This window comes from Mixophyes fleayi, chromosome 4, assembly GCF_038048845.1.
Source record: "Mixophyes fleayi isolate aMixFle1 chromosome 4, aMixFle1.hap1, whole genome shotgun sequence".
NCBI lineage: Eukaryota > Metazoa > Chordata > Amphibia > Anura > Limnodynastidae > Mixophyes > Mixophyes fleayi.
The window spans coordinates 331,677,179-331,749,267 of NC_134405.1; positions in this window are offsets into that span (position 1 = coordinate 331,677,179).

Sequence of the window (72,089 nt, forward strand, 5' to 3'; positions counted from 1 at the left end):
CCGGCTTATAAAGCTAAAGTCATCTCAACACGGCCGTTGGTTATCTTTTCAATGGACTCCTTAGGCCTCCATCGCCGCCGGAGAAGCCTCTCTGAATCCATTGGCGGGTCCCATTGCTATGTGATTGTGCAACCATAGCCGTGAATGCGCAGTAGCCCCATAGGGATTATTACATCCTCTCACCGGCATCATTAGGCTGCTGGCGAAGAAGTTTTTTAAATTATTTTAGGGTAGGGGGTTTGCAAGGGCTCGCCAATGAGTCCAGGCTTGGTAAACACCTGCGGCAATATTTTGTATCTCTGCGGTATTCAGCGGTACAAAATGATACTACTTGACTCCCACTATCTCCCAATGATAAATAGCACTTTAATTTTCGAAACGTTCAACAGATATAAGAGAATGAGAAAAGAACTTATAAGGAAAACCAATTGAAGCAAAATTCTAGCGCCTTCGTTGACATTGATAGACCCCTGCACCAAGTTATTGATGGGTTATACGCCTCACGCTTATAGTCGAATGGTTCAATGAGATAGATGCAATCAAAAAAATTGAAGAAGCATAAAAGCTTCATTGTAAATATCATGACATTTGCTTTGGAAATATAACAGAGAAGCGGGTTACAACAACTGCTACCGTTCCACAGATGTACAGCGATCCCCACTCCCTCCTGGCTTCATCCTTGTACATTACAAAGAACACGCTAGGACATTGTAATATCTTTACTAGGCAAATGCAGCATTCTGGTCTCCCGGAGCTGTGTTTAGTAAACAATGCCACTTTGGTTTGACTTAGCACCTCTGATAAATACAGCTTCAACCTCTGTCCCATTTGTTACTTGAAGCCTCTTAGTATTTACTGCCAGAGATGGCGATGTCTGTACGCTCTCCTTGTTCTCGGTGAGAGTCAAAATAAATCCTGTTTATTATGTTTAGCGAGAGCACAAGGGATAAATCACTATTAGTGCTAAGAAAGTAAATAGTGTAAACTAGAGGGGTAGATCTATCAAACCTTCTGAAAAGGGAAAGTGGAGACGTTTCCCATAGCAAAGCCTCAGATTATAGCTATCATTTACCTAGTACATTATAGAAAATAATAGGTAGAATGTGATTGGTTGTTATGGGCAACACCTCCACTTTTCCGTCATAGAAGGTTCCATAAATCTGGTATGAACAGAATCTTGATAATAATCTATAATGTTTCGTTTATTCAATTATACCTCTTTTATGCAATTCTGCATGAGTCTCTGCAATCAACATTGATTGATTGATTGATTGACTCATCAATAAATTGGACACATCGACAATTTGCCCAAGCCACACCCATTTTGGATAAGACCACACCTTTTCAGGAAGATCATTATTTATTGCCGAATAATAGGACTGCCTCTGCCGCAAGGCTCGGGCAGTCCCCTTTACCACGAGGTCGGCCGAAACTTTCCCCGGGGGACTGATTCTTCAACTCTCTCCAGAAGGAGAGAGTCTCAGATAATTGAGGGAGAGGGGTTCCCTATAGGACCAAACCCAAACCCAAAACGTGCAAACAAAAATAAAACAAAATGAAATCCATGCAAAAAAAGTGCAGTGCATAAGTGCTACATGTTCAATAAATAAAAATTAAAAAAGTGCCTATAAGCCCCAACCGAATGGCCAGAGTAATTTGCAGTTATTATCACACTTACCACGAGAAAATCAAGGTATACCATTTGTCATTCCTGCTATATTTTGTAATTCCTACGATACATCCTTGGACATTATTTAGCTGATGGTGAGGACTGTTCTGGGGTCCAAAGCCGGTGCAAAACTAATCTAATGTGATCATTTACAGGCAACACACTAAAAGCTCACAAACATACAACGATATGATGCCGATCTTTTATCAGGATGATTCTGAGCATGGGAATTTCACTCTCTCTTTAATTCTTAGGCATATTCATATATTCATAGCTGCCCAGAAGTTAGTTTCTATCACTGAGCTTCATACAGACATGAAAACAAGTGAATCTAGTAGAACCTCTCGAGCTGTAACTCTCAGTAACGTATCATCTGTTTATTTATATGTTGTCTATTCAGATATCTGTTTAGTGGGTAGTTGTGTGTAGATGACAGGTCCCCTTTAATCTGTGGGCGGCAGCCCAAAGAAATATTGCTAAGCTTTGGAACACTGTTAACTCTTAGTGCTGATATTTAAGCAGACGGCAGAAGGAAATAAAACCATCTTTTTCCAATCACTTGAAGGATATTATTGTAGCTAGATCTAGCAGGTAGGATATGATTCTCAGATTAATGTGACCAGGAACATTCCCACAATGAGGGGATAGGAGTGTTTAGTCGCAGGTAGCAGAACACTAGGGGGTATATTTAATAAACTGCGGGTTTGAAAAAGTGGAGATGTGGCCTATAGCAACCAATCAGATTCTAGCTGTCATTTTGTAGAATGCACTAAATAAATGACAGCTAGAATCTGATTGGTTGCTATAGGCAACATCTCCACTTTTCCAAACCCGCAGTTTAGTAAATCTAGCCCTAGGAGAGACAATAGGTTGTTCACTGACAAAATGGACCTGATCTCCGTACACTGGGGTACTAGAGATTGGGGTCCGTTACAAGGAGGTCTTGGGTAATACAGGAGTGTAAGGTAATTTGGATACGCAGCCATTGTGAACACGTATAGCAAAGCAAAGTTCAAGCAAAAACACCTTTGTTCTGTCCTTCCTCTAAACTTATTTTTCACTAACATCCCCGTGATTCTTACAGGGCGATAATCTCTATTTTGTGCATTTATGACACGTTATGTCTTGTTGTTGTGACGTTTTAAATGCTTATTTTGTAGTGCTAGTATTTATGTCCTTCTATTAGGACCACCGCTACTTCTGGGTGGTCCCGGTACTTACAATTAGCAGTGTCCTCTGTAGACAAGCCTCTATAGCAGATGTGGGCAGCAGGTGGCCCCGGAGCCTTTTCTTGTGGCCCCCAACTCCTTGCTTCCCTTTTCTCCACACTATGCCCTGTCGGCCCCAGCTCTTCGTCTCTACTTTATGCCTCATGGGCCCAGCTCTTATCAAATAAGCAAGTGGAGGTCTGAGGGGTGTTTTGGGGGATAGTGCAGGTTTGAGAGGTAGTTTGTGGTACATGGCATATGTTGGTGATTTGCAGCGAGGGCATGGCTTCAGTACAATGTGAAGTCTATGTGGTCAGGGGCAAGCTGGGCTGGGGGGCATCTGCCGCCCCGACCCGTCCCATAGTGGGCTACCTTGGGCTGAGTCCCTGGGCCACCTGCATTTTTTTCCTTTAAAATGTTCCTAATAGGCTGCTATAGTCGAGTATTGCCCCCCAGGCTAAAATTTGTTAGCCCTCCACTGCATATGGTGTCTATGTCTTGAATTAAATGTATTGTTTTAACTTATTAACTAACTGAAGGACATTGTGTGGCCCTTTTGTAGGATGCCGCACTTGTAGTGTATCAGGTGACCTATCACTGCTTTATAATGATTCCTCAGCACCGGATGGACAGCTGCCATCCAATCAGAAGACAGTTATGATATCTGGCCTTTGATCCTGAATAAATCTAGCAGCGTCCGATTCAGGCTCTGGGCATCTCTCAGGTAGGTGATTTTCAGCCATATCACTTGCACCAGCTGCAGGTCGGGTGTTAGCGCTGAGTGATAATGATGACTGTCGCGTATACAGCTAGAACATGTGTTTGCAGTCAAGAGCAACTGTAAAAATGCATTTTATTTACAGTGGGCATAAATAACATCCTGAAACATGTATAATCATGGAAAAGAAAAACATAAACAAAAAAATGTTTTTACATTAATGACTATTTTATTAACAGGTGTTTAATTTGTTTCATAATATATTTTTTTCCCGTGCGTTCTGATGGGACTTTATATTCCGCATATATATTGTTCGTATCCTGCAGTGTGTTGTTTTGTTGCAAACGGCAAGTGCCGTATATCTAGAGTGTACCTAGACCCGTATTCAATAAGAGACGTCTCTTCAGATCCGCTTCTAGTTGAAGACGAACGTGATTTGCGTTCATTTTGCATTCCTTAATGAACCAGGACCTCAGCGTAAAAATCTGCCACATAAACACAGAATTTATCCAATGGTTATGCCCAGGGCTGGGGTAAAACCCACATGCCCCTCCCCCCACCACGGCAGCGGCTCACCCTCCCGCCAATGCTTCTCACCATGGCAGGTGGGAGATGGGAGGCGGCATCCTCGACTCCTCAGACTGGGGGCGTGGTGTTTAGCTATCACATGATGTCACTCAGTGGTTTAGGTGCTCGCTAACCATCGGCGCCCTAGGCAACAACTTAGGTTTGCCTATTGGTAGCATGGGCCCTGGTTATTCCTGTACATTGTACCCGGCACTGTACTTGCTTGGCTACTATCACAGCACTGCGATTAGGCTCTATGAAGAATCTCTGCATAATGGTAATGACCGGTATTTATCCTTATTATGGTAATAATAACATAGATTCCTACTCTCCCGGAATGTCCAGGATACTCCCGAATTTTTGGGAGTCCTCCTGGACTCCCGGGAGAGCAGAGCAACCTCCCGGGGTTCCTGGCCAGTTCATTACATTAACTGTGTGGGCGACGCAATTCAGGCGTCATCACGGTCCCGCCCTGCGCTGTAATAGGGCAAAATGGTTCTGACAGCTTAGGGGGTGGGGCCATGTGACGTGTCCCACTTGACCACACCCCCAAAAATTGCCAGCTAGAGCATCACAAAAGTTGGCATGTATGAATAATAATAATAATAATAATAATTATTATAATGATAATCACCAGTTTCATGTCATTAAGTGCTCTTTCGACATTACATTAAATTTACATTAACGATTTGGCTAATTGTGACATCTATCTTGCTCTCTTCCAGTGCTGTGTATTTGTTGTCAGAATAGAACGCAGTAAACGTGGGCAGCTCAGTGATCTCAGAGTGATCTCGCCCTTCGCCCCCAGCTGTGTTCTAGAAATGTCAACTTTGCAGCCTCCGGTCTTGTCCCGTATTCATTTAATTGTTCTGTAGAACGCTGCAAACAGTGTTCTATTCTGACTGGTTACAGAAAGCCAAGGTGATTTTTAAGGTATAATTCTGCAGAGATTTCAGCAATCGAAATGTTTTCAGTCGTAATAAATGGCTGGTGTAAGTTTTAAAACTTATATTCCTACTCTACAATGTGGGTAATGAAAATCAATGAAGGAATGTTTTCTGATGATACGTTTAAAGTGCACTGGTCACCTACACATTGCGGAAGCAGCCATTTTGTGGGTTAAATCATGCAGCCAATCAATTCATTAGAGACTTGTGGTTTCACTGAGGCATGAAGGAGCACTAACATACCTCCAATTTGGCAGAGCATTCCTGATTTGTGGATTAAAAAAAAAGTGTGACCTATAGGAACATAGGTTTGGTTTTGCAGGAATGTGTCCCTAGTTGGCGTGGGTGAATTGGGGACATGGTTTGGGCGAATCATGGTTGGCTCTTGTTTTGTCCCGATTTTGCTTTTTAAAACGTTGTTTGGTCAGGGCACTTTTCATTGATACGAATAGGCGGCATTCTTAGGAATTCTTCAGTCCACAAGATGGCTGAAAACACTGTGTCTCAGTGACGTCTCTAGTTCATAGTGAATTGAGAGCCAGCAATTCTCACGGTAATCGCTTCACCTAAAAAAATGTCTGCTTATAGTTTGTTGGCAACAACAAGTGTGTTTCAGAGTCCAGTCAGAGCTGTCACTATGGTTTTCTGAGTCACATGACTATAGCCATAAAAAGCCTGGCATGTTCTCCATTTTGTACATTATCTATATAAACATTGTCCAAATACTGTAACCGGCACACAATTTATAGACATACACTACTGCCCAGCTATATTATTCCAGTCAGGTTGGCAATTCAATCGCCATATATTTCTGGCCAAAGACAATTCCTTAATTTCATTTCTGCTTATTAAAGCAATAAGTGTATCCAAATTTGGCTCCTCAGACGCATTCCTCCAAATCGATTTCCTGCTTGTTTTTAAATGTATTGTAACACATTTTATGGTTTTTATTGATTTCTTCTTGGCTCGATCATATTTAATGAAATGATATACGGTTCTAAATAAAATGTTCTTTAATAGGTCCGTTGCTCTTAGGCTTGAAGCACATTCCAAAAAGATACAGCAGGTGATGGAAAGTAGTTTAATTTTGTCTTATTGTCTTGTCTAAAATTGTCTTATTTTGAACGGCTTGCCTTTCTGCCATGTTTTGAACTACAACTCCCAGCATGCAATGCCAGCTCAACAACAACATTCTCCATGACAGCCAGAAGGGTAAGTTCAAATTGTGTCGAGTCCTCTTGCAATACAAACACTGAAGCCAGATACAGCACCGTCCAATCAGTACCTGTGTTTCAATAAGACTGTGTTTAAGGGTTTCCCCCTGAAAATATCCCTTTTTTTTAATATAATGATCAAATGTTCAGTGCAATTATCCTTTGTTTTATTGCAGATCTTACTTAAACATTAATATTGAATGTAAAACATTGCATTATACCAATGTTCAGTAATCATATCATAAACAGTGGTCCACAGAGATAATACCACGTATAGCGTGCTTTGATTTCCTGACTCACCATTCAAGTGTCCCTGGAAGTTACTTGTAAATGTCGGCATGAGCAATAGTTAAAAAGTGTAAGAGAAGTGAGAAAGACCTACTTGCCGACTTTTTGATATTCCCCTCTGGGAGGAAAGGTGGGTATATATCCGGAGAGGGCAGGGCTGGGCGAATCGCGTCATTTTTAGCCATTTTTTACAGCAGGGCCAAAATTGCGTACTTCCCTGTGAAACGCGTCATGGCGACTTCAATCCTGCCCACTCCACTAAGAAGTTGTCAGATGCCGCAGCATGCGCTCCCGTTCATCCTAGAGACCTACTCGGAATTTGGGAGTCTCCCGGACATTCTGGGAGAGTTAGCAAGTATGGATAGAGGACCATTCAATCTTTGTATATCTATAACAAAGGTAATATGTGATGAAGAATTGTTTGTGTTTTACTATTGTGACCCCAGAGATACCCTTTACAGGACTATAGGTGGATCTCAGTAACAGTTTTCTGGATTTATATATTTTGATGGGTGAAGCACAGATGTGGGTACAATGACTGTCACAATAACATTCATCTTCCATAATCTATAGCTGCTTTACGATATTACCTGTGACACCCCTGTGATCATCACCAAGTTGGTAGAAGCGAGCTTGTGTGCTGAGTGCTAACACCAGCAGAGAAGGTAACACAAAATGTAGTTTGAAGTGAAAAGGGGCAGAATAGACCAGCAAAGGGCAATCTCTCGTTCTTCTATTCCCGCATTTACAGCCCTCCAACCATCAGGGGCGCTGTCTAGGCAATTCTACCATTCAGTACTCCTCAACTCTGAGCAGTAGGATGACTCAATTTGATCTCTTATTGAGAGGTCTCCTCAGTAAACATCTATGCTTCCTCATGCGCTGCCACTCAGTTTACAGAGGTACATGAGTCTTCATGATGTGATAGCTCCAGCTTCTACATAACGTGAATCATGCTGTCAATACCAGGCCACCTCCATTTTTCAACCTCACCTTCACATTTCCTGGAAGCAATGTAGAAAACAAAGGGAGGAATGAGTAAGGGGACATCAGAACTGTCCTTATATGCTGATTTTAATTTTTTCATTCCATTGGTTTAGGTGAGCAAATAAATACACTTTTTACATTTTGGAACCTCCCCCTCTCTACAATAATATCATGGTCTGTTATTATATCATGGTCTGCAAAACAGAGTCTTGATTCTACGCACATGCTAAGCTGCCTGTGTCTTTGGTGCACGTAGCAATCAAAGGGTGTTCTAAGAGGAGGGGAAAGGGAATAGGGGAGGCCCATTGAGTTGGCAGAGCTGGACACGCCCCTGAGGAGAGTGACCACTCCCTGTGACAGGATGTACACATTGTCTCGATTGTTCAACTCGAAAAGTTGGTTTAAACACACTAGTCTGCACATGTACAATAAAATGAAATGACATTTACACTGTGCAGACACATTTTTATGCATTTGCAAAGGACATTTATCAACTTTATCAGAAGTTTTGCAATGTGCGGTAATAGATTTCCTACTGATTTTCCATAAAAACAGCTGATCTGACAGGCTTAAAGCTGCACTACCATCTACAGAAAGCATCCTTCTAACGCGTTCTTCCTACCGGAAGCACCAGGACCTACTACATGCTTATTTTTTTTCCCATGGGTAAAACAGGAGTGTTAGGAAAGGGGGGCCATATTGGGAGGGACAAGATGATTTTAAGTTGACAAAGTAAATTGATTTGCCGATTCTGTATTAATGAACCAACAGAGCCTCTGGAAAATAGTTTGCCCCCCAGGGCTGCGATGAGGGGTCGGGAATGCTCTAATAGGTCCAGCCTTAATACCACCTTAATGAAAAAACTTCCCCCACACCAAATGGAGATCTCTGTTTAAGATCCGTCCTTTTTATTTTAAGATAGATATTTTTACTTTGAATATAGCATCGCAAGGAAACAACAATGGAATGCCTTGACCATTGTTATGCAAATGTACATTTTTATTACTTTAACCCAGAAACAATCTCTGGATATCAGACGCTAGAGCATCTCCCTCAGGATTAGAACTTCCACTATTTACCGCTGTTACTGACGGTTTGGCATATAGAGCAGTGTGGAGGGGGTACAGAAATCTGGTGTACTGTGGGGGATTTTTAATGAGCACAATCATTAGAATAAAAAAAACAAAAACCCAAAGATTGTGAATTCCAGTAATAGGATGACGGAGCCATTTATAATATTATGCCTCCTTCCTGCACAACACAAGCTGAAGATAAACTCACGACTGTAATGTATTATGGCACAGAGCCAGTTACATAGGACAGGGCTGCAGTCAAAGGGCATCGCTCATAAGCTGGATGACTGATAAAACTAACTCATGACTGCACCATTATTAAATGTAGCATTTGTTTGATAGAAATGTGAGCTTGGGATGTTCTAAACAGGCACCGGGGAGTGTGATCTTAATCGCTTTTGTCTTGCGCTTTCTAAGACTGAAATACTTTATTTCTAATCTGCTTTATTGGTGAATGTTATTACTCCAAGGCCTGCGGCTGTTTGTCTTTAATGCAAGCTTTAGTGATCAAGTTAGATGACCAGAGCCATCAACTTCATTTACAGTCTCTATACATTAGCCAGTGGTAATGTATATTCATGTTGTGATCTCATTATCTGCTCCAGACAGACCTGGGGTTGTGGGCTGTGTACTGTATATCTGGCCCTAGGGTGGCGAATTTACAGGTGTGGCCAGTGCGCTTAAAGTTCCTTCCAGAGTTTTGTCAGAGGCAGATCTCCCAACTGTCCCGACTTAGGAAGAACAGTCCTGATTTTACGGCTCTGTTCCATTGGTAAGAAAGATGGGAGGTATGTCCCGTTTACTGGCTGTCTGCTTAACAGAAGCTGTGAATGGGCGTGCAAGCAATTGCCAATGAATGAAGCCTAGTTCTTCATAAGTGCAAGGCACGCCCCCGAGGGATCATTTACAAACTGTAAGAATGTATGGCTCTGCATTTTTATCTTTATGGACATATACATAGGTCAGTGCGGTCATTGACTGCCTTGCTTCTAGGAAATTTGTTGGATAGCAAGGAAAAGCTTAGGTAGGCGGAGGTTGATGATGAAGTTCCAGGTGAAAAGTGGGTTGGGCTATCGTGTTATCTTGCCTCCCTCACTACACACCGAGTGGAAGAGGTGTGGTAACTGCAACCAGACGTTTACAGCATACTTGTCTACTTTTTGCAGTCTCCCTCCTGGAGATCATAGAAGGAGGGTCTGAAGACAAGTGTGGGGTGTTATGCTGCGATTCGCATCATCGTGACCCTGCCCCCCACCGCACAATGACACAATCACGTCATCATGCAGCGGGGGTAAGAATAGCATCATCGAGGCGCGTTACAAGATGGAATGGCGGTTGGCCTACTCTACCAAGAGCTGGGAAGGGCTTTCCAGGAGTGTAGGCCAACCTCCTGGATCCTGTTTTCCCCTCTTATAAAGAGCCTCGATGATGCAAGTATGGTTTACTGGAGTTGAGCTATGATATGAACAGAAACACTAGTTGCAGTCATCACTTTCCCTGCCACTCTTGCAGCACTCCTGGGAGATTTTCTCGCTTTCTCAGAAGGTTTCCCCTAATTCAGGAGTCTCACCAGCATTCTGGGACAGTAGGCCACTATGGTAAGATGTTATATTGTGAGAGTGCAGTTTGTCTATATGGGCAAACCTGCTTCTGTGCACAAATTCTACTTCATATTGTTGGACAATAGTCAAATGAAGGATCTGTTCCCTATTTTGGCGGACGTCTACAGAAAATGTTTTAATGGGCAGATAATTACATTATCTGAAAAGCAGCAGTAATCTGACCTTTCTTTATTATTTATATAGTGTCAACGTGCTGACTCCCAAGCGAACACATACACTATGGTTAATTTTATTACAAGACAATTAACCTACCAGTGTGTGAGGAGAATGGAGCACCTCTGGAAGACATACAAACTTCACACAGATAAGGTTGGTCCGAATCAAACCTATAGCCCAATGCTAACCACTGTGCCCTTATGCTGCCCCATATTCACCCATGCAATCTAAGAAGTAAAAATGTTAAATTGTGAAATGAAGGCAGCCCATATTCCCTATTTGTCATGACTTATTTAATAAATGATTTCTGGTCTTAGTGACACAGTGGTTTGCATTGGGGCCTTACAGGTCATGGGTTTGACCCCAACAAGAATCCTATCTATGTGGAGTTAGCGTGGGTTTCCTCTGGGTGCTCCAGTTTCCTCCCACATTCCAAAGACAAACTGGTAGGTTAATTGGCTGCAAAGTCTGTGTGTTTGGTAGGGACTATAGACTGTAAGGCCACAGTGGCAGGGACTGATGTGAGTGATTATATATTCTCTGCAAAGTGGCACACTCATATATGTAGAAACAATGTAAATAAATGTTAATTATATAAAGGTCAAAGAAGATTGTTTTTCTGGCAAAAACATAAAAGCTGTTATCACCAGTAATTAAGGGTGATCAGCCCAGATGTGATTTTATTTTCACCTACATCTACATTTCTACCATAAGTGACAGTCCTATGACATCTTGGGGCAAAGTGTCCATGGAAATGAACATCAACCTGCAGAGTGAAGACAATGTATGTTCCTAGCAGGCAAACAGGGGGAATTACACATTAACAATGAGCTACATCTCTGATCCTTTCCAGGTTATAAATTATATCAATATCTTATAGTTCCTGCTTTATTCTTTCTTATTTTGAATGTACATATGTGTACCTGCTTGGGCGTGGTTACTGGATAAGTTGGGGCACACATGCCTGCCAGCATTAGTAGAATAATTTATACAAATTAGAGGATACGTAGTAGAGGGTCCAGGGGTATTTAGCAGAGTTTTGGCTCTCACCTAGAACCTCTGCCGAGCATCTTTAGCGCTGTTCTGCTCTCTCCCCTACTAATAAGAGAGTGATCCAAAATCCATAGTGGGCAAGACTTGGAGACATTTTTACCTATGATAGCATGCTCATGTGCTTTCCACTTATATAAGTAACATACATAGTAGCATAGTAACATAGTTGATGAGGTTGATAAAAGACACCAGTCCATCAAGTTCAACCTATTTTGGATCTCCTGCGATCCTGCTCTTATATTTGAAATTAATCCAGAGTAAGCAACCGCCAATCTGTTTCAAATGTGAAAATCCCCCCAGACTCAATATTGCAGTCCTATTTTTACCCTATATCCACTATTATCCTTCATTTTAAATTAACGGTCGTATCCCTGGATACACCTTTCCGCTAAAAATTTGTCTAACCCTTTCTTAAACATATCTATTGAATCTGCCATCACAACCTTCCCTGGCAATGAATTCCATATCCTGACTGCCCTTACTGTAAAGAACCCCTTCCTTTGCTGGTTGTGAAATTTCCTCTCCTTTAACCTTAAGGGATGACCACGTGTCCTGTGTATAGTCCTTGGGGTAAAAAGTTCCCATGAAAGCTCTCTGTATTGACCCCTAATGTATTTGTACATAGTAATCATATCTCCCCTTAGACGCCTCTTTTCTAAAGTTAACATGCCTAAGTGCGAGCCCCTTTTGGGTAGCCCTTTCCCTAAGTCATCAGAGACTCCCTCCTTCTGGGGGGAATTGAATATCCTGTTCCCCCATGGAATATTTGACCAATCTTGGAGAGAAAGGGTCCCACCTGAGTCTTGTGAGGAGAACCTGAGAACCATTCCCCCCAAAGGACCTGTTAGGGCTGACAGAAAATATCAAACTTGTAGAACAGGCAGGAGAGGTCTTCACCTATAGCAGCCGCCTTTCCCGTAGAGCTGTAGGCGCTCACAGGTACTCAGATGCCCCCAGGTCTTAACTCAGAATAGTACAAGTTTATAATATTACTGCAGTGCAGACGAGGGCCTGATGGTAGAAGGTAGCAAAGTCCAGAAATGGGCCGAGGTCAGAGAGGCAGCAGCAGGCAGCAGAGTGAAGTCCAGGCAAAGGTCAGGGGCGGCAGAAAGCAACGAATCCGGAAAACAGGTAGAGGTCAGGGTCACAGGCAATCCAACAAAGTCCAGTAAGCAAGCCAGGGGTCATACAAATAGAATCAATCCAAATAGCACAGGAGAAGAGAAAAGGTGCAAGTCAGCAACCAGAGACAGACAGCTATAACTGGCCGTGAGGCTAAGCCCTCACTGCCTTAAATAGTGATGTGGTCCAATGAAAATGCAGAGTGCCCAGCAGTACTAATCAGCCCAAGTGACTAATGCAACACCCCTCAATCTGCCATAGGAGGCTGAGCTATACAGACCTGCGCACGCGCGGCTGTTTGCCAGTTGGCCGGACGCAGCGGCAGGGAGAAACAAGCTTTCAGGTTGTTGCCTAGGCAACCAGGACGAAGAGGGCAGAAGTGACCAAGCAGAGAGAAGCGAGCCGCGGTGCCCCGCAGTGGCCCGTGACAGGACCTTATGGCTCCAGAAGTTGGCATGTCAAGCCCCCCCCCCTATCTTCGGTGAGGGGGGCCTGAAGACCTTTATCCATTGCTGGGAATTTGTGGTTCTTTTTGGGTTGGAGAGGAACATGGCCCTTTCCCTTTTGGGAAGGGTCCAAAAATCCAAGTCGCTGTGACTGCATAACCCAGGCTGCTTGGAGCTCGCACCTCGGGCTTCAATAGAAAACCGGTGCATAATTCTACCTCACACTCCTGGTAAGAGAATGATTCATCTTTGCACAATGTTTACCAGTGGAAGAAGGAACAAAAACTGGGCTTTATAAAAGGAGAAACAGATAAAAAGGAAATAAACAAAGTAGAAGATATAAAGGTAAGAAACATAAAATGATGACAGATGATATAAGCAGTGAGCTGCTTACAAGGGAGAAGAGAAAGAATTATATTTTTCACAGGTTTGTAGAACACATGTATATAAATGCTTTAACTGCTTAAATTTATTTGGGAAGTAAAATAACTGGAGGTGTAAAGCAGATCAGCATCTGTTCCAGGCATCGGCCACAGCGGAGACGTTATTTTTCTCCTGACTCTGTGACCTCTTACGTGCACTGTACTTTCTCTCCATATAGATCAATGCAGATGCTGCGTAAATTGAATATTCATTCTCATTTCAAGGGGAGAGTGTGTCAGGATCCCATCCATTGTTCATCTGTAACAGTGAATAAAAATCAATTAACCGGTAACATTAAGTGTCGTTCAACCCTAATTCCAATTCCCCTATCAGCAAACGTGGCGTCTGCTTAGCCAGTCTCCGTGTAATGGGAGAGCAATCGTTTGACAGCGGCAAGTGTGTGTGCGGCTGACACAGAAAACTCATCTTACTGACTGAAACGGGGCTAGACGTAAAAGGTCTATTTTCAATCTTATTGCGGTAATTGCTGAGTTAAACAATGGAGTTCATTTATGCAGTGTGACACGAAGCGGAATGAAAACCGGATGGTCCGTCTAGCGTACGTCAGTGTACAGGCCTACCCTCCAGATGCTTTCACAAACTAGTGTGCAAAGAGCTGGGCAAATCTCAGGATGTGCTCTGTGCAAAAGTGCAAATGTCACAATGCGTTTTAGCCTACCACCACCGTAGTATCACCGCTTACAATAAAGTAAACTTTTTACCAGAAATAACAAAAATCAATTAATTTATGGATTAAATAAAGAAGAAGATGAAGAAGATCCCAGAACTGTCTTTATTACACGTACAATTATGTATGGAAAGCTTTCTATTGCAATGCTTGGAGTGCATCTGGTGGAGCTAGGTGGTGGCCAAAAAACAGGTCCCAATAAAAATATATGGCGAAACGCGAAGAGCGTCAGCTATGAGTTGGTGCAAAACTGAAGTCCTATTGCACAATAGAAATGGTTATGTGCCTGTTCTCAAAGTAAAGCCTCCTCTAAAATTGTGCCTTCGATAGAGCTTTATCTTATTCAATAATCTCACTCGGCAAAAGCAAACTTGTTCAGAACTACTATGCAAATTGAGGCGCACTGGTGCTACTGCGCTGTGCCATCACTATGCCCAACACCTCCCCTCTGACTGTGCAGCCATCAGCTCCTCTACAAGCTTGGCAACTAAGGGCAGTTTTCCATTGAATTCTATGATATTTCAAAGCGAAATGCGTGACAGCTTCTGGAAATTAAGTTGAGAAATTGATGGGGAGACATGATGTCCTTTGAACAGAATAATTGAGTGTTTACTGAACATCTAGAGGACAGCAAACCCTAGTTATTCATAAATTAGCAGACATTTTATAACATTGGTCTACAAGTATATGTGCACAAAATGCTCTGTAAGTAACAGCAAACTATCTGATTCTAGCTCTTCCTTTGCAGTTTATAAAATAAAAGCAAACATCTCTTTGGTGTCTTTGGATTACAATACCATGTGTACTATTTTCAGGCGCTTCTAACCTAATGACAACCTCTAGGCAGCTCTGCTGCCTGTCATTGAGCTATTACATTTGAGATAAGTATAGATAAATTAGACAAAAGGTGGTGGGACCAAGCAACTCCCTAGAGCAGTGTTACTTCCAATCTGGGTTCCTTGGAATCCTAAGGTTCTGTCGGGGTTCCATGAGATGAAAATGACTAAATGGTGGTTAAAATGTATGTACACATTCAGATTAGTGTGGCAACATTCCACACAAAACCATTTCACCACAATGCACCCTGATGATTCTTAGTACCACCCCAATGGATATAAAAGACAAATTAATGCTGTCAGATTATTTTATTTTCTTAATTTCATCATCACCATTTATTTATATAGCGCCACTAATTCCGCAGCGCTGTACAGAGAACTCACTCACATCAGTCCCTGTCCCATTGGAGCTTACAGTCTAAATTCCCTAACATACACACACACACAGATAGAGAGACTAGGGTCAATTATATAGCAGCCAATTAACCTATTAGTATGGTTTTGGGAGGAAACCAGAGCAGCCCCCACGCAAAAACACAGTTAGAACATACAAACTACACACAGATAAGGCATACTTGCCAACTCTCCCGGAATGTCCGGGAGACTCCCGCATTTTGCGAGAGTCTCCCGGACTCCCGGGCGAGTGTGGCAATCTCCCGAATTCTGCCCACTTCACTAGGAAGTGCCCACTTCCTAGTGAAGTGGGCAGAATTAGATCCCAAACGCCGCGATTCCCGATGAATCGCGGCGTTTAGCCCCGCCCCCCGCTGTCAAATGACGCAATTTGCGTCATGACGTCACAGGGGGCGGGGCCTAAATGACGCGATTTTGGCCGCCCCGCCCCCTCACGCCCCCCTCCACTGGCTGGCTCCCGGAAGAGAGCTGAAGAAAGTAGGTAAGTATGAGATAAGGCCATGGTCGGGAATCAAACTCATGACCCCTGTGCTTACAGTCTAAATTCCCTAACACACAGAGAGACTAGGGTTAATTTTGATAGCAGTCAATTAACCTACTAGTATGTTTTTGGAGTGTGGGAGGAAACCGGAGCACCCGGAGGAAACCCACGCAAACACGGGGAGAACATACAAACTCCACACAGATAAGGCCATGGTCGGGAATTGAACTCATGACCCCAGTGCTGTGAGGCAGAAGTGCTAACCACTGAGCCACCGTGCTATTTATGATATGATTACTGAACATCGGTATACTTTTATTTTACCTAGTAATCAATTTTTTTACGTGCCAGAAACTTGTAGGCCAGCTTTGATTTGGCGGGATGGAATAAAGAGAGGAAGAGGTGTCTCAATAAGTTCTTGTTTAGGGTTACCCAGTGCTAAAATAGATTGAAAACCAACGCTAGAGGTTAGTGACCCCTTGGCTTGCCTCTAATGGCATGGGACAAGGGAAACGTCTATCCACCTTTTTTTAGAAGGAGCTATATTAGTATACAGTATATTTATTATTTATCTATTATCATTTTCATTTATATTGTTTAATTCACCGTGCAAAAATAGGTTGCTCCCTTCACTGAGAGATGACCATTCAGAAGATTTCGTTGTAGAGACTACCTAGGAGGCTCTGTCGCTGTTGTTGACCTTGGTAACCGAATTCAGCCTTTGTTAAAACCAATATTCTTGAATAAAAAGTACAATTGTATTGTGTTCAGTAGGGTGTGATAATGTTTAATCTTTTAACCAATGACTAGCTATCATTGACCAGCTGGTGTAAGCTTTTGCCTCATCTCTTGCTGCAAAGCTAAAAAAAATGTTTAAAGAGAATTGTTTAGATTGTTTTTAAAGTGTTAGATGCAGATTTGCCACTGAATTTGAGTGAATTTCCCGCTGATTTCTGCCGCCACGAACAAAGTGTGGCTTCACTTAGTTGGTTCAACAAACAATTGCTTTTTTCCAAATTATCAGAAATTGATTTAACTAATAATCTTGTACAGTCTGCATGTAGTGGCAAGAGAGAACACGGTGGGGTTGCTCCTGTAATAAGTCATGATACTTGTAAATTATTTATCCACTTGAACGGTAGTAAGTAGTCTTATCACCATGCACCTCTCATGGCATAGTATAATATTCCAATAACTGCACTACTCCTCTCCAGCTATAAGATGTCACCTCAGATTGGCGCCCCAGTGAGACTATGTAACATAGTTGCGTTCCCTCCTGGAATGTCCAGAAGACTTCAAAATTTTGGTAGAGTAGGACCAACTTTCCGGAACTCGCACCGATTTTGTAATGACGCAAAATGCATCGTTTCACATACACTAGGGTTTCCCAAACCCAGTCCTCAGAGCTCCCCAACAGGGCAGGTTTTCTGGATCACATGTGACATAATTAGGACCACCTGTGGATCTGTTACAATGTGTCAGTCAGTAATGAATACACCTGTGCTCCAGCAAGGAGATATGGAAAACCTGCACTGTTGGGGAGCCCTGAGGACTGGGTTTGGGAAACCCTGACATATGGGGTGCAACACATCATGTAATCGAGCACTTGTGCTTTGGATTCCGGGAACTCCCAGATAGAAAGTGCATAAAGTAGACAACTGTATAATATTCTCAACATATATAGGACTAGGAATAGGTAGTGCAATTAATTTAGCATATAAAATATTTAGTTTCTACAACTTTTCAGTGAAGTAGCCAAAAACTATCTTAACTTTTTTACCCTCAAAACGGCTTCTTAAAATTGCACTACTACCAGCGTAGAAGATTTAACTAAGGGGTCCCATCCCCTGGACAAATCAATTTTGTTCGCCAACTTTAAAAGGGGGTGAAGGGTGAGTGTGAGTGATTGTGACTTGTGATTGGTCCTCTCACTTACACCCTCCCCCTCGGATTTTCAGCTGTAAGAGAATTGGAAGATTCCACAGGAAATACTCCAGGGGGTAGATTTATGAAACCTTCTATAAAGGAAAAGTGGAGGTGTTGCCCATAGCAACCAATCAGGAATAAAAAAAAAATCTGTATTGTCCAGAATGCACCGCATAAATGGTAGCTAGAATCTGATTGGTTGCTATAGGCAACACCTCCAATTTTTATTTTTAGAAGGCGTGATAATTCTACCCCCAGGACTCTGGCTAGGAGGGGTGAGGGGCACCTTAGTAAAAAAAAATATTAGCTTTTAATGACTGATGATCAGAAATGGGACTATTGACCCAAAATAAGCAAAATCAATCAGCAAGAGGCTTGCCCATCTCATTCTGTAAAATTCACAAATATAATGTAAACTTTCACAGTGACAGGATATTTTTGATAAACACAAAATATTTGACAACAGATGTAACACAGTTATAAAAATTACTGAAAATGATTGCTCTCTGTGATCAGCCATTTATGAAAGTTACCCATAGGGACATTATAGACCAGTGTTGGCTAACCTGTGACACTCCAGGTGTTGTGAAACTACAAGTCCCAGCATGCTTTGCCAATATATAGCAGCTTATTGCTGGAAGGGTATGCTGGGACTTGTAGTTTCACCACACCTGGAGTGTCACAGGTTAGCCAACACTGTTCTAGACGGTTTCTGACAGGAAGTCCGAAGTGCGTAGGTAATATTGTTCCCCCTCCTCCATTTCTCATAATGTTCTGAAACTTTGTGCCTCAGCGATGTCACCGTGAGTGGATAAGTCTTTTTCTCATTAATATTACATAAGCCCACAATATGACCGCCTCCGCTGAGTGTAGGATGCATTTTAATGTTTACAAGACATTTAAGAAACAGTTTTATGGGAACAGTGATTCACTGGCCACAGACATTTGATCTGTTTTATTGAAACTGAATAAAATGTCAACATATTCTGCTAGATGTAGCTTGGGAGCAAATATCCAAGTGATTATTGTTTGTTGCTAGAAAAACCATGAAAATTGAATTAGCTGTAGAAATTCTGCTCCTCGCCTTCACGTTCTTTAATCATGGCTCCCAGTAATGTGATTTAAATGTAAAATGTTGATTGGTTCAAAGAAAATAAAACGCTTGCAGCAGGCAGCGACGGCTGTGAGGGTCAAACGCGTCACAATCACGCAATAAAGAGCATAATAGGTGAAATCTTTGTTTGTTTAACCGCTTTACACAAAGTCCTTTTTCACCTTATGTTGCTTTTAATAGTGGGTACATCCAAGTTATCCTTTAACAGAGAACATTGTTTCTCTATATATTAACCCAAATGGAAATAACTGTTTTGGATTTATTTTTTTCTGAGATAAAATTATTTGTATTATTCTATATAACTAAGACAACTATATGCTCCTAACGGTCAAAAACAATATTTACTGTAAATTTGTTTGGATTTTCTCATGGAGAGATTTGTAAATTTTTTCCCCAGGTAACAGAAAGGTGGGTTCACATATGGGATGGTTCATGACACGGTTCTGGTCCAAAAATCTGAGAATGCAGTCATATGAGCTACTGTGACATCACTGGCCCCGCCCTGTGTATGAATCAACCAATCCACATATTGCATTTCTACAAAGCAGGTCTGTTAATCTGTCAGTCACTCTGTGTCTGCTGTGGTAGCCTGTTGCAGAGAAGTGAAAAAGAATATGGTGAACTTATTTAATTAAGTATACAGCTATAGCCATTATATGTGTATTATTCAGCTCAACAGTATTATTATTTTGATTATTATTATTATTATTATTATTATTAATAATAATAATAATAATAATAATAATAATAATAACATATTATGCATTGGCATTGAGGGCATTGTGATGTAAATATATAACATACAGAGAAATTAAGCAGAATACCCATATGAACTTTTTGGTGACGTCTAAAACGCTCAATACATAACGCTCGTGTAGGTGCCGGTGTTGAAAGTGATTGTAGATACTCTAAGGCAGAAACATTATCAGCCACCAATATTACTTCAGTGTTTGGTGACTGCTATTTCTGTGCAGGTACTGGTGGTGTGATATACAGGGGCGCCGAAGGGGGAGTGAAGAGAAGTACAAGGAACCGGTCAGGGGCAGGGGCAAACGCAGGATTTGCAGAGGGGGGTTTCCACACCACGCCACCAGTGGGCATGACCAACATGCATGCGGGCGTGGCTATAATTTTAGACAGTGCTTTTCTGCTCTCCAACTCTTCCTATCGCCATAATATACATGGGCAATGCTGCGTGCACTACTGTTAGGTGCATGCAGCTCTCTTTTTTCGAGCAGAGCCATGTGAAGCGGGGGCAGGGTCCAGCCACCTCAATTATACAGTGCCCCCGGCTTGGAGGGGGGTTTCCAGGCTCTAGGAACCCCCCCCCCCCTCAGTTTGCCTATGAGGGTCCATCCTGCCTGGGCAGTGGGTGTGGCTACATTCCCTTTGGCTGCTATGGAAAGGGCCCCAAGAATTTGCTGTACCGGGGCCCAAGAATGCTGTTGGTGATCCTGGTGATATGGCTGAAATGAAGGTAGATAGTGAAAGATGGAGACATGACAGATTAACGGGTCATTATAAAAATATCATGACTGTCAGTTGCTGGCAAACTTGACTGTCCTTCACCATTTACCTTAACTAATCCTCCTTCCCCTTCTGGTTCTTTCACCAAATATAGATTTTTGCATTCCTATTAAAATCAACTAGTGGTATTACTTAGTCTTAAACCATGGCTGATGAAAATATATAAAACCCAGGTACTCTAAATAGTAGGTTGTAAAGGAGAAACATTTCTAAGGCTCAACCCTCCCCTCAAGTGGCTTTAAATAATAGCTATAAGCGAGGCTCCGTCGGGAGGCCTGTGTGCCGGACACAGAAGGTATTCCTCTGTACTGGATGTGTTTGTACTTTGCTCGGAATGTTCCGTTCGTCTCTCACCTCTGGAGAGTTTCCAGGCATTCCAGGTATTTAATGTTGTGTGTGTAAATAGTCTGTCGTCCCCGGTGGATTAACAATGAGAAATTTGTCCCCAGGTTTATAGTACAATCATCGTAAGTTAACATCGCCGGATTCTTCCACGGTACACTGAGAGCTAATGCTAATGTGTGCAGAAAAGAAAAAATTGTAAGGAAGGAAAATGTAACCTGGGGTTATAATTTATAATATTCCAGATAAGGACAATATGTTTACCTGGCAGTGAGGATTAAAAACATTGACAGGTTATGGCACAGGTTTGGCTCAATTCATTTGGATATAAAGGTTTATTCCTACTGTATGCAGGTGATAGGATAATGAGGAGCGTATTAGAAATACAGATGAAAGCTGGTTTTAGTTCTTTCTTACATTGAATTGTATATTTGTCAACTTGTGTACCATTAGCCACTGATTTATAAAATTGTACAATGAATATCTTCGTGACCAACGTTCCAATTTTGGTGATGTGTCAGTTTCACCAGGAATAAAGTTTTTGTTTATAGTATCCAAGTGTATATTATAATCTTTTTTTCATCGTTGTTTTTTTGATATACTTTGTGTTTTATGCTTATTGCTTTATCTAGATGGAAGAAGAGTAAAGAGAAGGAAAGAATATGACTCTTTCCTTTACTCTTTCTGTAGTTACTCTCACACAAATAGTGTAACCAAATATATTTTTACTTCCCAAATAAGACTCATGGACAAATGTGTAAACGTGCAATCCTAAACCACAAGTCTTTATTTTGTGTAGAGATGCTCAAGCTCGGTTCCTCAGAAACCGAACACACCTGAACTTAGGGGAACCGAGTCGGCTCGGTACTTTTGCACTGTTATATGCACCCAAAGACAAGACCTCTATTGCTAATTGTCATTGCTGAAATACAAATATACTAGTCCTTGCCGGCTTTTCTTCTGAATTTGCACCAAAAAGTGTATGGTGTTATCCAAATGGATTCACAGCAGTACACAGAAGAGCAGGAGCAGCATGCAGCTGCTGCCACCAGTCCTGGGATAGTAATCCCTGTACGTCATCTTGTAAAGCATATATAAAGTCCATAGTGTTTATAAGTCAGTCAAACAAAAATGTAAAAAAACACCTTTTACCTTGGTCAAGAAAAAAGGAGCTGTAATCCAGGCAAATTTATCTGCAGAAAAAAACTAAAATTGCCATCCTGGATTGGTGTGTGTCTGATAAAAGCACGCAATCCGGGGAGTCAGCGCTCGTTGCCATGTATTAGCTGTAGAACTACCTCACTTATCCAAGAAACAGGTGGAGCGATCAAAGGAACCATAACTGGTTTCATGATCCAAGGACAATTCCATATTTTCTTTTGTGCCAATGTGTCCTAGATGTGGTAGGAACTGCCGTGTGTTTGAGTCATTGCTCTGTTGCTTACCATCCAGCCAGATCAGTGCAGTATTTGTCCAAAAGTGTATGAAAATAATAATGTGACCAGTGAGGTGGTCAAAATTGACTGCAAATGACTTGAAATTAGTGTTATTGAGGTTAATAATAATGTAGGATAAAAAAAAAAAGTAAAATGATGTGAGTTTAGCATATTTTAGCAATTTTTCCCAAAAAATACAGATCCAAAAACCAAAACCAAAACCAAAACACACGAGGGTGGTTTTGCCAAAACCAAAACCAAAACAAGTAGCTAATCCAGATCCAAAACCAAAACCACTTCACGGGGGTCAGTGAGCATCTCTAATTTTGTGATGCCATGTTCCTACTTGTGCAAATATACTTGGACTTATGGGGAAGCTCATTGATGGTGGACTCCGACGGTGTGCCAAGGTTTGCATTGATCAGTTGGAGGCGCTGGGTGTATTGGGGGCTCTCCCTGATGAGGCATGTTTGTCCCTACTTTTGCACCAACATGATTATTCAAATGAAATAAATTTAAGAGAGGACGTATTTATGGGGGCAGTCCCTGTCTTGCAGATGGGCACTTCATCTACCAATCATCCCTGAGGTCCAGCGATGGGGTCTTCTCCTGTTCATGCACCCTTGGACCAATTTAATAAAACCATTAAAATACACATGTAATAAAGACATCCATGATGATGTCCGTCTCTCTCGTGATGAATTTAAAATAAAGATAACAGTATTTTAAGATAGAAATGGGAAAGTTGCAATTAGTAAAGGCAGTGGTCTTAATGTGTTAGGACCACCATGCTCATTTTCAGGTGTATCTGTAAGGCCACACAGCTAGATGCAGGTTTATTTTATAGGTGAAATGCGTTAGTAGTTACACATAAAAAAGAAGTACAAGTTTCCATTTTTATTGATTCATAAATGACTTTATGCTGTATATACTGATAGCAAATAGGTCTATTTTATATATGGCCTGACACCATTATAGCATCCAGGAATAAAGCTGTACATTTAAATTTTACAGAGTCCCCCCTTCCCCACGATATGCCTCAACTGTACACAGTGCTATGTGTACTAGACAGAGCTTATACACTGAGAGCACATTACCTGCGGTATGGTTAGTTAGAACGGCTGTTAATATAGAGATCGCTGATCCGTACAGTAAACCTGAATTATGTACTTACTAAAGTGCAGGATATGCCTAAAATAGTACATGCGCGTTTCAGGTGCATCCTGCACTCAGGAAGCATTGAGGTGACATTTATCCTAAAGATCAGTGATTGCTGTAGTGACTGTCAGTCACTTGTGGATAATATGTGAACATGTCATGTTTAGGAGGGGATTATAAATTAATTTTTATTCAACCTCTTATATTTATGTATATATTTTATTAATTTAAATAACTTCTTTTTTTGTCTTAGTTCAAGATACCCTTTCAAGTAACGGAGTGGTAACTGGTTCTCTCTTGCCAGTGAACACTTTAGTACAGGGGTCAGGGAACTTTTTTACCTTTTACCCCAAAATATATTTAGATTCGCCGACGTTACCCCCTTGATTTGAAAGGAAGGAAATCATATATTATTAATTATTGGAATTCAAAATTTTATTGAATCTATTCAAAATTTCTTTGAAAGCTTCAACTTCAAAACTTCAGGTTTTGGAAAAATGATGTTGCTTCATTTTTGATACGAGAGCATCAATATTGGGGCATTTTGATGTCAGAGCAATTTGGATCCAGTCTTCAGCGTCCAATCGATTTCTCTGCTTTGTTTTTATGTTCGTTAGAGTGGAAAATCCTTCTTCGCAAAGGTAGGTTGTTGCAAAAGACAGCAACTTTTTGACTGCCTCCTCATGTGCAATTTTGAATGTCTTTGCAGCTGTTGACATCCAAAAATATGACAGATCTGCTTTGTTTTCAAATGCAATACGTGCTTCATTATTGCATCGTAGCTCAAGAAGTGACTCTGCCATCCCTTGAGGCTCTTCTGGTACAACAGCAATTTCACATTTAAAGGGGTCTACAACCCAACTGACAGCATGTGAATTGGCAGCATTACCCCCAGGAACTTCATTTTTACCCCACTTGGGGTAATTTACCCCTGTTCCCTGAGCACTGCTTTAGTATATAGTTTTATCTGGATCTAGCGGCCACACGCGTAGGGTCATTTCTGACCTCAGGAGTGGCTAATATTATTACAAGATGACCACAGACACACAGACAGATAGAGGTCATCTTCTGGCCTTATTTGCCATAATGTCTTATAACATTCTGATCAATATTGATTGTATTATTATAGAGCATCAAGGTTGTCATGGTGAAATCACAGTGTGGCCCATATTAGTAGCAGGGTGAAGTCAATCTTCTAAAAAGTAAAAGTGGAGGTGTTGCCCATAGCAACCAATCAGATTCTAGCTCTCAGTAATCTAGTGCGTTCTAGGAAATGGTAGCCAGAATCTGATTGGTTGCTATGGGCAACGCCTCCACATTTACATTTTCGAAGGTTTGATAAATCTACACCTTAGAATTCCCCAGAAAAGAATCATTTGCAGAGTGCAACAGAAGCCGACCTGCCTCATTTATCTGTACAGAAGCACTTAACCACCCAGCCAGCACGTTTCAAGTTGTGTGTTCCTGGTCCTTGGAACCACCCCCGTAAAAAGGAGTTTGTCTGATTTTGAGGGTTTAAGGATGCACCTGAAGATGTGCATGATGAATAGGATTGAAGGGGGAGCTTTATAAAGTGGTGGTATTGTACCTAGTTTACAAACCACCACAGATCACATGTGGTATTCAGAGCCAAACCGCCAGATTTACTAAACTGCAGGTGATGCAGGCGGTTTGCAAACTACTAAACCGTTTTAGCTTAAACCACATAGCAATAATGGATTTGCCCGAGTGGAGTGCCTTGCGAGTTGTAGTGTGCGGTGATTGACAGGCCAGGTGGGTGCACTTGTTTTAGCACATTTAAAAAAACAAAGATGGGAAAAAAAATTCTGCTAGTGCTTGTACTTAATTATATTTTATATGGTAAATGTGACTTTCACACTTAATAACTGTCAAAACACTATTACCTCTTGTGAACATGACACGTCATTACATTATTATATTGTGCTCAATAATGTGATTTTTGCATTATTTTTACTAGCACTGTCAAGCTGCAGACCTCTGCTGTCCCTACATTGTCCCTACACTTTCTCTGTGGTATTGGAGGCATGAGAGTACCCACTTATTGCTCATGACTTAAACCTACTGCATAAGCTACAGATAAACACATTTTGAGATTCATCTGACTGAACATATACTTGTAACTGCGTTTTCTGACACCTGCGCATCTTCCTACTTGCAGTTAGGGTACAAACAGTAGGAGGTTGGTTGTTCCTATAATTGTTTCTTATATTCCTCTGTTACCAAGAAGAAAATGACAGCCATGATATAATACAACATTTGTCGACAGAACATATATCAAACTAATAGGTTACATTGTAGTGTGAAATGTAACATTTAAAATGTGTCTGACCTAAATTCTGCGTTGTCTTAGTGCGTGATCTGAAACTTGTCTAGCAGTGTAAGAAAAAAGCCTGAAATCTGTAGAAGTCAAAGAGGGTCTCCGAGGGTGAAACTGCTATTTGTACATCCTACTTTGTCAGAGAAATCATTAGGTGCCTCCAGACAGGAGATACAGAGTTCAGAACCATGGACAGAGATTACTATATACAGTGTGTACCTGCCTCCACCAGAACCACAATATACCCTCTCTTATAACAAACCTGTCTTGTGTTTAAACTAAAGATGTTCACTGACCCCTGTGTTTTGGTTATGGATCTGGATTAACTTTGTGTTTTGGTTTTGGTTTTGGATCCCGATTTTTTTCTAAAATCCCTATTTGTTTTTTCTAAAAACAAATAATTTGGCTTTTTTTTATCCACACGTTATTATTAACCTCAATAACACTAATTTCAAGTTATTTCCAGTAAATTTTTGTCAAGTGACAAGAACACTGCTACCCCTGTTTCTGTATGAGCAACGGCACTGAGCAATGTCACTGGAGACTGGAGAGGGACAAGAACACTGCTACCCCTGTTTCTGTATGAGCAACGTTACTGAGCAATGTCACTGGAGAATGGAGAGTGACAAGAACACTGCTACCCCTGTTTCTGTGTGAGCAATGGCACTGAGCAATATCACTGGAGACTGGAGAGTGACAAATACACTGCTTCCCCTGTTTCAGTGTGAGCAATGTCGCTATCTCCTGGGGAGGGAGGTACTTATGGAATCCAAAACCTGTGAGATCCAACAACACAACAATGATGTTTTGCCTCGATTCAGATCCTAGGACGTGCAAAAGTAACGAGCTGGCTCGCGAGCCTACTCGGATCCCCTAAGTTCGGGTGGGCTCTGGTTTCAGAAAACCAAGCCTGAGCATCTCTAGTTTAAACAAACAAAACAAATATTTTGTACCACATGTAACATTAATGTCAGCACACTAAGAGTCTGATTCGTCAAGGCACGTATACTGAGCACAACCCGTGTTCAGTATTATACGCACATATTTAGGCTTTGCACACTCATGAATTCAGCTCTCGGATCTTAAGATACGAGCGCATTTGAATTCAGGTGTACGTCTGCTGTGCTCTACTACTTTTTTTTTTTTCACTGCCCTTAGATACGGCCCAGAACTTCTCTGTGGGTCGAAGTGCATCCTATGCACAGTAGAGAGATGATCTTTGTTAAGTCCATTGGAAATGGAAGTAAATAATAATAATAATAATAATAATAATAATAATAATAATAATAATAATTCCTGGTAGCACTTGGTGAAAAACACATAAAGATGGGAGAGAGATAGCAATATATTTAGTAAATATTAACGGAGGGAAGTTAACAACTTTTGAAAGTGGAAATCCACCTTAAATCTAAAGACCAAATATGTTCAGCGTTTAATGAATTCATTTTAATTTGTTTTAAGAAATTTATTTTATCTGTACACAGCGCCCTATTTCCATTTTTTATTGCTTAAATCAAGAGAGCAGCTTTCTGAAATTTATTTAGCATTGATATATGTAGCATGGTTCCCAATAAAAAAAATCTACAGAAATGAAGGGCCTGAGTCATTAAGGAGAGCACAGTATATAAAAGGAGTAACTCTGCATCTGGGCAAAACCATGGTGAATTGGAGGGGGAGGTAAATTTAAAATGTGGCAACAGCTTTGTAGTTGACATAGGGCATGTCCTGGACCAACTTTAAACTTCAGTGCAAAAATAAAGCTATGAAGTATGTGTGTGTTACATGACAAAACAGCCAGTATTTATAGTATGTGCAAAATAATAAACTAATTTGCACCCCTTGCATTGTAACATGGTTTGTCCCGAAGAACATTTACTCCTTTTTTATGCTTTGCTCTGCTTAATGACTCAGGCCCTTCGGTTATCTGGTTAGGAAGAGTTTGACCTAATCACACTGTTAAAATATAAGCAGCATTTATGTTGTTGCAGTTGGCATTATTGGCTGGTAGAGGCAGCCCAGTGTTTCACTTGGTAGTGAAGGATTACTGCAGCTTCCAGCAGACTTGGCCGTGGAAGAATAGGAATGATTGACAGCTGAGCTGGAATTGAGGAGTAAATGCTCCCAGGCACATCAGTAGCCCACACTGGGATTATCAGCAATGCTGGAATAGCTATAGAGAAAGGTACAGAAGTTATTATAAATGTCAAGGCAGTTCTTATAATCGAAGTAGTAAGAAGCCACAATCATTGATTTACCTATAACTGAGTTGCGTTATTTATGGAGCAAGTATTTCTGAAGCTGTTCTTTTATAGACTTGCCTATAGGCACCTTGCATGACGGAGTGTCCATACTGTCCTGTTTAAGGGCAGATACTTAGAATGAATTGTGAATCTGCAGAAACATCTTTAATTTAAATGACAGAATGTTGTAAATAAAATTTATGGGCCAAGTTTAGAGTCTGTGTTGCTTCTGTGCATCGTTACTGCATTTTGCAGAAAATGTGTCACGCTCCACGTACACATAACTTGCAGCCATATACTGAGTTGTACGTACGGCCACTTGTGCTTTAAGATGCAGTTAGGAGTGTTCCATACTTGCCAACTCTCCCGGAATGTCCAGGAGAGCAGGCAAACATCCCGCATGTGGCAACATCCTCCTCACAATGACGCGATTCGCTGTGAATCGCGTCATTTTGGCCCCGCCCCCCTCGACATAACAGCATTGTGTCACGAGGGGCGGAGCCAAATGGCGCAAATTGCCGTGCCCCGCCCCTCCCGCCCTCCAACCACGCCCCACTGCCTGGGATCTCCCGAAATTAGCTTGCCAAAGGTTGGCAAGTATGGAGTATTCACATATAAGTACTGTGCAGTAATAGCGTGCGGATACAGTTAACCACTCCCCTTTACGACCACTATTATTTTGTGTTATTCATAGCATTAGTGCGCCCATAAGCTGGGCACAGGTTTTCATGATGATGATGATGGCTGTCATGCTCCAGACACATAAGATTGCGCATATCTAAAGATACTTGCAACTTAAAAAAGCAGACATAAAAATAGAAGTGTTCTGACGCATTTTGACTCAAATGCAAATGGAGTACCATTGGGCCTGATCCATCAAGACACGTATCTTCCCATTCTGAGCGCATCATACGCAAAATCATTCTGTCCAGTCCCTGGACATAAGCCAGTAAACTCAGCCCTGTTCTGGGGAAGGGGCGTTTGGACGTAGTCAATTTACAGTAAGGACGGACCAAACTCGAGCACTCACAGCCCCGTCCAAGCTTTAGCTATGGCAAACTTTTTTTTCTACCATATCTCTTGCTCCAGCTACAGGGCTAGTCTAAGTCCTGGGTAATAGTTATGACAGTCTCGTATGCATGCTGTAACATGTGTTTGCAAACAGGAGCAACTGTAAAAATGTATTTTATGTTCACTAGACATTAGGAACCTCCTAATAAATGTATTATTCCACTCCCCCCTGTTTTATCCATATGTACAGTAAGTACATGATAATTGCCAGGAGAGGGAGTAAGCTGTGGGTAAATAATGGGGATTCAGGTTGTAATGCTTATAATAAGTCCTTGTGACTTTAATAACATGCGCACACATTGCACCTGAAACACTCTTTGTAGATCAGTGTTAATAGTACCAAGTTTGACTGTTCCCTGTAGACAGATGTTACATCACCAGGGTAGCAAAAGTAAAAATGTCACTTTCCATTTTTGCTCTCTATGAATTATGTGTGCTCCTCTCTCCTAATAAATTACAACATTTCTTTAAAAATATTGTTTGCTCACTTATACCTTAAGTCAGTAATGAGAGGAGGGACTTTATTTCATGTCTTACAATTCTACTTTGTGGCATCATTTAAATTGGTGTATGCGGATTATAAACGCACGTTCCTGCGTTCCTGAATGATACTAAGTCCAACCCAATGTAAGTCCTGCTACGGTTCCAGAACTGCAACCCTAAAACAGAGAGGGAGCTGACGTCTTACTATGACTATTTGGAACAGATTCTTGGGAGTGGAGAGGGGACCCATCCATCGCCTTTCATCCCTCCCCTCCAGGGCCCCCTATAAGTGGCTATTTAAGACACAGTAGTAGAAAAGGAGAAGGGATATACCGAATATAAATGTAATGAATGTGGAAGATTACCTGCCGGCAAATTAAATGCGGGTATGCAAAACTACATTCCTGATGCAAATAGATACTTGTACTAATTACACTATAAACATAAATGTGAATTGTGTGTTGTAAAATGCATTAAAACACAATTTATGGAATGAAGGCAGAGAGCGGTTTAGAATTCCACGTTGTTTGTGTCATTGTTGTTTTTTGTCTATTCCCTTTTTGCCTAACAGTCCGTTCCCATTCGTTCCAACTTGTAAGTGTCCAAATGAAATAAATAGACCACAAGATGTCAGAAACAAAAGCGTAACAATATAAACTGCTGTTGGTGCTGAGGATTTCATAGTAAATGGTTTTCGTTCCGTATTAGTGAATGGAATGGTGTATAATGCCCACGTTATTGATACAATGTGTGAACTTGATGCCGAATTTTCGATTCCATCGGATTTCCATCAGACGTCTTTAAATTATATGGCACATCCTAACTGTACGATACTTGTCAACCTAAGCCTGTGCTACATAGTGGAGCAAAAGAATTGGTGAGCAGCTTGTGCTCGATCAGAACAATGCCAGCTATAGCTGAAGACCTCTGCAAGCCGGGTCTGCAGGTCTTACTGTTGGCATACCAGTATCATTACACAAGTAGAAACTGTTAATTATTTATAGCCGTGGGATGTGATGTAAATATAGTTGAACGGTGTTAAGTCATCCTTCTTATGCCCCAATATGAACGTCATTAATTCCATGAACAGATAAAGGAGTACAAACTAGAGGAGAGCTCACTTAAACATTGTAAGGTTCTGCTTGGGTTTGGATCCCAGGACGGCTCTGCTACAGTTTATCTTGCTTCTGCCTGTGGACGGCTGGAGCATGCTGGGTGTTATGTTTTGGAGTTGTGTGTTGTCTCCCTTCTGTGTGTGTCTTCTCTGCCCTAACGAGTCTAGCCGTAATGAGTACCCAGCAACATATAGAATGCTTACTAAGACACTGGAGGCTGTCAGAGCATTTTGTGGCCTGTACTTGTGTTCATCCATCTCCTTGTTAAATCTTACCTGTAGGTAGTCCTAGAAGAAGGGAAGACCCAGAACATGCAGTGTCCTGGATGTTGGTTCTTCAGTTGTGGCCTGGTTGACAGGTCCTTCTTTTGCCCTTCTTGGGTTATTCCTGCCTCCTTCAAGTCTAGACTACCTTCTATTGCCTGTGTCCTGTTTATCTTCTCATATAACTATTGGTATTGACCCTTGACTCTCTGACTACCAGTTTTCATTTAACATTTAATTGTATCATTGCCAGTTCCAGACCCATGTCCTGACTTCTCTGACTATCCTCTAGTTACTATAGTTTAGCTGTGTCTATAAATTATAAGCCCACTCGGCATAGGCTTCTTTACCATTTATGTCAGTTCCTGCTCTGGGCGTCCGTTGTCCATTACATATATGTCCCCTGTCAGGAAGAGATTAAGGGGTATATGTACAAAACTGCGGGTTTGAAAAAGTGGACACGTTGCCTATAGCAACCAATCACATTCTAGATATAAAGTATTTAGTACATTCTACAAAATGACAGCTAGAATCTGATTGGTTGCTTTAGGCAACATCTCCATTTTTTCAAGCCCGCATTTTAGTAAATATACCCTGAAATCTGTTTATATTGACTAATGTTTCAATTAATCTGGATAGGTAAAATACTAAACAACACCTTATTTTTATGCAGAATTAGATATGGTGAATGAGATCTTACCAATGCCCTTTGTAGATAAGAGGAAGATCAGGATAAGACTTATTCGAGCAAGTGGTGGATATTCCTCCTAGTACACAAGAGCTTGAGTTTAGAGAATGAGTGGAGCTTTCTTGTAATTATATATTTCCAATAAGTTATCTAGTATAATAGTAAACGCACTCAGGGTTGGCTTCAGTAGACATATCCCACATCCAGAGAAATCCACAACATAAATGTATAATAGTAATTATATATTTCCATTAAGTTATCTAGTAAAATAGTAACATACCCAGGGTTGGCTTCAGTAGACATATCCCACATCCAGAGAAATCCACAACATAAATGTATAATAGTAATTATATATTTCCATTAAGTTATCTAGTAAAATAGTAACATACCCAGGGTTGGCTTCAGTAGACATATCCCACATCCAGAGAAATCCCCAACCTAAATGTATACTAGTAATTATATATTTTCAATAAGTTATCAAGTAAAATAGTAACATACCCAGGGTTTGCTTCAGTAGACATATCCCACTTCCAGAGAAATCCACAACCTAAATGTATAATAGTAATTATACTTTTCCAATAAGTTAACTAGTACAATAGTAAACATACCCAGGGTTGGCTTCATGTCACAAACCGCTCCCATAACTAGGTGCTGCTGTGTGACTTGCCCTTTAAGGAGCTATGCTGGTGCTTGTCTCCCATTTCAGAGTCTCTACCTGTTCATGGCTGTTTTCTATTTTCCTAATTGGAACCTCCTTCTGAAGCTTATTGGTTACTGAAGACTATTTCAACCTTTTGTGATCAGGGACTCATTGCCTGATCTTCATGTTACTTACCCTGCCGTGGGTTCTGGCTGTATACATTATCCTCTTAGTGTCTTCTGGATGTTATCGGTTGCCGAGATCGCCTGTCATCGCTGATCTCTATCTGGCTCCGCTGAATACCAGTTCATGGTTCATCGCTAGCTGCAATCATTACTTGAACTTTACCTGCACATTGAACTGTCCCGTGAGATGGCTATTACTATCTGTGCATACTGATTGGCTCTATTACCTCTCTGCTCGGCAGTCTGTAATTCTTATTGAACTACAATCAAGTTCTGGTCATCTGTGGTTCTGGTCCGGCACGGCTATTATTGTCATTCTGCTGTTAGTATTGCTGGACTATTATCAAGTATTATTGCCGAGCTAGGAGCCGCTCTGTTAATCAAGTTCTGTGCGATATCAGCTGCTTATCTATCAAGTGATGAACCTATGTTTCTCCGTGTATTGGATTCCTATTGTAACGCAGTACTTCTAACAACATTCCTTGCATGTCTCTAGTACTTGGACTATATACATCTGTTGTTCCGCTGATAAAGAACCTGTCACTCACCAGACCGCGAGTGCCTCTTCACTGGTGCGTGGCTCTCCAGTATTCCTGCCAGCACCTATCCTGAACCGTGGCCGCCCGCCATCCTGATGGTCTGCGCATGCGCAGTTCCTAACAACTCTTCTGACCTTTGCTTTTAGTTAATTGGTTGATCAGGCAACGCTCCCTATTTAAAGCACCTGTGTTCATTACCTCGTTGCCTGATCTTGGAGTCTCATTCCCTGTGAGTCTCTGAAGGTGTTCCTGTGTACTTCTCCGTGTCTTCAGCTTCCTGCTCAACTCATTGCCGGTTTCCAGACCGCTTCAAGTCTCCTGTGTTCTACTATGTCTTCAGTTCCCTGCTGATTCCTGCCGGTTTCCAGACCGCTACAAGTCTCCCGTGTTCTACTATGTCTTCAGTTCCCTGCTGATTCCTGCTCTAATCATCTGCGGCTTCCAGTCCGCTATTACCTCCAGTGTTCTACTCGTGTTTGCTATCTCCAGTGATTCCTGCATTGCTCATCGTTGTTCTACCCATGTCAAGTTCTCTGCCTGTGTGCTGACCCGGACCCTGATTACCGCTACCACTCACCTGTGGTTTCTTCACTCGTGCTGGCGTGCAGCCGCTCAGCTGTTCCTGTATCCTCTCGTGGACAAATACAAAAGTGGAAGCTGCTCAAATCAATTTATAGGCCATAACAGGTGCTGAAAGGGTGAAATGTTGTGTGTATGTTCCTTGCAGGATAACCCCACCCTTTCAGCACCTGTTATGGCCTATAAATTGATTTGAGCAGCTTCCACTTTTGTATTTGTCTGAGAGGCATGTTGGTGTCAGTAGCTGAGGGGGAGTGCTGACATTGGATTGCTATTTGGAGGCTTCTGGGGTACCTCTTTGGTAAGTTAGCTCTCAATTTAAAAACACATATGTATGGCCCAAATATAGGGACTCTCATTGTTTAGAGTAGGACCATCCTATTAGCAAAAGCGCCTTGGCGTGGCGGATGGCTTAAACATACATTTGCAAATGTGTGCAACAAAGACTTTTGCATTTTTATCTACAGTAGAAATGGCAGATCTGTTGCTGGCTATAGCAGTGTGCTGGGGGAAAAAATGTTGTGTGTATGTTCCTCTCATGGACAGCCTGCTCAACTGAATCGCGGTATGCTTACCTTCTATTGACTGTATTCATTTACTGCATATCCGCTTGGACTGTTCTCCACTTACCCACGGAATCCTCTATCTCCCTGAGACTGTGTTATTACTCCGCATATCTGCTGGGAAGTTTACCTCTTTGTTCAGTCGTGAGATACATATGCTAATTGACCTTCTGCTATTAGCCTGGATTCCAGTAGTGAATTCATCTCTGTCAAGCAGCGCCTGCCACACCAACATAGACTTGTGCATATTGTTTGGGATCAAGTTCCTTGTGCTCTCAGTGTCTTCATTCTATGTTTCCACTCATCGACACCTATACCTATCCCCACCTATAGCAGTGGTACAACTTGCTGTACGCAGACTACTGACTCCCAGTTACCTACCTGCACCAGTAACAAGTCCTCTCACTATAAGCAGTGGTACAACTTGCTGTACGCAGACCACTGACTTCCCCGTTACATACCTGCACCTGGAACAAGTCCTCTCACTACAAGCAGTGGTACAACTTGCTGTACGCAGACCACTGACTTCCCAGTTACCTACCTACACCTGGACAAGTCTTCTCACTATAGCAGTGGTACAACTTGCTGTCCGCAGACCACTGACTTCCCCGTTACCTTCCTGCACTTCTTCACGTCCATCAAGATCCTCGTGTTCATATCTACCTAATCATTAACCAGATTGCTGCTAGTCATTGACTTTTCTATTTGCATCCTCTCACCATCTGCTGAGTCATATGTTCCACTAGTCACCCTGCTACCAGAGGATCACTGTGTAACCCACACTACTCTGGTAAGATCATCATCTGGTGATATCCTGGGCAAAGACTCCTAGTGCCCGTGACAGAACCATTATATTACCTGCAACTACCTGCTTAAATGAATCACATTCCATCTGGATCAGCCAAGTCTCTATACTATCTTCATCGGACTTTCAAGCTGTGTCAGTGATTCTTCTCTATTGATATTGGTGTTACAAGGTGTCAAGTGTTCTGGATCATCATCATCTCAGCGTTGAACTGTATTATTTGCTTGCATGCTGTTGCCTATGGTTACCACCTGAAGTACTGCTGTGATTATTTTATTTATGAGTTTCTGTGTGCTCACATAGCTGAGTTGTACAATACTTATTACTGCTGTTGCACCATTGAACAATATACTAAAGTTGCAACACTACTCCATCGTCTGTGTATTTCTTCATTGTGACTCTCATCTGAACTTATCCCAGCGTGTTCTGTCTCCACCACCCTTTGCTTTACCACCTATGTAGAGGTTGGGGATCCAATAATATCTTTAGCCGTGACACTTCAGTAGACATATCCCACATCCAGAGAAATCCACAACCTAATATCTGACATATTTAAACCTTCACCCCCATTTTGCTCCCCCTGTATACCTCCTTTAGCCTTTTAGCACGGCATTTTGCACTGGGTATGCGCCTACTGTCATCTCTTCCCCTGAAAATCCCCCTTGCAAGTCTCCATATTTTAAAGTACAAATTCTCTTGTGCATACTGCATGCAAATCTCTGTTCTTGTTGCATTGGCTTTGCAAGTTTATAATAAAGAGGTATATTTGTAATGTAACAAGATTACATTAAAACCGCGTGCAGCAGTTATATCCTATTGTAGAGGTTTATGACTTTATATGTCTGTCTTGTCTGTATGATGCAGCCACTTTTTTTTCTATCCTCACCAAGATTAACAGAATAGAGATATGGCTTAGTGTGATTAATTAATGTTTGAGTGTGTATGTGTAAACAAAGTACATTTTCCTGTACCAGATAATTAAGATGTATGTATAGTTTGCATTGCATGAGTATACAGACATGACTGTATTTAGATATGATTCTTTCCTAAGCATTATATGTGATTATACCTTAAAATAATGATTCTATAACCAGGGTCGGATTAACCATAGGGCTAACTGGGCTACAGCCCAGGGGCCTCGGGCATCCAGGGGGCCCTTGAAACTGCTCAGCAGCAGTATTGATCGGGAAGGGGCGGGGGCGCCCCCGGCGCGATCAGTGGTGCTGAGCACTTTCCCTGCGGTCCTTCCCCGGCGCGCTGTAGTCTCCTTACTGAGGAGATCTCGTGAGTCTCACTCTCACGAGATCTCCTCAGTAAAGAGCGTACACCGTGCCGGGGAAGGAGGAGAAGGAGGTAAGTTCCGGGGGGGTGGCTCGGATCACGGGGGGGGCCCTCACGGGGGAATGGAGGCCCCCTTAGCCCAGGGGCCTCCATTCCCTTAACCCGGCCCTGTTATAACACACATCATCTTCATTCATTGTACTGGGAACATAAAGACAAAGGGGTAGATTCTAGCTATTAGTGTTTAGAATGCACTAAATAAATGACAGCTAGAATCTTATTGGTTGCTATGGGCAACACCTCCACTTTTCCTTTTTTTAAAGTCTGATAATTGTACCCCAACTTGGACAACAATTAAAAAGGTAAAAAATAATTATAATGAACAATAAATCAATATTCAGCCTAACACCCCAGACCATTGCCAGTGTCTAGTTTTCCTATATAATAAAAACCGCTCTGAATACTATTTTACAATTTGCCACTGTTTAATTAATAGTTAACATTTTTTAGCGTTATTGCCAATACGATCATAATTAATGTATGTGAGAATTGATATTTTAATTCAAAGCTATTTTACAAAAGATTATTTTGCTGGTAGAAATCTTTATAAGTCTTTTGGCATTTAACTGGGAAACGTTTGGCTCTCCTCCCAGTCCCCTGTTCCTGTCAGGATCGGGGGTGAGACCTACGCTCTGCATTGCTTATGGTTATGCAAATACATTCCAGAAACCTTGCATGAGATTCGCAGTATCTTGTGAACTTTTAAACACATTCTCAGAAGTCATTTGAAAAAATATACATTTTAACTAAGAACATGCTGGGCCTATTTAGTAAGATAGGCCTGGAACTATTGTTTCATAAGCCGCATGCAGGGGCTGACTGGGCCAGGGGGGGGGGGGGGGGAAGGGGGCGTCCTTGATTTGGGTCACTGGCCTACCTGCATTTTTTGCCCTTTAAAATGTTCCTTATAGGCTGCTGAACTGGCTCGTCCCATGGGCTAACATTTGCCAGCCAGTCCCTGGCTGCATGATGAGATTGGCTCTGTCAAAAGCTGAAACATCTGCAAATTGTTACCCATCACTCTACCTTTGAACTGTTGTTTTTTTCTATTGCGTTACACTTAATATAAGTCTATGGGCAAGAATTGTCAAGTGTTCTAAAAAGGAACAGTGGAGGTGTTGCCCATAGCAACCATTCAGATCCTTGGTATCATTTCTATAGTACATTCTAGACAATGACATCTAGAATCTGATTGGCTGCTATCGACAACGCCCTCACTTTTCCTTCTTAGAATGCTTGATAAATCTACCCCATATATCAATAAAAATATTCACTGTATTTTAGGTTCAACTGCTCCTTTGCCGGTCAGTGATTTATCAGAACCCCAGACAAAAAATATATGTTACACAGGTCCGAGTAAGTGGGAGAACGACCCCCTGACAATGAAATTCATGTCACTGTCAAAATGAATAAATGAAAAACTGATAATTATGCGCAGCCTGACAGTTCCCTCATATATTTTGAAAACTCTCCCTTCTAATTATAGACAAAGGATTCTGGTGTGAAAACATGCATTTCAGAAAATAAATAAATAAACCCATTAAGGAGAACGTGTTCTGTATGTGCAATTATTTGTAATTATTTTTATACAACGCAACATAAAAAAAAAGTAAAAAAAAAAATGAAAGCGACAGTTGAATAGGCAGATAAGACATTGTGCTAAGGGAGCATGTAATGTTATAGTCTTGTGAAAGCTGCATATGGAACAAAGGGACAGAAATAAGATCAGATAATGAGAAGCCTCTTCACAAAACTGCTTGTCTTGTGTTAAAAAGAAAAGGGGGCTGTGCGGATGTATATTTATCATTAGTGCAGCAGTTTTGCATAGATCGTTCTGCGTTCGGGGGACGTGTGTTCATAAGTGGCTGGGTTGTCTCGCCCCCAGAGCCATTGTGAAGGGGTTAAACCTCTTTGGTAATCATCCCCCAGTGTAGTGTACCAGTGTTGGTCCACCAGAGAAGGCTCGTCCCATTCTCAGTTGGCATCGAGTGACATTTGCTGTAAGGGAACAGTAGAGTCAAAGATCTAACGAGAAATGTTAGCACTTGGGACAAAAAAGATAACATATAAATTTTTCCCGTGACCCAGCTTCAGCTTTGCACCCTGGACGTTTGCCCCTCTCCAGGGTCTGGCTGAAAAATATTAGCCCTGGGGGGACCAGACTCAGAATAAAGATGCAGGTAGCCTAGCGACCCAGCCTTATGTAGCCCACTATGGGGCGAGCCCGGATGGCAGTTGCCCCCCTGCCTCCCAGGCCTGCCAGCTCCTGCCCCGCTTGCAAAGCTCTAGTTGCAGCCCTGAGTGGAGTCTTAGGGGAGGGTCCCTCAATGTGCTGCTCAGGGGAGTCTGTTAACAAGGAACAAGGATTATCCCAAGATGACAACCCTTTTATGGAGTGATTGGACCTCATACAAGCTATAGGGCATAAGTAGCTCCACAAGTGCCACTATGGTGACATAAACCAGCATTTGTGCCAGTTTTGTTGTTTTGCACAGAACCAATTATCGGTATGTATGGTAAGATGAATTATTTTCTGGGATAATCAAATCTTCGCTCACGATAGAGGTCTTCCCTGGCTATATAAACACTGCTTATGGAATGTGGGGTATGCTGAATGATGCTCTGAATTAAGTACAATTCTGCAAAAACAAAAGAGATTTTTAGGGTTAATACAGTTGACTGATAGTCAGTGTTTTTTTTGTAAGAAAAATGGTGGCGGAACTCACATCACATAGTCAATCACTGAACACACACCCACACGTCAGTTGTGTAGCGAAACATAACAGTCGTCGCTCGCAGTAAGCACTCAGTGCGTGACCACACGACCAATCACAAGCTCAGCAGTGCCATCACAACCAGCGCGGATGATGTACGCATGCATCATACTCGACACACAAGCAGCCCGCATGCGCCGTCTTAATGATTGTGCCGCCGACCTGCTACGCTCGACAGAGGGATTCAAGTCCACGTGGACCAAACAACAAATGTTCTATAGTTACTTTTAAAACTTGGAAATTCCGTCGAAAAAAGGTGCAGGGACTTAGTTCCAGTGAGTTCTATGACAAAAAAAGCACTGCTGATAGGTATTGACATTACAGTGTGCTTGGAAGGATGAGTATAATAGACTGCACGTAGATAGGACGGAGGGGTAAATACATTACAGTGGAGGGGTGGAAGTGGCGGTGGGGTGACGGTATTACAATGGCCTTTCAAAGGTGGAGATATGAGAGTAGGCTGTGAGGGGTGGAGATATTACATTAGGTCGGAAGGAGTAACGGGTTTGGTATTCTTATGTTATTCATTAAAATATATTTAAATGAATAAACTACACCAACCTACTTTTATCTAATGTGCTTGTATTCTCTGTTGTTAATTCTACATGTAAATGGCCAGCCAATAAGCTTATTTATGTATGTTTGTAGTACACAGTCATTTATTCAATGTAAGACATTTTCTTTGCATACTAACATACTGACCCGACTGCTTCATCCTCTGTTGTATTATTTATATGACTGAGGACACCCCCAGATTTCCACCCCACCCCTCTTTCTCTACACCCTGCAAACTTACTGCTAAAGACTGTGACTATTTTCTAAAGCAACATGTTGGCGTTATTATCTAACGGAACAATCACTATGCTGTATAAAAGTAGCGGATTTTCATACTCGAGTAATACTGCAGTAATTAAAATAGTCATATTCATCATCATTTATTTATATAGCGCCACTGATTCCGCAGCGCTGTACAGAGAACTCACTCACATCAGTCCCTGCCCCATTGGAGCTTGCAGTTTAAAGTCCCTAACATACACACATAGAGAGAGACTAGGGTCACTTTTGATAGCAGCCAATTAACCTATTAGTATGTTTTTGGAGCGTGGGAGGAAACCGGAGCACCTGGAGGAAACCCACACAAACATGGGGAGAACATACAGACTCCACACAGATAAGGCCATGGTTGGGAATTGAACTCATGACCCCAGTGCTGTGAGGCAGAATTGCTAACCACTGAGCCACCGTGCCTTGCCATTATTTTTTTTATCATTATTATCGCCATATCGCCACTTGTCATGCTAACGTCATTATTAAACTATTAAATTCCTTTCACTTACGTTCCAATCGCAATTTCCATACCGTCACTTTCACATTTCCATGCCGCCACTTCTGAATTTCCACTTTGGCCACTGATTATTATAACATTATTATATTGTCTATCCCTAGGTAGGATAGAAAAAAGAGAACATTTAGGAGCAGATCTCCTTTAAGGCTGACGTAACTGCAAACTCATACCCTTGCATTCCAACATGTATACAACATACAAGTGCATACCTTGTCTAGACACAAGATAACAATAACGCAGGTTACTATACATAAATATACACAACTTTCCTCACTATAAGCGCCGCATGTGTATTGTAAATATAGATCGGTGGAAAATAGTGAAATGAGAGATGACAATGGGGGAAAGATGTATAATTAGTTCTGAATAAGCCATAAAGCTTGAGACATCTCTTCTCAATTGTCAGGGTGAACAGCTGTGAAAGAGTTAATGGCGTTTTGATTTTTCTTCATTCTAGTAATGAAGATTTATGTCGCTGTGAAGCTGGTAGAGATTTCAGTACATAACTGGCAGCGAGGCGCAAATGGATGAAATCCAGATTGCAGAATGTAAACAGCCAGCAAACACAGGGCATAGAAACCGTCACACAAGTCGTAATGGCTGAACATATTTCATTGAATACTCTAATGATCAAAGCCAAGTAGAGATGCAGAGCTTAAAGCCAAACGTAAGTTTATAGAGCGACTGTTTCTGACAGACTGAGAGCGCTGGGTACGCACCACACAACACCTTGGTTTTCTGATGGAGCGCGTGTTAGATCCGTCAAGCGGACCTCAAGCTGCAAGCCTACTCTCAGGAGACTCCTCTGCACACTAAAAGCCAGCGGATGTGAGCAAGGCTTGAAAAATCTAAAGAACTGTTCTTTACAAATGTATGAATGTCACAGCAAAATCCAGCCTCCTATTGCTTTAAAACGGCCCCTTTCATTAACTAATTTTTTTGCAGTTTTTCTCTTAAAATGAGTCTTGATTTAGCCTAATTTAAGACTTGAATTAATTGCGAGAGTAAGGAGATGTCAGAACACTCTTTATTACATGTCTCTCAACTATTTGAGTCTTGTTACATTGGTCAAAGAGAACTAAAAATGCATTTTCCCTAGAGATGCTCAGGCTCAGTTCCTCGAGGACCGAACACACCCAAACTTAGGGGATCTGAGTACCGAGCCACCCTCGTGATTTTTCGGATTTGAAAACGAGGCAAAGCGTCATCGTGACGTCGTCGGATCTCGGGAGTTTTGAATTTGTTTTTAAGATCCAACATAACGGTGGGTTCCCAAGGACAATTCCATCTTGCACCACTTTTCTTTTCTGCCACTGCTGTGTGCCAATGTGTCCTAGATGTGCTATCCAAAACCTAAACACACGAGGACGGTTTTGCCAAAACCAAAACCAAAACACGAAGCTAATCCAGATCTAAAACCAAAACCAAAACCAGTTCACGGGGGTCAGTGAGCATCTCTAATTTTCCCACAGACGTCCAACCAGCTCAGAATGTGCCCCATTATAAGTGTAGGGACCCAATCTCCGGGACCTCAAAGGGGGCAGAGAATTCAAATATTTTACATAGAGAAAAAGGCTGGGCGTCCTGACAGGATTTTCACGCTTTGCACTAAATAATCTAAAAGTCCCCTACAGTTTTATGGCTAAGTAATGAGTCTGTTTAGCATGGTCTGCCAGCCTTGACCTAATGGAAGAAAAGATACTACCAATACATAATAGTAATGATTGCTGGCTATTAGCACAATTGGAAAACTATCTGATATAATCGCGTCAATCATCCAGAATGAAATAAATTGTGCTGTGACACTGATCAATATTTCAAAATATGGCTTTTTACAGGGACAAATCATTAAAACCTGAGATTAGGGGCAGTTAGTATCTATAATTGCATGGCAGTGATACCATCAAACTGTAGCTTTGCACGCCACAATTGGTAGGTGCTTAAGTTTTGGGCAGCATGGTCTCTGGTAAGTGATCTCTAATAACTTTTGGGGCTAGATTTACTAAACTACGGGTTTGAAAAAGTGGAGATGTTGCCTATGGCAACCATTCAGATTCTAGCTGTCATTGTGTAGAATGCGCTAAATAAATGACAGCTAGAATCTGATTGGTCGCTATAGGCAACATCTCCACTTTTTCAAACCCACAGTTCAGTAAATATACCCCTTGGTCTTTGTATTACATCCCTAGTCCACGCAGGGGTTAGGACTGTGTTGCATGCAATTCCTCTATTCCGCCAGAGAGGCTGCTGTTTTGGTGTTTGAGTACCTCTCCTATGGACTTTGTGGAGATTTATCCCTCACAGGTAAAAAGTCCACAGGCGAGGTACACAAAGTCCAGAACAGCAGCCCCTCTGGTGGAAGAGAGGAACTGCATGACACTGATGTTCATAACCCTGTCTTAGACCGTGAGCAACAGGCGTTAGTGTGGTGGCCGAGACTGATGGGATTTCCTTCCCTTACCTTGTCCTCCAGACACGAGTCAGGTTCTTTTTTATTCGGACATCCGGTGGTCAGGGGATAAATACTTCAATGAGAGGGACAAGGATTGGTTAAATAACTTGGGTTTATTAATAATGCGGTAAAGATAATTTTGGTAAGCCACCGCGCCACTGACCCCTTCAACTCAATGGTAATGACAAAATATTAATTTGATCAACATAGAGCACAATAGCATTTAACATATAATAACAATAAATCAATTTTTAGGTAAATCACTTAACATTAACATTCAACTAAAACATTTGGTGCACCAATATTATCCCTGGTAACGTTACCATATTTTACACTCAGTCCTGGGCTGAACTGTGCACAGGAATTTAGTAGAAGTGCTGCACGTGGTTGGGGCCCATAAATTACTTTGTCACGCCAAATAAACTGATGATCTTTTGTATTACACAGTCTCTTTTGTGTGTATTCACAGACCTCTCTATTTTCTCTCCTCTCACACTGTTCTCAGTACATAGCTCAGTCTGTTTAGTGTGATGTCACAGATCTCTATACTGCTTATTTGTTTTCAGTACTTTCCTTTTTACTCACACCTCTCTTTGTCTCACTTCTTATCTTCTTCTCTTCTTACACTTACTTCACTTTAAATCTGCTTATAGATCACTTTGTCCAATTTTCATTCTGTCCCTATTTTTCTCTCTCAGTCTATGCAGACACAGGGATCTCTCTCCCTCCGAGGTCTAGAACTTTCCTCTTCCCACTGCTTTCTGGGAGTTCACAGTTATTACCAAAGTTAGTGGACTTGTTGCTATGCCACACACTCCTCCTTCCTGTTACTCCCGGCAACCACCAACCACTCCCCACTGTCACCCCCGGCAACCACCAACCACTCCCCACTGTCACTTCTCCCTAAAGAAAATATATATATATTTTTTTAAATCTTTATAAACTCTTTTAACAATTAACAAATTAAATTAACAAATTAAAAACATATAGATACACCCCAGGGTACTCAGATTTTGGGGCACCACATTAGTGCCTAAATTCTAAATATCACTGTAAGACAATGAGATCAATGCTTCAGTAGGCCCTTCCTACATACAAGGCACATGAACAGTCATTTAAAAGAGGTGCATCTTTTGGCCTGAAGGAGTTGGGAGGACATTCTCTTCTGAACAAAAGTGATTGTGTATTGCCTGACAAGATATTCAAATGAGTCTAATGAGCATATGTTTTGGGGTGGGGCATTCTGGGGTTAGAGGGTGAAACAGGTCCACCCCTGTCCTACCCAACTGCAAAATAACTTGATGTTTATTCCTGCTTGGAGATGCCAGTGGTTGGAAGGTGGTCTATGTACAATGGGATGCCGATTACATATTCCAGGAATGCTCTATATGGAAAAAGAAGATTATAGGGATAATTCTACCCATATGAAAAACATATTAAAATGTATGAAATAGATTTGGGAAACTTGTTTATCTCTTAGGATTGGTCTTTACTTATGTGTAGAGAGATTGTCAATAGCGACGTAGAGTCTCTGTTCACGAAGGAGCGTCAGCTCTGCGGTTACTCCTGTCCTCTACACCCTTAAGAGCTCATTTTTAGGAATCCTCGTCCGATGGAGAGTAGAGCAGTACACAACAACAGAGTAGTTATGATCTCCACTTCCAGAGCGCTCCGTTAATTTATTCTCGTGTCTTCCCTGTAACTATGTTGGCTTCTCTCCTGCAAATGGAACATTCTGTTAAAATACCTGGCTCTGTGCTGCTTGCTTCTTTCAGTGTCATGTTATGCCCTGCACTAAATCACAGTGTAGGAATTGAGTTTTCAGAAGGTGCAACACAAATTTATTATAAACTCCTTAATCATGGAAAGGACATTTTTAGTGCAGGGTTTGGCAGGTAATAGCAAAGCTCGGAGAAAAAGCTGCTTGCAAGAGTCACAAGTCATTCATGATCTCTTCTCTCAGCGCCTATGTTAGAGGCCACAGCTTCTACAATCCAACTGGCACAGGGCAATATGCCAACTATTTGCTACCTCAGCTCCTCATTGGAGGAAGGAACAGCCAATCAGTAGGGGAGAAAACGTGAAAGCCGTGTATTACATTACTATATGCAGCCAAAGCTTGATAAGACAGGGGGCACTTTTATCTAGTTACCAAGGAGCAGGAGCCAGGGACGCATCTGCCCCCCTTGCCAGTCCCATAGTGGGCTACCTTGGGCTGGGCCAGCTGCATTTTTTTCCTTTTAAATGTTCCTGACAGTCTGCCGAGTCAAGTCTTGTGCCCCAGGCTAAAATTTGCCAGCCCTCCATTGCCAAGGCGCATTTTGGTTGTTGCTCAGAAGCTTTCTGTAGAGTTCCTCTTTAAGAGTAGAATCCACACTATCTTGTCAAAAATCTTTATATTATTAATAGTTACATAATTATTTAGATCTGAAATTCAGGAGAACATGTCAAAATCAAATTTTATACAATGTCATTAAAACAAAAGGTAACATTTGTCCCTGTCGTAAGAAACTTTCAATCTGCGATTAGCTTAATTCAGGATATAGAGTTAATTGCAAAAACACTTCTGTGCCATTGAGCAATATTCACTGCAATAAAAATTGTTTCATTTATACCACAAAAAATGAATATTAGTCTGAGCTGCTCTAATACAAAGGACATCCTATGAGTCACAACTGTGAGTGATTTGTTACATTACTCCCAAGAAAAAAATTGATTGATAGCCAGGACTGAGGGGGGATTCAATTTGGCGGCGATGTGGCACGTGGGCATCACACTGTGGACATTGCCGGCAATTACTGGAAGAATCTCTATTCATTTTCCTTGGCACTGCTATGGGGGGTGGGGGGGGGGGGCACCTTGTGTCTCCCCCTGAGCTTATTGTTCTGCCATAAAGTGTTCAGTTATTGAGTTTGAAAGAACTCTGGACTAGTAGCTAGAGAGGAGCAATGTTCTGCGAAAACAAATTGTGTGAATTGATTGGCAGAACAGAGCGCTCCACTTTGCAAAAATTTGGGTTTTTTGGATTGTGGGGGGAAACTGGAGCACCCGGATGAAACCCACGCAAACATGGGGAGAACATACAAACTCCACACAGATAAGGCCATGGTCGGGAATAGAACTCATGACCCCGGTGCTGTAAGGCAGAAGTACTAACCACTAGGCCACCATGCTGCCCAGTTAGCATAGTAACTATAAACTCTGAAGATAAACTAACCAACAAAACCAGTGAGATTTCTTTTACTTTACTGTGACTCTACAATAGACACTTTATTAATCAGCTTTCTCCAGTCCTGTCTATCAGCTGGTTGACTTCACCTCTCCACTGATTTTCAGACTATCAATGTGTGCTTGGCTCTCACCAATAAGTAACAGAATAAAAGTTTAGGAGCAAATAAATCCAGCAATGTGACATTTTCATATATGAAGTTTGAGTAAAAATGCCCAATTCTTTTCTTACTTTAATTTCCACTATATCATTGGGACAACAGAGATGCATTCCCTGCAGACTATAGTATTATCCATGTTCATTATAAAGTGTGATTAATCCATGAGCAAAGCATTATTGTCACCTAGGAAACCAGAAGCCAATCATTAAGACCCAGGAAGCCAATAAGGTGGTAATACACAGAACAATGCAACCAATGTTCAATTGTTTAAGATAAATTATCTAGATATCATGCTGTGTTCATTGTCAATCATCTCTTACTATAAAAATTGGAATTAAATGATAGTCTGGATGGATGACCGGATAGAAGCTTGTGTGAGATAGTCGCCTGCTTTTAGCTACAGTGACTATGTACAGAGAGGAGGAACTCACCAGAAGTGTTTAAGAAAAATGCGTGGGGTGCTGGCAGGAGTTGAGAATCATCGTTGAAATGACCGTATACGTAGTTGGGATTTTTTGTGTGTGTTTTTGTTGCTGCAACTAATTATTATATCTATGAGAGAATGTGTATTCTAACCGTGTAATGTCTACAGTACCATAACCGCCAACAACAGGCTCTTATAGCTACATGTGTTTGTATGAACAAATGATAAATATAAACTGGTTATGTGTGGAACATATTAAAGTATACATTTGTAATGGAAACGTTTACTCGATGTTAAGTAATGAAAACAATGACAATATTAACAAAGTGTTACGGACTTACCTTATCCCCGCCGCTCCGTCCAGCCGCACTTCCGCATTCAGGACCATGTGACCGCACCCGGAGGCGGTCACATGACCACAACCTAGAGGCGGGGATTTTGAATCCCCGTCTGTATAAAAACCTCACTCTGACACTCGCTGAGTGTCAGAGCATCACTTACCTGTTCCTGGCTCCTGCTCTTCGTAGATTGCAGTGTCTTCCTGTTTCCAGTGTCTCCTGTGTGCTGATCTCTGCCTGTTTGACTTCCCTGGCTCTCTAATCCCTGTGTACCGACCCGGCTTGCTGACCATTCTCCTATTCTTGTGACCCGTGTACCGAACCTGGCTTGTTGACTCCGAGTTGCCTTCTGATTCTGCCTGACTCCAGTCCTGTGTACCGAACCGGCTTGTTGACTCCGCTACCACCGCTTCACTCCGCTGTACTACATCTTGAGGCGAACCTGGGGACCGCGACCTGCGACTCCTGGCAGCGAAGCCCACCCCGCCTTGCGGCGGTTCTTGGTGAACACCGGGGAGATCGTTAGACTCCGCACCTCAGGTAAGCCAGCGCTAATCAAGATTAGTAATATAGTATCCAGAATCTGTTACAGTTTGCTCTGACCATGGATACCACAGCTAAAGATCTGTTGGAGCATTTAGTAGGAAGGATGGATAAACAAGAAGCTAACCAAGAGCAACTTTTAAAATTCCTCAATAGTCTATCCACTCGCTTGGATGTTGCCCAGAACACCCTAGTGGCTGGTGGATCACCTGGGCCGGCAGTGGCCCCTGTACCTCAGGCAGCAGCAGCAGCTTCTTCCTCGCAGCTACGGTTACCTAACCCACCTAAGTTCGATGGAGACCCTAAAAATTGCAGAGGATTTTTAAATCAATGCTCTATACAATTCGAGCTTCTACCTGGGAACTTCCCCTCCGGAAAAACGAAAGTGGCCTATGTGATTTCGTTATTGTCCGGTCAAGCTCTAGCATGGGCTTCCCCCTTATGGGAGAGGGACGACCCCATTCTACATAACTTCAACCTCTTCTTGTCCACCTTCAAGAAAATATTTGATGAGCCAGGAAGGGTGTCCAATGCCGCTTCCGGCTTACTACGACTCCGCCAGGGAAACCAGTCTGTGGGGCAGTATGCGGTCCACTTCAGAACCATGGCCTCTGAACTTCGCTGGAATGATGAGGCTCTAGTAGCTACATTCTGGCAGGGCCTTTCAGACCGAATCAAAGACGAGTTGGTATCCCAGGAACTCCCTACATCTTTGGACGACATTATCTCCCTCTGTGTCAAAGTTGATTTGCGTTTCAAGGAACGTAATTCCGAGAAGGAACAGTCGCGGCGTAGCATGATTCGCTTGGCCCCCAACTTCCAAACCCCTGTTCTTCCCCCTGAAGAGCCCATGCAACTTGGGAGGACCCGCCTATCAGCCGAAGAGAGGGAGAGGAGATTTCGGAACAAGTTGTGTTTATATTGTGGAGAGAGTGGCCATCTTCTGAGTTCTTGTCCCAAACGCTCGGGAAACGACAGGGCCTAACGAGTTCTGGAGCTGTGTCGTTGGGCCTCTTTTCTCAGTGTCAGTCAGTTCCCAATAGTAATGATTGCCTGTCTATTCCCATTTCCCTTCAGTTAGGACAAAAGACCTTCCCGCAGTCGGCTCTTCTAGATTCCGGGGCCGCAGGAAATTTCATTTCTGCCACAGTAGTTAAACAATTCGCTATTCCCACACAAGCCTTGGAACAACCCATCTCTCTGATGGCCATTGATGGGGGAAGAATCCCTGAGGGGTCCATCTTGGTACGCACTATTCCTCTTCTACTTCAGATAGGAGCACTTCATCGGGAGAAGATTTCTTTTCTAGTAATACAGAGATCTACCAACCCAGTCATCCTAGGACTTCCTTGGTTTCGTGCCCACTCTCCCACCTTGGACTGGAAATCTGGTCACATATTGTCCTGGGGACAGTCCTGCTTCTCTCGCTGCCTACAGAGAGTGGTTCCCCCGAATAGTCCCAGACGTACCCAAGAATTTCCTGTGACTCTCCTGCCTGAGCCATACCAAACCTTCTCTGATGTTTTCTGTCAACAAGAGGCCACTAGACTTCCTCCTCACAGAATCTGGGACTGTGGCATTGATCTGATACCTGGTAAACCCATTCCCAGGGGCCGTGTTTACCCCCTTTCCCTCCCAGAATCTAAGGCTATGGAGGAGTACATCCAAGAAAATCTAAGCAGGGGCTTCATCCGCAAGTCTGCCTCCCCAGCTGGGGCTGGCTTCTTCTTCGTAAAAAAGAAAGATGGGGGCCTCCGCCCTTGCATTGATTACAGAGGCCTGAATGCCATTACCGTTAAAAATCGGTATCCACTGCCACTGATTTCTGAACTATTTGACCGGATCAAGGGTGCCACCATCTTTTCTAAACTTGACCTCAGAGGAGCGTATAACCTTATACGCATTAAGGAGGGGGATGAATGGAAGACGGCGTTTAACACCCGAGACGGCCACTTTGAATATCTAGTCATGCCTTTCGGGCTATGCAATGCCCCAGCCATATTTCAGAGCTTTATGAATGAGCTGTTTCAAGACCTCTTGTACCAATCTGTAGTCATCTACTTGGACGACATTCTCATCTTTTCTCAAGATCTAGCATCTCATCGTACTCATGTATTGGAGGTCCTCTCTCGTATCCGAAAAAATCAGTTATTTTGCAAATTGGAGAAATGCACCTTCGAGCAGAGACAAATTCCCTTCCTGGGATATATTATTTCGGGCACCGGTCTACAGATGGATCCCACAAAATTGAAAGCCATACTTGACTGGCCCCAACCTTCAGGCCTTAAAGCCACTCAACGCTTCCTAGGATTCTCCAACTATTATCGTCAATTTATCAAGGGGTACTCCTCTCTCGTGGCTCCCATCACAGCATTGACCCGCAAATCTGCTGACGCTGGTATTTGGTCCTCTGAGGCTATCCAAGCCTTTATATTATTAAAGTCTCTCTTTTCATCCGCACCCATTCTTCAACAGCCAGATTGTTCTCGTCCCTTTGTCCTGGAGGTAGATGCCTCTTCTGTTGGCACAGGAGCCGTACTATCACAGCGAGGTCCTTCTGGAAAACTTCATCCCTGCGGATTCTTTTCCCGTCGCTTTTTACCTGCTGAGAGGAATTATGGGATTGGCGACAAAGAGCTCCTGGCCATCAAATTGGCTCTCTCCGAATGGAGACATTTACTAGAAGGAGCACAATTCCCTATCACCATATATACCGACCATAAGAATTTGCTGTACTTACGCACTGCCCGATGTCTAAATCCTCGACAAGCAAGGTGGTCCTTATTCTTCTCACGCTTTGATTTCAACATCACTTTTCACTCAGGATCTAAGAACACGAAGGCAGACGCCTTATCTCGCTCTTTTGATCCAGCTGACATGGAATCCTCGGAGGATAAGAAATTCATTGTAAATCCATGTCAAGTATTGGCAGCTACACACCTGAAAAAGGGCTGCCCTCCAGGCAAAACATTCATCTTGCCACATCTACGCACCCGGCTCCTTCACTGGGCTCATCACTCACTCTTCTCTGGGCATGCCGGCATTCGCAAGACCTGGGACTTATTGTCCCGAAGCTACTGGTGGCCTTCCTTGCTGGAGGATGTGAAGAAATTTGTTGCTGCTTGTTCCAAATGTGCTCAACACAAGACCTCTAGGAAGAAGCCTTATGGATGCTTGCTCCCATTACCCATTCCTGATTACCCTTGGTCACAGATCTCCATGGACTTTATCACGGACCTTCCCCCTTCCAAATCCTGTACTGTAGTGCTTGTGGTCACGGATCGCTTCTCTAAAACAGCTCACTTTATTGCTCTCAAAGGCCTTCCTTCTTCCTCCTCCTTAGCCGATATTTTTATTAAAGAAATATTTCGCCTCCATGGCTTTCCTCAACATATTGTCTCCGATAGGGGATCACAATTCATATCAAAATTTTGGCGGTCTTTTTGCAATAAATCCGGGATTAAGCTTGACTTCTCTTCCGCATATCATCCCCAGTCCAATGGGGCTACTGAGAGAACCAACCAAGAATTAGAGAAGTTTCTAAGAATATTTATCTCTAGTAACCAAGACAACTGGGTGGACCTTCTCCCTTGGGCCGAGTTCGCCCATAACAACCATTTTCATGAGGCCATCTCTAACTCCCCCTTTTTTGTTCTGTATGGCTGCCATCCTAGACTACCCACCTTCTCTCAAGTCTCATCTTCTGAAGTTCCAGCAGTGGACTCTCTGGTTCGTAACTTCTCTGATATTTGGGAACAAACCAAGACAAACTTAAAACAAGCAACTACTCGTTCCAAAAAATTCTACGATAAAAGGAGAAGAATGACTCCAAGTTTTGCAGTTGGTGACAGGGTATGGCTATCCACCCAGAGGTTCCCAGTAAAAAATTTGCTCCCAAGTTTATTGGCCCATTTGCTATATCTGAGATTATTAATCCCGTAGCCTTTAGATTGAGTCTGCCTCCCTCCTTACGCATACCCAATGTCTTCCATGTCTCCTTGTTAAAACCGATGGTAACCAACAGATTCTCCACCTCATCCAGAACTCCTCCTCCTGCTGTGGATCGGGATCAAGTTGAATACGAGATTAAAACTATCCTAGATTCTCGTAAAGTTCAAGGTGCCATACAGTTCTTGGTGGATTGGAAGGGTTACGGTCCTGAGGAGCGCTCATGGGTAAGAGCCATTGACCTACATGCTCCCCGTCTACTTAGATCCTTCCATAAAAAATTTCCTTTGAAACCCTATTAGGTGTTCGGAGTCCACCTTTATGGCAGGGGGTACTGTTACGGACTTACCTTATCCCCGCCGCTCCGTCCAGCCGCACTTCCGCATTCAGGACCATGTGACCGCACCCGGAGGCGGTCACATGACCACAACCTAGAGGCGGGGATTTTGAATCCCCGTCTGTATAAAAACCTCACTCTGACACTCGCTGAGTGTCAGAGCATCACTTACCTGTTCCTGGCTCCTGCTCTTCGTAGATTGCAGTGTCTTCCTGTTTCCAGTGTCTCCTGTGTGCTGATCTCTGCCTGTTTGACTTCCCTGGCTCTCTAATCCCTGTGTACCGACCCGGCTTGCTGACCATTCTCCTATTCTTGTGACCCGTGTACCGAACCTGGCTTGTTGACTCCGAGTTGCCTTCTGATTCTGCCTGACTCCAGTCCTGTGTACCGAACCGGCTTGTTGACTCCGCTACCACCGCTTCACTCCGCTGTACTACATCTTGAGGCGAACCTGGGGACCGCGACCTGCGACTCCTGGCAGCGAAGCCCACCCCGCCTTGCGGCGGTTCTTGGTGAACACCGGGGAGATCGTTAGACTCCGCACCTCAGGTAAGCCAGCGCTAATCAAGATTAGTAATATAGTATCCAGAATCTGTTACACAAAGCAGCATGGCATCAGAGAGCTTTGCTCACTGAACTCTCTGTCTGGTTCACACAGACCTCACAGCGTGTGTGTGTGTTCTAATGTCTTCCACCACTTGTTAGGTCAGAATGTTAAACTTGTAGAATGATTCTTTTCTGGCCTAATTTCAGATTTATTGAAACGCACCTTGTCCTCAATGAGCGTCTAGAACAGACATTTCAAGGCCTAAACCCAAGTGAATGATCTAATGAGGTCAGAATGGAAGGAATAAGCTCCATTTTCACTCCATCAAGTCCAGTCCAAGACTATCCAAACAGGTTCTCTATTAGTTTTATAGGAGATAAAAAGTGTTTCCGTTCAAACCTGTCTGGGTCCTCGCTTAATGAGATGATATGTTGGTTGTCCTCTGAAGTGGTTAAGGAAAACTACATGATCGATTCTGTCTTCATCTTCTGCTTTATTTTTGACCAAATGCAAAAACTCTGAGAGATCCAGATTGTATCAGGCTTCATCTGACTTAGAAATCATTAGTTAAATATCATGATTTAGTAATAGTTTCTAGCAATACCATGAATACACTGCAATGACAAAGAAGCCGGGACATAGATTGTTAGTAGAATATCTCACTAAGACGTGTTTGCTGTGTTAACACGAGCTGTCAATCAAATGCTGTAAGCCGTTATTGAAAAATAAAATCTATAAATCGTTCCCGTATACTTATAAACAAGTTATATGAACCTCCTGGGATACATGATAATATAACTGTTTATCTGGTATTTCTATTACATGGGGCAGGGTCTAGTATGAGCAGTTTATGGATTCAAACCAAGGTATCAAATGTGACAACACAAACTTTATGTATATTTCATTTCAATACATTAGGGGTTGTGCCCAGCACGGGGGCACATTGGTTAACATTGCTGCTTCACACTGCTGGGATCATGGACTCAGTTCCGACCAGGTCCTTGTGTAGAGTCTGTCGGTTCTCCTCGTGTCTGCATGGGTTACCTCCAGGTGCTCCAGTTTCCTCCCAAACTTCAAGGACTTAATTGTAGGTTAATTGGCTTCTGACAAAAATGGACCCTTGGGTGTGTGTGTGTATGTGTATGTGCGTGTGTCTGTGTGTGTGTGTGTGTGTGTGTGTGTGTGTGTGTGTGTGGTAGGGAATTTAGAATGTTAGCTTCAAAGGAGCTGGGACTGATGTAAATGATTCAAATTCCTTGTGTAATATGATTGGAGCTATAAAAATAAACTATAATATTGATATAATACACATATGGACAACGCCCGCTATCGAACCCCCCCCCCCCCCCCATATAGCAAATTAGGGAGTTCCCCAAGGAACCTAGAACTAAGGGCTAGCTCACACTGAAGGTCTAGAGCTCTGTTGATGAACTATGGATGTATTGTACTGATCTCATCAGGGAGAACGCACAGGCTTTGGATCTGGGGGGGGGGGGGTCATTTGGTATCTTGGTGGTGGGTGATTTGCACTGAATCGCTGTTATCCAAAAAGTGGACATACACTTATTAGTTCTGCAACTGTGCCTCAGTCCTTGGTGATGTCACTAAAGAAGAGATGGACTGTATTCTCGTAACTTCTCATGAACGTTGGCCCACCCTAGAAAAATGGCTGCCTCCACTGTGCGTGAGTGATAGTTGCACTTTAAAGACAGTATACAGGGTGGAACTCAAAACTGTAACATTTATTTGAAGGTCACACATTTCCAAGTGCACATCATTTGCTTGCAGGCCTATAAACACGCTCTGTATTGCTACTGCAAAGCAAACACACATAATATTGATCGTCTTCTGCACGAGGGTGTAATGAACTAAGCACAGAAAACAAGGGTTAATCCGTCTGATTATCTCTGGGTCAGGCGGGATCTTACAGCTTTAAAAATCTTATACAATGTTGTATTTACAGCATCTTTTACGTCTAAGGGAAAAACTATTGTATCAGGATAGACGAGGAGGCTGAATATTGGCAAATAAATTTTATGTGCTTATCTGTTAAATTATACACCTGTAACATACCCCCCGGGGCAGAGACAGATTTTATTATTTTGGATTCAGCATTCAGTGTACAATGTGATTATTGCAATTGACATGAAACAGAAACATGATGTCATTATTGAAAGAATAATGGACATGATACACGAGGTATGTGTACGGAATAAATGCCCGTCTGCAGCAACAGGACAATACATTATTCTGCGTTGGGAATGTTGTCTCCTGAGATGGTGTAATGTCTGGTTAAGTGAAAGTCAAGAATGAGATGTCACCTTGATTCGATAGAAAACCAACTGCTAAGCGGAAATTGCTGCCATCAATTAACATTTCCTGTCTCAACAGTACATAAAAATTGCTTATACTATGCTAGCCGTTTATTTTAGAAAAGCTTATGTTTTGTCAATTGCAGCCAGTTTGTTTAAAATGCCACAAACCCAATAGTTTTTGTAGTGTTCACATTGGGAAACTAGTTGGCAGCATAAATGTGCGTGTTGAATTTCTGACCTATGACTTTGAAACTTCAGGGATTTTAGTATGTTATTGTAATGCTGTCTTTAACATTGTTCAGCTCAAGTGAGAGCTGGTTTTAGGATCCCTGGAGTGACTGGAGGAGAATTGGTGGGTCTTCTAGCCACCCAGGGATATAAAAGGCTGATTAGCAGACTGAAACGTGGTGCAGAAATAAAAGGATGGACACTCTTTTGAAAGAGAGACCTCTGACCCGTAAGCTGGGAAAACTTGTTTCTTGTGATTATTATTTTGTGTGGGCTAGACACTTGGTTCTCCCATAAGTAGAAAGGGAAACTTTGATTGTTTAATTAGAGCTGCACAGGCCTAGAATTTACTTTTGGTGTTGTTATTTTATTTTTCTCAATTGTATCCTGCACTAACTAAATGTGGGTTTGTTGCACCCTAATTGTTGGAGTATAACACTGTTACTGTCAGTTTTATTGAAATGTGCCTCCGTCTACCCCAGGAGATAAATTTATATATATGGAAAAAAAAATCTTTTTTAGATTTAATCAGCTTTATTTTAAAGTAACTTTAATTAAACTAGTTATAAACTAAAAATTAAAGTAATTTTAACTATTTCATATTATTTATAATTAATCTCACTTGCAGATGTGTGGCACATCAATGGGGACAATATTTGCACCTAACTATACTAATCTTTACATGGGTAGAGGGTTCATATGCATAATAATAACCCATCAACTGAACACTCCATACTTTCCAAGAGTCATAGATGATATGCTAATGTTATGGTGCAGCAATAACAATTAATTTGGTAAAATGCAGAAGAATAGCTACAATTTCAAATTACAAAAAATTTAGGGGCAACACATTTTTTAGATTTAACACTGGATACCACAAACATTTTACTTACCAATAGGATTGATACATGCACTTATATGAGGGAGGTGGGCAGTTATCATTATATTAAATATTCCAGCTTCCATATAGCCAGGTGGTAAAATAATTCTCCTTTTCTCAATTTGCGATAATGAGAAGAGATTCTACAGGTTCTGACACTGTTATCCATTGATTTGATGTTTATGTTGAGAGATTTAAGGAACATGACTAGGACAGGTCTGGAAAGAAATAAGTTATTGATCTACAAAAGCAAAGAACAATCGAAAGTGGACAACAAAAGCATTTTTCCCTTTCTTTACTTAATATAATTCTTTTGATCAATATATTTTACCGATCTAGTAAATCTTTGGAATGTGCTTAAGTGATATCCAGTCTCTTTTGGTTTATATTCCCCAAAACTGAATACAATAGTATTCATATAATAATCATAATAATCATATAAATATGATTCATTTAAGTTCTGCAAATAAAGCCTGTTGTCTAGATGCTGGAACGGACATGTAGTCTAAAGGACATTGGGAAAACTAAGAGGTAACTGAATATTTTACATTTTTACCTTGGTATCCAAACAAATATGGGTACCAGTAGGGGCCCAGTGTTAGTTAGCATTTTAGACTGGGTTTTAGAAAATGTAAGGGGTGCAATATTTGTTCCCTTTATTTATTTAAATGTTCCAAAAAATAAGTACGTTTGGAAGGGTGTCACTCCACATAGGCAAAAAGCCACAGCCTAATGTTTCACATGCGATTTTATTATGGAGTTTGGCCTAATATACCTACCATTCCACAGAGGAAATTACTTGAATTCTTCATCAATTCAGAGATCGGTTCTCATCCTATAAATTTTATGAGGCAAAACACTTTCAATACAGGGTGATCTGTGTAATAAAATAAATACAATAAACATTTTCAAATAAAACGGGCAACATGATACCCCTTCCCACTCCAAAACATGAACAGTACCAGAGCTGTGGGGATACCCGGTTTTAAGAATTGAAGTTCATTAGGTTCCCCTGCCCTCTTAGGTTCAGGAATCACACAGCAAGGAGAAGAACGAAAGATACAATGCTGTCTTTAATTTTTCTACATTAACTCAACAGAGCATAAGCCTGCACACTTTAAACAATAGGTCAGTGTGATAGGCCAGGGGAGATCCATCCACAGCACCCGTGATCCTTATGACCTTCAGACCTGAGGATATATATATTGCATATATACCATCTTATGCTGGTAAGGGTACATCGGATGAGAGGAGTGTTTATTGTATCACACATTTTATGTATGTCCATTTTTTATTGAATAAACCGTTTTATGCAAGAGTTAATGCACTATTAGCATTTCCTTGTATCCCCCATTTTACATCATATTCGGTGGATCTGTATTGTGGAGGACTCGGTGTACCAGAGCTGAGGCAAGTGATTGCGGGAGAAATACATGGATTCCATCTGCTGAGGTTATTTAAGGAAAACAGTGGTTCAAATACAGAGGATCGTTGATCGGCGAAAGAACGGAAGACGTGACCACTCCCCTACCTTCTGTCCTTGTCCGACGATTGGATTCACAATAGAGGACGTCATCCTAATCACAGCTCGTGGAGGAGTTCACGGCACAAACGGAGTGACCGTAGGAGAGTTATACACGCTGGTGTACTACCTATTTCTGGTGAGTACATCTCCCTAAGGGGGGTCTTTTTTCGTGTGGATCCGGATGGAATGTATTATCATAAAAAAGAGTTATATATTTTGGAATAAACGGCTTTCAAGAGCTGTCACTATTTAAGACTATTATAGACTATTATATCTATCTGTTGTAACCGTGAACATTTTGTGTGTTACGATATTAGGTCGCCGTCAGTTGTGGCACTATACTATATACATTGTATCCATTTTTACTCCTTTGTGGATAGGAGTAGCCACACACGGGCTGCCATATATATTTATCAGCGCTGTTGTTTCTATCTATTCTGACTACACATTCCTGTGAATTGAAAGACCAGTGTAAGATGTTATCTTGGCAGTGTGGCCTAATTTATTGGTTTTTGCTATTACAGGGGCACTATGAGTATCTGTCTCCATACTGGTATAAAGCAGCCTCACACTGGTCAGTTCTGGGGGTGTTTACAAAAACAACCTGCTCTTCACAGAGACTTTCATACCAGCACTTTAAGTGCTGGGGGCCCCTCATGACAGGAATAGATAGACGCTGTTTTCTTGGTTAGACAGTGGCACTTTCTAATGCAGCAACAAAATAAATTCTAACCTGTCTGGCTCAGTCTCTCTCTGTTTGTGATATCCAGACCACACACACAATAATTGTACTGACGAGTTTATTCAACTTACAAAAAACAGATGTTTCTCAAGGCAGTGAGACACAGGCAGCAGACTCTCACACCCTTACATTTAGTATTGCAGCAGCCACCTGATAATCAGTCTGTTGTCTGGCTGGAAGACTAGAAGACCCAAAACAGCCATCGGGAAAGGATGCCAGCCCTCTCTCCTCCATTCACTCCAGGGACCCTTAAAGTAGATCTTGAACCGAATCTATTAGAAAGGTGTCTTCCAACACACAATAAAACGTCCCTGTGGTTTAAACGGCATACAATAGAAATCTGAAACACTTTACATATGTTTAACGGACACTTTATATACATATACTGGTGTACAGTCTATGGATCTGGGTTGGTGTAGAGCATAGCCCGCATTACACAGCCTTGAATTCTGACAGGTCGAGTGGAGCGGAGTTAGTAGTCTCTATCGTTAACTCCTCTCTACTTCATCATCATCATCACCATTTATTTATATAGCGCCACTGATTCCGCAGCGCTGTACAGAGAACTCATTCACATCAGTCCCTGCCCAATTGGAGCTTACAGTCTAAATTCCCTAACATACACACACAGACAGACAGAGACTAGGGTCAATTTTGATAGCAGCCAATTAACCTACTAGAAGGTTTTTTGGAGTGTGGGAGGAAACCGGAGCACCCGGAGGAAACCCACGCAAACACGGGGAGAACATGCAAACTCCACACAGATAAGGCCATGGTCGGGAACTGAACTCATCACCCCAGTGCTGTGAAGCAGAAGTGCTAACCACTAAGCCACCGTGCTGCCCATCTACTTAATGATCAACATTTGGGAATCTACATTGGATCATGTGATTCGAGCACAGGGGAATATCTGGGCAACAGGAACCTCCCCCAAGTGCACGTCTGAAGTGAAGACTTTAGCCAATGTGCCAGAATTCCATTACACCATATTCCAGCACACACTATATATACAGATGTAGGGGACACGTTATACATATAAAGCCATTAAAGTATTCTACAATGTATATGATAGAGTAACCACTAAAACAAAATAGCAGTAGGTGTTGGGGTACACGCCTTTCGAATAGATAATCCAGAAGAGATCAACACACCATACACAGAATAAAATATACTACTGTGGAAACATACAAGTAGAAGGTTGAAGTAAATGAAGGCTTCACTCATCAGTAAGGGATAAAATAAAAAAAAATAAACACATGAAACCAACTAAAGGTACCGTGCTTCTTATTTAGCTTCTTAGTCTGCAGAGCGAAGAGCAATAGTTAGGAAAATAAAATAAAAGTGGTGAATGAGGATGTTTGCAAATAATAAGTATTAATAATCTCCTTACGGTTTATTAAGCATTTTCCTGGAAAATCTGAGAATTGCTGAAACCCTGGTGGTGGAGAAGGGGTTAAGACTTCCTTGGGGCTGTGTCTATTAGAAATAGGAAAAATAGAGTGAGAAAAAAAACAATAGCTAATGATCGTTTTATCTCCCCGCTGAATTATGTATGTCTTTTCTAACTGCGCGCCCCAGTCTTTATCTCTCTCCCAAGCAAGCAGATTAGGTCTTATATCTTCCTTGCAGCTAAAGAAAACGGAAAGAGGTTTGGCGATGAATTCTAATGGATGGAAGTTACAGGGGACGGCGATTACTCAGGTGAAGAACAACTTATGAGAAAGTACAGCAAGCCAGTCATAGAAGCTGAAATGGGGGTGACCGAAGCGTGGTAGACATCAGTATCTACTGCGGTGGTACATAAAGAAGCACAGCTACAATTTACTACGCTAACGCCGCCGGCGAATGGAGAAAGTGCGCTTACCGCTTTCTACTGGGCGGGATCCTGTGAGAGCTTCAGCTGGATCCCATTGAAATAGACCAGTAACACTATCTTGAGATGGTGCAATTTTGTTACGAAAAGCTTTGCTTTTCACAGCTTAATGAGTTACCTATGGTGACAGCGGTAACTGCCGGTAATTGTCTAATGCCCATCTACCTTTCATAAATAAGAAAACGTGGTGTTCCACGGCAGATGGTAGAGGGTTGTGCAACAGAACAATCGATGCACCAGTTGATAAACTTTTAAATACTTCATTTTAGAGCTTTGGGGGAGTGGATTAGTTGCAATGGAAATGTTCTCCAAGTTATCCCATAATTATGTTACTTGCTGTCAGAGTGTCTGTATTTTAAAAAACTGATGGGAGCAGGGAGCTCAGTTTTTACATTCCGTTGTTCAACGTGGCATTCCCATGTGAGTATCAGGAAAATGTTGCCACAGAGCAAAGCTTCAGAACCAGAGACACGTTCGCTTGTCAACACTCCTGAAATGCTAAATTCTGCAACTTTCTGACGATCTGGCTACAGATTGTTTTATCTACTACAAAACTGGGTTTCCTCCGGGTGCTCTGGTTTCCTCCCACACTCCAAAAACATACTGGTAGGTTAATTAGCTGCTATCAAAATTGACCCTAGTCTCTCCGTCTATGTCTGTGTGTGAGTGTGTGTCTATATTAGGGAATTTAGACTGTAAGCTCCAATGGGGCAGGGACTGATGTGAATGAGTTCTCTTTACAGCGCTGCGGAATTAGTGGCGCTATATAAATAAATGATGATGATGATGATGAGAGTACAGAAAGGATAGAAAAAAGTGCACTAATTTCAATCACTACAAAATGTGTTCTTGCAAAAATATAAAATCTCCCAGACAGCACGAGAGAAATATATTTTTTAAAGGGTACCGCAGGCTTTGCAAAATTTTGGATCTCATTTCCGTGGCCTAGTGGATTGTTCAATGCCATGTTTGCAGCACAACACAATGGGAGATGGAGCCAGGATTATACAATTTGCTGTTAATGGCATCAGTAAAACCTGCTTACCCACGTCACAAGGGTGTAATTATATTTAATGGACTTAAGTAAGTAAAGTTCAGATGGAGTAAAGGAATAATAGAGAGCTTTGCTGCTGAAGTTTATGTGCTGGGGGTGTTTGGAGCAAGCTGGACTTGTAACCATTATGATATTTGGAGATGGAGTTGAATTATTTTTGCTATGAGGTGGTACCCAACATTTATTCCATATTGCACTGCACACAACTAGCATCCATTCCATGATCATTGTGTTTAAACACTTTAGTATTCAGGGGACCCTCTGGTTGTGTATTCAACAGACGTGCCGGAGACGGAGCAGAAGGGGAGGTCAACAGCTCACAGGTACCACATAACTTTATGGTTCCCAAGTAAGTGATCGCACAACACCAGGGTTTGACATGTAGTCGATAAATGTGCTATAACCTACATTGGAGCAGCTCCGATACTGAGCTCAATAGACATCATAGAGACTTTTAATTCTTCCATCGCTCTTTATGTACCGTCAACACTGTTGATTCTATGATCTGTCCTTTCTGAATGATAATCACTTGACATTGCAATGTGAAGAATGTCAGCTATATTCTCTGCAAAGCACATTTGATTCTAAATATTATTTTACTTTCCAACCACAGACAGAGCAAGGTGACAGCAGACAATGACAATGCATGCACAATATCCCTTGTGTATTCCCGAAGGGAATGAGTTGTGCCAGAAGATTAAGTCTATTGGTTGACGTTTATTTATACTGTATACAGTGCACGCACAAGAGCAATATTAATGACCATCCTTGGCTGCATGGAAGGTAAAGAGGGCAACACAGGATGGAGATGGGTGCAGGAGGGGGGGGTGATTTGATAGTAAAGTTGGTCACACACAAGCTGATCCCATCAGCCCACCCACACAGTTGTGACTAAATTAGATGAGATTCAGCCCACTGGTCATGCTCCAGAACACATTAGAACCTAAGGCTCTGGAGCAGACTAGAACCTGATAGAGCTTGGTGTATTGCTTAGGAACATATTATAAACCGTTAGAACAGGTCCTAGTGCTTTGGAACACATTAGAAACTATTTGAGTTAATCTTAATGCTCTGGAACAGATTAGTGTCAGGCGCCGTCCCCGCTAGGCAACTGGAGCGCAGCGTCCCCGGCGGTCCTCATGCTCTCTGGCGCATGCATGGTAGCGTGCCCTGTTGCTAGGCAGCGGGATGCTTTTGGGCTTTAGAGGTCAGCATATCTGTCCACCCACTTCCTCCAGCCTCTATTTAAACTCTGCTCTGGTACCATTAGGGTACCAGAGTATCAGGTCTCCTGTCTCCAGCATTGTTTGTATGTTCCTGTTCCTGTTTGGTTTGACCCGGCTTCCTCTGACTGCGTTGTGCCTGTTCTTGCCTTCTATTGTGACCCCAGCTTGTCAACCATTCTCCTGGATTTCGCTATCTGCCTTATCATTTTGACTTCGGCCTGTTTGACTTCTCTGTGGATCTCCCTTCGGTACCATCTCCTCCTGATTGGTTTGACCCGGACCATCCTGACTGACTCTATCACTACACTGGTAACTATCTTGGAGGACTGTGACCTGCATACCCTTTGCAGCTAAGCCCAAACCTCCTTGCGGGGGTCCCTGGGTACGTTAGACTCTGCGCCTCCTAGTTTAGTGGCATAAATACCAGTTAGTGGTTTCAGTATATCTTTAGTCTACAGCACTTTCTGAGTCTGACAATTAGAACTTGATAGAGCTGGTCCTAATGTTCCACATTAGAACATCTTAGAGCAGATTCTATTGCTTTGGAACACATTAAAACATATTTGAGCTGATCCTAACACTCCAGAACACATTAGAATCTGATACAGCTGGTCCTAGTGCTTCAGAACACAGAACATATAAGAGCTGATCCTAATGCTCTGGAACACATTAGAACATATGAGAGCTGATCCTAATAATCTGGAACACATTAGACCCTGATAGAGCTGGTCCGAATGCTTCAGAACACATCAGAACATATTATAGCTGATCCTAATGCTGTTGAACACATTAAACCCTGATAGAGCTGGTCATAACGCTCCAGAACACAGAACATACTAGACCTGAACCTAATGCTCCAAGAGATAATGAAACCTATTAGAGTGTCACAAACAGACTTGCCTGAAGGTCTTACCTGCCGGTATTGGTGCTGCTTAATTAGGAGGCGCAGAGTCTAAACACGCCTCAGGTCTTTACCAGAGACCCCCACAAGAGAGTTTTGGGTTTGCTGCAGAGGCATCGCGAACCTGCCAGTTAGCTACCAGCGAGGTGTAAGTGAACTAGCGTAGTCGTGCAGTCCAAAGGTCAAACCGTACAGGCAAAACAAGTACCAAAGGAGTAGGCTGGAGCAGATTCAGAAAGGCAAAAGGTCAAAACCAGGAAATCAGAATGGGTCTAGAGGGAGATCCAAAAGAGTAGTCAGGCAGAACTGGGTCAGAATCCAAGCAGTCAGGTATACACAGGGAGCAAGATAAGTGCTGGAGTCTAGAGACCTAGATACTCTGGCACCCTAGGTTTAAATACATGGTGGCTGCCTTTCATCGGTGGTCAGCTGATCGGTGGTCACCTGTTGCTTGGCAACTGGATGCTCAGGGAGCAGAGAAGGTAACCGTCCCCCGCACCTAGCATGTGTGCAGGGACGGCGCATGACATAGAGCAGTTATATGATATTGTAGAAGCTTTTTAGAGGCTGCATGGAAAGGCTCCATTACTAGGAAATAGTATTAGTGGGTGTTAATAAAATAGTCCTGGTATCTGCAGTTTAGGAAATAGAGGTTAGCAAATGAATAATCTTCAGATCATGAGTGGGCTGTGATTATTTTTCTGTGTCAAACATTTCAGTTTTGACTTGTCTCTAAGACGCAGCGCGGCACAAACTGATCCTGCACATGGGCTAAGATTAATGGGTACTTCAGCTGATCAAGCTGAGTCAACCATGGAGGAGACTGCTAAAGTGGATTCACTGAGCTAAAGTTGTGAAGATTTAATTTCTTTCTTCCGTCTGTGTGCAATTTACACCCCAATTAGAATTATTAGCCTTAAGATTCTTGAGAATAATAAGTCTATGGCGAAGGAAATGAAGTTATTTCAAATAATCCTCATGTTGAAATTCTACCATGAATCTGTCAGGATGCCAAGAGACTTGAGATCATGCAACTCATTACATATGACTGTTGTCCACATGAATATTGAGAACAGTTCTTTATACCTTAGATATTTACCAGGAACAAGTCTTAATAGGGGTTAAATGTTTCCTTTATCCTGAAACTAAGCCAGATTTTCCTGCTGGTAAATTAAAAGCAATATGACGATTGACAGAATTGAAAGGAAATATCTTACTTTGAAACCTTTGGATAAAATCATCAACAATCCGTTAACAAGAAGAGGCCAGTTAATATCTGAATGATATAATGGTTTATGTACATCCTAAAGTAGACTCCACTAATCAGTATAAGACACAATTTCAATCCCTCCTAGGAGAAGTAAAGAAATGGATACAGGTATTTTCAGTAGGAAGTTGGGAGATATAACCCTTGAAAACCTATATGGTATATGTTACCAAGAATCCACAAATATCTTGTCCAGTCTTGAAGTTGTCACTTTGTGGGTTAACTTAAGGGTCAACTCACTTACTGAACCCCTGTTTAAGTATTTTGTTTTTGCTGCCTAAAATAATTTATTGAATGTGATAATGATCGTGGAAGATATTGAGTGGTATTTTGGGTACTTGCCATAATTGATGTGGTAAGTTTTTATAGTAGAATATAACATACAGATATGGTCAAATCAGTTGAACATTTCCTATTTCGGGAAATTAAGTATCCCATGTAGGTGTTGTATTTGTGTGTCTTTTAATTGTTTTATCGCACAATGCAATCTGTTTTGTATAATGATCCATACCACACCCCTGATCCCCGACTGCTCCTGACTATCCACTCCTGTCTTGGCTACCGCCCCCTATCTACCTGCTGCGGTATAGCATATAAGCTTCCACTGCGCTAAGAGTTAAGATCTAGAGGCGTCCAAGTACCTGTGAGCACAACAAGCTCTACGGGGAAGGTGCGGCTGCTATAGGTGAAGACCTCTGTCTCCTGTTCTGGAATTATGTCAATAGCCGTTAGCCGTAACAGCCCCTTCTCTCTGTGAACTAATATGCTCATTTGAACTCCACTGCCACCTTTATACAGACAATACAATTCTATCGATCCTCCCCTGAGTTCTCTCCATCTCTTTTTTTCTCATGTTGTATATCTCACTGACTCTCCACCATCTCAACTTGGATGTCCCGACACTGCCTAAAGCCAAGATGTCCAAAATGGAGCTCATCGTCTTCCGTTTTCCCAGTGTCACTACCTCCCCTCTAGTATCCCTCACTGTTGACATTACAGTCGCCATGTCTGCTTCAATTGGGCCCTGAGCTTTATACCACATATCTAAGACCTTGTACTGCTATGTAACCTACTCTTTGGAAACACTACCCCAAGATGCCCCTTTCTCACAAAAACCTTATCCATCCTCTCATTATTTCCCACGTTGATTGTTTTAACCTTCAATTAACTGGTCTTCCCTCTCACCCATCTATTCTTCCTACAATCCATCCTAAATTCTGTGTGAGACTCAACCGTATTTCTTGCAGCTCAATATCTGCTTTACCATCTGGAAATCCTGACACTGACTCCCAATTACCTCAAGAATCCAATTCAAACTACTCACCTCCACCTTTTAAGCCATTGCCAACACCTCCCCCTAATACATCTATGACCTCAACACAAGATACTCTCCTTCTTGACTTCTTATATCTGCCTCTGATCTGTGGAAAGCCTCCTATCTAATAGTCCCCTCCAACTCCAGTTTCCAAGACTTCTCTAGCTTTGTTCCTCACTTTTGAATTTCCCTTCCCTGCCTGAGCAGACTCTCCCTCAACCAGCTTCATTATAGCCTATCCCAGTGGTTCCCAAACTGTGCGCCTAGGCTCCCTGGGGTGCCTTGTAGATCTCACAGGGGTGCCTCGGCCAGGACCAGTGGTAAGTAAGGCGGGGGACTACTTGGTAATTATTTTGTCTTAAGGGTGCTTTGAAAAAAATTTGGAGACCCTAAGGGTGCCTTGAACTGAAAAAGTTTGGAATCCCCTGGCCTATCCTATCCCCCCTCTCATACTATTCCCCCTGGGTGTCCCAAACTTCAGTACAACTAGCTACTATTATCTCAGCATTGCCCTAATGAGCTAGAATGTATGATCCCCCGATCAGAACCATCTCTACCTTTAGTATCATTTCTTAATCACATTTCTCAACTTAGCATCTTCTTGTTCCGATTTTATGTATGATTTGTATTCTATATGATTTCTTATTTTCAATTGTCTGGTGTTGCAGAGTGGCGCCTTACAAACATTTGCTGTAGATGATGATGTAGATGATGATGATGATGATGAGTATAATGATCATTTTTACTATAGCCTTAGGAAAAATAATCAACTTTTGTTGGATTTTACTAGCCAGTGACCTAAAAGTTTTTTAGATGTTGTACATATGATATAGTGGAAAAATCCCATAAACATTTACTCCATAATCGTACTAGAAGTAGGGACAGGACTATAGGTAGTGGTGATTTCATACTAACCTTTGCATTTTACACAATGACATATAAAATCAGAAGTGTCTTCAATAAGAATTAGCAGATCCTTACATCAGATGAAGCATCTAATTATAAGGCTTGCACTCCACAGCATTCAACATGCGATACAGAGTCAGATTCAGAACTGGCTAGGGAACTGTTCAACGTTTGTTCAACTAGGTAGATGTCACACAATTTCGTGGGCACCTCATTATAATCACAGGGTTCCTTTAACTAACTAACATGAATTCTAGATCCTAAAAAAAATATGGAAATCTCAAAACTTAGATGAAGCCTACATCTATCCACAAAGAAGCGGATATTTCTATTAAAAAAAGAGAATTTGATTAAACTTAAATGATCGTGTTTTCGGAAACGCTGCTGCATTTCATTAATCCAATACAGAGTTGCGGCACTTTGAATTAGGCTGCAGCAGGAATTAAAAAGACCAAATATGGAGGATTTTGAAATAAGACTGTAGAATAATCAGCCTGCGACATTAAATATAGATGTGTAAGAACAGGGGCTTCAACGAATGCCAAGTCCTTGGAAGTTAAAAGGTTATACAATATATCCAACGTCTTAGCTGTGCAAAATACAACTTTGACATTAAGGATAAAATAATTCAAACTTTGACTTGTTTTCATTTAATGTTGATGGTACAGGACTGATTCATTAAGGCGTGCAAAAGGAATGTATTGTGCTTTTTTTAATTTAAATGTGCGTAAATCCAGCATACACTCCTTCGTATTCAACAAGAAGCGGATCTGAAGATACAACTCTTGAAGAAAATGGGATTAGATGCACTCTACTCTAACAGATAGGAAACTGCAGGATTCGTCCAATACATATGTGGAATATAAAAGTCATAAAAGAATACACAGAATAAAAAATATATTAATGTCACCTTTCAATAATATAGTCATTAATAATAAAACATTCAAAGATAAATGGTTATTTTCTCATAAAATACATTTATGGTGATGTTATGAATGTCTACTGTATATAAAATGCCTTTTACTAGTGCTCCCGATTTTAAAGACATGTTCTAGCATACATACCCGACCGTCACCACTAGTAATAGTTACTTACACCAGACCTGTAGCTGCTGCAAGTGATACAACAGAAAGATCTGTACCTTTCTGATGCCCAATGCTTGAATTGGACACTGCTGTGTGCGCCCCAGCTTGGCACACCATTACTGTACATTGACTACGCACCTAGTATGTCTGATGTACAAGTGGATATTATTACATATAGTGATAGCATAGAGATGCTGCACGACAGTGTTGGTATTAAATGCTAAAGTTTCATTAACCTCCTCGTACACAATAGAATGTAGTGAAGTGTCATATACACACGAGGGAGTAGGATCTTGAGAAGTGTTATTAATAAATGCAGAAGTAGCTCTTTCCTTATAAAATGTGATTAAATACAAATACTCTCACATACATTAATTATCTCTTTAAAAAAATAAATGGTAGTCTTCTTTCCTGCAGTTGTCCAGAAAAAAATGACAAATAAATAATGCAGAGAGATGTCGGTAATTTGATTTAATATAGCCACAATGCTAATCATCATCATCATCATTATCATCATCATGAATTAGCAAGTAAAGCAGAATCAGGGTTGATGGGTCAACAGGCAAATAACCAATCAGAAGTGGATAGACAATGCTGCTGTTGCTCATCATCATCATCACCATCATCACACATATATTTGCACTAACCCGCCAGTACCGGCAAGAGATTTGCCTCATAAGAGGTGAATGTGGATGTCAGGCTCCATCCTGTGTCTGCCGCTAGACGAACGCCTGTCTCCTTGTTGAATTGGCGTCCCGCTGCTGAGAGATGCTTGCCGTTCTATTCGCATGCATACGCCGAGCTTGGCAACCGTTACTTAGCAACTTGATGCTGTTTACATTTTCCATCGGTACGCATGCGCAAGATTCCATGTTCCGTCGCCCTGCGACTAGCCAGCGATTGGTTGCGGTTTTCCCGCTGATTTTCATGCACCTATCAGGGATCCCTCTCCTCTATTTAAGGAACTCACTGAGGCCATTTGCCTGCCAGAGTATTTGGTCTTCAGCTTTGCTCTAGCGTTTGTTCCTGTGTTACTGTTTATTGGATTCTGACCCCGGCTTGTTCCTGACTTCTCCTTTGGTTCCTGATTCTGGTTTAGAGTGATTATTTGGTATTGACCCGACTTCCTCACCATTCTCCTGCTTCTGATTTGGCTATATCCGTTTCTCTGGTTCTGACCCGGCTTGCTGACTACTCTTCCATCCTGTATCCTGGTGGGCCGTCACCGCTGCCTAAATTGTTACCTCGCCAGCTGACTGATACTGAGGGCCGCGACCTGCATGTTCCTTGCAGCAAAGTCCATACCTCCTTGCGGGGGTTCCTGGTGAAAACCAGGGGCGTATTAGACTCCGCGCCTCAGTACTCAGTAGCGCCAACTGCGCCAGGTATCACCAACTCCACCTAGTAATTCTGACACTGGAGATACGTCCATATCTAACTATGTCATATTTCACGATACACTTACGTGAAAATGTTGTTAATAAATCAGGGTGATAATGTGGCGCTCTTAGCTGAACCTTATCGGTGGCAATCACTTCACTCCTCTTTTTTAAGAGAGACACCGACCCCAACAAAGACAAAGACTAGACCCCAGTTGGAAAAAGACTCAAGAAAGCATTAAAAATACACATAATAGAATAGAATAGGAATAGAGTTTATTAGGGAGGGAGTAAGGGGAGGATTTGTGTAAAGTTCTATACAGTTTATTAAGCATTAATAGAACAAAACAGTTTTATAGTCTATACAACCGATGCTTTACACTCTTCAGTACTTAGGCCATTAAGTTAACATGAAATTCTGCTGCAGTAATACTCTAATTAATTTCAAGACAGTATCTCCCCTTAGAACATTTGAGAGATCTCTATACAGTTCACCTCACAAAAGAGCATTTCATTTTGTAGTGATTTAGTTCATCCAGTAGAAAGTCATAAAATCCTCAGTACGATAAAGAGAAGGCACCAATACGTCAGATACAATGTATATTGTAAAACATACGTCAAACTCTCTTTACAGTTAAGAAGCCCCTTTATAATTTAGTAACTCAACACAGAATAAAGATATTTTGGTAACAAGGAAAGTTTAGTGTAATTACTGTAGTGCAACAGGGCATCATTAATATACAAGTCCATAATTGATCTAAAGTGTCCATCCTTAATTAATAGTGTTGTGCCCAGCAGCTCTAGATGAGTTTTAGGGAAAATGTATTTGTTGACCCATGTAGGAGATTAGATCCAGTTGGATAATACCCCTCAGTGTCTTGCTGAAGGATTCATTTGTAGTTCCTTTCTTATCCATGTTTTTTTGTCTATATACATAATGTACAGCTATAAATATGTTAGGAAACCTCACCTGGCAACAAATCTTTGCTACAATTTTATTTAGGCTGCCCACAATTGCAGAACTGCAAACAGGTTTATGCTCAGCTCTGTCAGATGAAGAAATCTCAACCTTTGCCCTCTAGGTGCCAGCCAGGATGGCATCAACTAAACAACATGCAAATATCTATCATCATCATCATCATCATCACCATTTATTTATATAGCGCCACTGATTCCGCAGCGCTGTACAGAGAACTCACTCACATCAGTCCCAGCCCCACTGGAGCTCACAGTCTAAATTCCCTGATATAGACACACACAGACAGACAGGGAGACACACAGACAGACGGACTAGGGTCAATTTTGATAGTAGCCAATTAACCTACTAGTATGTTTTTTGGAGTGTGGGAGGAAACCGGAGCACCTGGAGGAAACCCACACAAACACGGGGAGAACATACAAACTCCTCACAGATAAGGCCATGGTCGGGAATTGAACTCATGACCCCAGTGCTGTGAGGCAGAAGTGCTAACCACTGAGCCACCGTGCTGCCCTATCTATACATTATTATTATTATTATTATTATTATTGTAGATTTGTCACAATGCTCTGCAAGGCTGTACAGTAGGGAAAACCGTACATACATAACACAGTGACATACAAGGCAGACAAAATAAATGCAGACATGAAAGCAAAGGGTATGGAGGACACTGCTCATCAGAGAGCTCACATTCTAAAGGGAAGAGGGCACAGCTGAAACTAGAGGAGCGAGTGTGGCTCAGAGTGGAGATTGGGACAATTGTGAGGGTGCATTAGTGTAAATAGTGTTATCGGGGATAAGGTCACCTGTAAAAAAGAGATGGGTTTTCAAAGAGCGTCTAAAGATTTAAACGCCGTGGGAAAGTCTGACTGAGAATGGTAGGGAATTCCATAAGTGGGGAGCAGCACGGGAGAAGTCTTGTAGGCGGGAGTGAGAGGTGGTTACCAGAGACGAGACAAGGAGCAGGTCAGAGGTAGATCTAAGAGGACAGGAGGCAGAGTATTTTGATATGAGATTTGAGATGTATGCAGGGGTGGTGGTGTTGTTGAGGGCTTTGTAGGTAAGGTGAGTAATTTGAATTTGACTCTGGAGGACACCTTTGAAGGGTATTATAATAACATTATAGAATATGGAGAACAATAAGTACAATCCTACAGACATCATTTCCGTTCCTCTTCTGTTATAGAACATCCCCCCAAGTTGATGTAATCAGGATCCCGGGACCAAATAAGACTTTCCTCAAACCCTCTCTGTCATTGCCATCCAGGACTACTGGTGTAAGAACGTCAAGTAGACAACTGATACACCATTTGCTGTCTGCTGTTTTAAAATGTCAAGTCACACTTAAGAGTCCACCAAGTAGTTAACTTAAAGAAGGGTGTTCAAAAGATACACACTTTTTCTTTAAGCAGCTTGCTCTGGACTGTACCGGTTTCATTGCAATTATTATAGAATGTTGAGAGTTCCCTGAAGTTTTACAGAGTTATAACAGAGATCACGACGTACGAGACCTTTCTGTCCAGCCTGACGCCAAGTGACTTGTCTGATATCTCTGCCATAATACTTCAAAGATAAGAAATGAAGAAAGTAGAGGGTGGCATTTCTTTATAGCAAAGGTTGTATCATTTGAGCCCTTGATGTTTTTATTAATTAAGACCAATCTGAAAATTGACCCATTTAGCAATGCTCATAACATCGGTTAATATTTCATTTTTGTCTTTAATTCTGCCAAACTTGAAATAGCAACGCGATTTATGTTATAATTTGATGACAATATTCCTGTTAATTATGTAATGTACATGCACTCGCACTTTCCAAAAAACCTTTGAAATGATAAGTTTTCATTTCATCAGACACATTAATTATTGTGCCTTGTGCCAGAGATTTTATCCCCTTAATTTACCAAATAAAATTTTTTATTTCCATGCCATAGATTCACTATGTACTTACATAGCACCCAGCACTCCTGCCTCTTGATTCGCTCCACGAACAACCTCTACACCATTATATCCAATGTCGGATATAGGTCGGGCTATGCAAAAACTTCAGAGA